This window comes from Haliotis rufescens, unplaced genomic scaffold, assembly GCF_023055435.1.
Source record: "Haliotis rufescens isolate VD_foot unplaced genomic scaffold, xgHalRufe1.0.p SCAF_18, whole genome shotgun sequence".
In the NCBI taxonomy this organism is placed as follows: Eukaryota; Metazoa; Mollusca; class Gastropoda; order Lepetellida; family Haliotidae; genus Haliotis; species Haliotis rufescens.
This window is the reverse complement of record NW_025963868.1, coordinates 30,215,370-30,276,317: the sequence shown is the minus strand read 5'-3', so window position 1 is coordinate 30,276,317 and position 60,948 is coordinate 30,215,370. Positions and strand designations below refer to the sequence as shown.

The window sequence follows — 60,948 nt, the reverse complement described above, 5'->3', positions numbered from 1 at the left end:
CTTCTCGTTGGTTGCGGAGATAATGTTAAGTCATCACACCACAACTGCTCGAAGCTTTCATCAAAATGCTAAATAACGAACACCTGCAGGACCGCCTCCGTGGTCTAGTGGTAGAGTGTTCGCCTGGAGAGCGGAAGATCCGGGGTTCCATCCCGCGTCATGTGAAATGACGTTAGAAGATAGTACGTGTTGTTTCCGGTCTGGCGCTCGGCATGAAGGGGCTAAACAAGGACTGGTCTGTTCGGAGCCATTATACTGTGTCTGAGTGGGGTATTCATGTTAAACTGCAGCATGGTATCTCAGTGTGCCAGTACTATAAATCTGACTGGTAGAAACCGCCACACCCACGTTCATGCACGTCGCTATATAATTGTAATAATCTTGGACGCGACATTAAACCCCATTTCACCTCATCTCACCAACTAACACCTAAACGTGGACATTTACAATATGGGACAAAATACAGAGAAAATGTAACATGATGCAGGTTGAACGTATACAAAGTGTGCAGCAGGGACCACCGGCTGATTACAATTAGCAGTCAGTTCTGATGTACAGTAAACTACGGTTATAACGAATTCAAAGGGACCACAAATGTTAGTTCCTTATAACCATAGTTCGTTATCAGCATATATTCATCATATAAACAGCAAATGGCCTGGACCAAAAAAACAGTTCGTTATATCCATCAGTTCGTTATAACGTCACCGAGTCTAACCAACCCGATCCACAAAGTAGCATCGTGATGTAAGGTAACACTTGTACACTATGTGTTGATGTAAGGGTAACACGTGTACACTATGTGTTGTTATAAGGGAAACGCGTGTACACTATGTGCTGATGTAAGGGTAACACGTATATAGTATGTGTTGATGTAAGGGAACAAGTACACTATGTGTTGATGTAAGGTAACACGTGTACACTATGTGTTGTTGTAAGGGTAACACGTGTACAATGTGTGTTGATGTAAGGGAAACACGTGTACAATATGTGTTGATGTAAGTGTCACACGTGCACAATATGTGTTGATGTAAGGGTAACACGTGTACAATGTGTGTTCATGTAAGGGAAACACGTGTACAATATGTGTTGATGTAAGTGTCACACGTGCACAATGTGTGTTGATGTTAGGGTAACACGTATATAGTATGTGTTGATGTAAGGGTAACACGTGTACACTATGTGTTGATGTAAGGGTAACACGTATACAATATGTGTTGATGTAAGGTAACACGTGTACACTATGTGTTGATGTAAGGGTAACACGTTTACAATGTGTGTTGATGTAAGGGTAACACGTGTAAACTATGTGTTGATGTAAGGGTAACAAGTTTACAATATGTGTTGATGTAAGGGTAGCTCGTGTACACTATGTAACATAGGCGTTGCTGAAAAAGAAACAGGTGTTTACTATGTAACATAGGGGTTGCTTTAAGAGAAACAGGTGTACACTATGTAAGAAAGGTGTTGCTTAAAAGAATCAGGTGTACACTATGTAACATAGGTGTTGCTGCCACAGAAACAGGTGTACACTATATAACATAGGTGTAGCTGTAAGAGAAACAGGTGTACACGATGTAACATAGGTGTTGCTGTAAGGGAAACAGGTGTACACTATGTAAAGCATGTGTTGCGGTTAGAGAAACAGGTGTATACTATGTAACATAGGTGTTGCTGTAAAAGGAAACATGTGTATACTATGTAACATGGGTGTTGCTGTAATAGAAACAGGTGTTTACTATGTAACATAGGTGTTGCAGTAAGAGAAACAGGTGTATACTATGTAACATAGGTGTTGCTGTAAGAGAAACAGGTGTACACTATGTAACATAGATGTTGCTGTAAGGGAAACAGGTGTACACTATGTAAAGCATGTGTTGCTATAAGAGAAACAGGTGTATACTATGTAACATAGGTGTTGCTGTCACAGAAACAGGTGTATACTATGTAAAGCATGTGTTGCTGTAAGAGAAACAGGTGTATACTATGTAACATAGGTGTTGCTGTAAGAGAAACAGGTGTACACTATGTAACATGGGTGTTGCTGTAAGAGAAACAGGTGTATACTATGTAACATAGGTGTTGCTGTAAGAGAAACAGGTGTACACGATGTAACATAGGTGTTGCTGTAAGAGAAAGAGGTGTACACTATGTAACATAGGTGCTGCTGTAAGAGAAACAGGTGTATACTATGTAACATTGGTGTTGCTGTAAGAGAAACAGGTGTTGACTATGTAACATAAGTGTTGCTGTAAGAGAAACAGGTGCACACTATGTAACATAGGTGTTGCTGTAAGGGAAACAGGTGTATACTATGTAACATAGATGTTGCTGTAAGAGAAACAGGTGTACACTATGTGACATAGGTGTTGCTGTAAGAGAAACAGGTGTACACTATGTAACATAGGTGTTGCTGTAAGGGAAACAGGTGTACACTATGTAAAGTATGTGTTGCTGTAAGAGAAACAGGTGTATACTATGTAACATGGGTGTTGCTTTAAGAGAAACAGGTGTATACTATGTAAGAAAGGTGTTGCTTAAAAGAATCAGGTGTACACTATGTAACATAGGTGTTGCTGCCACAGAAACAGGTGTACACTATATAACATAGGTGTAGCTGTAAGAGAAAGAGGTGTACACGATGTAACATAGGTGTTGCTGTAAGGGAAACAGGTGTACACTATGTAAAGCATGTGTTGCGGATAGAGAAACAGGTGTATACTATGTAACATAGGTGTTGCTGTAAAAGGAAACATGTGTATACTATGTAACATGGGTGTTGCTGTAAAAGAAACAGGTGTTTACTATGTAACATAGGTGTTGCAGTAAGAGAAACAGGTGTATACTATGTAACATAGGTGTTGCGGTAAGAGAAACAGGTGTACACTATGTAACATAGATGTTGCTGCAAGGTAACCAGGTGTACACTATGTAAAGCATGTGTTGCTGTAAGAGAAACAGGTGTATACTATGTAACATAGGTGTTGCTGTAAGAGAAACAGGTGTACACTATGTAACATGAGTGTTGCTGTAAGAGAAACAGGTGTATACTATGTAACATAGGTGTTGCTGTAAGAGAAACAGGTGTACACGATGTAACATAGGTGTTGCTGTAAGAGAAACAGGTGTACACGATGTAACATAGGTGCTGCTGTAACAGAAACAGGTGTATACTATGTAACATTGGTGTTGCTGTAAGAGAAACAGGTGTTTACTATGTAACATAGATGTTGCTGTAAGAGAAACAGGTGCACACTATGTAACATAGGTGTTGCTGTAAGGGAAACAGGTGTATACTATGTAACATAGATGTTGCTGTAAGAGAAACAGGTGTACACTATGTGACATATGTGTTGCTGTAAGAGAAACAGGTGTACACTATGTGACATATGTGTTGCTGTAAGGGAAACAGGTGTACGCTATGTAAAGCATGTGTTGCTGTAAGAGAAACAGGTGTATACTATGTAACATGGGTGTTGCTTTAAAAGAAACAGGTGTACACTATGTAACATAGGTGTTGCTGTAAGAGAAACAGGTGTACACTATATAACATAGGTGTTGCTGTAAGAGAAACAGGTGCACACTTTATAACATAGGTGTTGCTGTAAGGGAAACAGGTGTATACTATGTAACATAGATGTTGCTGTAAGAGAAACAGGTGTACACTATGTGACATATGTGTTGCTGTAAGAGAAACAGGTGTACACTATGTAACATAGGTGTTGCTGTAAGGGAAACAGGTGTATACTATGTAACATAGGTGTTGCTGTAAGAGAAACAGGTGTACACTATGTAACATGGGTGTTGCTTTAAGAGAAACAGGTGTATACTATGTAACATAGGTGTTGCTGTAAGAGAAACAGGTGTACACTATGTAACATAGGTGTTGCTGTAATGAGTGATTGAGCGAATTGGGTTTAACGCCGCTTTTGACAGTATTCCAGTTATATCGCGGCGTGTCAGCTTAATGTGGGAGGAAAGCCCGAAGTGATGCAGGTCTCAGACCTTTACCACTTCGGTAAAACCCACGGGCACGGGTATGGTGATGACAAACCTAGAAACATAATCGGGGCGAACCGGGATTCGAACCCACAATCATAGGTTTCTGGCGAGCCCAAGGGACACAACTCTGCATAGCGAATCGCGGCGCCTTAGACGACTGGGCCACCCGTGCCCCCAGGTGTTGCTGTAAGAGAAACAGGTGTACACTGTGTAACATAGGTGTTGCTGTAAGATAAACAGGTGTATACTATGTAACATAGGTGTTGCTGTAAGATAAACAGGTGTACACGATGTAACATAGGTGTTGCTGTAAGGGAAACAGGTGTACACTATGTAACATGGGTGTTGCTTTAAGAGAAACAGGTGTATACTATGTAACATAGGTGTTGCTGTAAGATAAACAGGTGTACACGATGTAACATAGGTGTTGCTTTAAGGGAAACAGGTGTACACGATGTAACATAGGTGTTGCTGTAAGGGAAACAGGTGTACACTATGTAACATAGGTGTTGATGCAGGACTAGATTACTCAGTGATGTTCTGCTCACGTGGATGATGTGCAAACTGTGCACAGTAATATTGGGTTAATGTTGTGCATGTCCTCTCACCGTGCACTGTTATAGATACTGTTTGTATTGTGTGTTTGTTTTGAAGTTGTTGCATAGTATTAGTCTGTGACTGGGTCCTATTCAATCTGTACTTTTTCTGAAGGTTCAAACAGTTTTCTTGAAATAAATGGCAATGATTTTGAGACATTTACTTGAATGCGTTTCTAGATTGACAGAGTGAGTGAGTTTAGTTTTGTGCTGCTTTTATCAATATTCCAGGAATATCACGGCGGGGGACACCAGAAATGGGCGTCACACATTGTACCCATGTCGGGAATAGATACCGGGTCTTCGGCGTGACGAACCAACGCCTTAACCATTCGGCTACCCGACCGTCCCTTTAGATTGACAGAAATACATACAACAACAAAATCATCATATTAATCATAGTGACTGCCGGTTTGTAACTAACATCAGCTGGTTTCCAATTCAGCCCTTCGAAATTATGAGGTCATACACTTTCATGTGTTTTCTACGTTTTGCCATCATCGCTGCCGTATGCCCATACTTGTCCTTGGCGTGAATATCCACAATACCTTGAGAAAGAATATGTTTCACCATTTCCACTTGGCCACAGAAACAAGCCACGTGCAGGATCGTGGAACCATTACCATCAACTGCAGACACATCACCTCCTTCACTAACAAGCAAGTCAAACACGTCTTTATATCCCCCAGCTACGGCCACCATCAATGGTGTCCTCCCGTATAACCCTCGACTGTTGATATCAACAATGTTCTGTGAGAGAATGTACTTCACCATCTCCGCATGTCCTCCAAGACAGGCCAAAAGTAGGATGTTATCACCATGTGTGTCCACAAGTGAAGCATCGCCTCCTTTACTCATGACTGAGTCAAACACGTCTTTATGTCCCTCAGTTGCTGCAAACATCAATGATGTCCTCCCGTGTACTCCTCTACTGTTGATATCAAGAATGTTCTGTGAGAGGATGTACTTCACCATCTCAACATGTCCTTCAAAACAGGCTAAATGTAGGATGTTATTACCATTACCATCAAATGCAGACACATCACAACCTTTACTAACAAGCAAGTCAAACACGTCTTTATGTTCCTCAGCTGCGGCCATCATCAATGGTGTCCTCCCGTATGTATCTCGACTGTTGATTTCCGCAATGTTCTGTGAGAGGATGTACTTTACTATTTCCACATTTCCTCCAAGACAGGCTAAATGTAGGATGTTATTACCATTACCATCAAATGCAGACACATCACCTCCTTTACTCATGACTAAGTCAAACACGTCTTTATGTCCCTCAATTGCTGCAAACATCAAGGGTGTCCTTCCATACATTCCTCTACCGTTGATGTCCACAATCTTCTGTGAGAGGATGTACTTCACCATCTCCGCATGTCCTCTAAGGCAGGCCAAATGTAGGGTGTTATCACCATGTGTATCCACAAGTGAAACATTGCCTCCTTTACTCATGACTAAGTCAAACACGTCTCTATGTCCCTCAGTTGCTGCAAACATCAAGGGTGTCCTCCCATACATTCCTCTACAGTTGATGTCCACAATCTTCTGTGAAAGGATGTACTTCACCATCTCCACATGTCCTCTAAGGCAGGCCAAATGTAGGATGTTATCACCATGTGTATCCACAAGTGAAACATTGCCTCCTTTACTCATGACTAAGTCAAACACGTCTCTATGTCCCTCAGTTGCTGCCACCATCGCTGATGTCCTCCCGTACTGTCCTCGACTGTTGATGTCCGCAATGTTCTGTGAGAGAATGTACTTCACCATCTCAACATGTCCTCTAAGGCAGGCCAAATGTAGGATGTTATCACCATGTGTATCCACAAGTGAAACATTGCCTCCTTTACTCATGATTAAGTCAAACACGTCTCTTTGTCCCTCAGTTGCTGCCACCATCGCTGATGTCCTCCCGTACTGTCCTCGACTGTTGATGTCCGCAATGTTCTGTGAGAGGATGTACTTTACTATCTCAACATGTCCTCCAAGACAGGCCAAATGTAGGATGTTATCACCATTTATATCCACAAGTGAAACATTGCCTCCTTTACTCATGACTAAGTCAAACACGTCTCTATGTCCCTCAGTTGCTGCCAACATCAATGGCGTCCTCCCGTGCTTCATCTCTCTACTGTTGAGGTCAACATGACCTTCAGTTAAGATGTGTTGCACTCGGCTAAGATCACCCTCCCTGCAGGCTTCATGGAGTATGTTGTCTCCAGATTTTCTCTTCTGATCTCGTTTCTGCTGTTGAGATCTCGAAGGATAGAACTTCTCCATATCTGGAAATATGTTTATTGAGATTTGTTTCACCACAGCTAGTGAAGAAGTACCGGTACTATTTATGTTTACATTCTGAAGCACATTTGTTTCATCACAGAATGGAACAAATAATTGCTTTTTCAAAAAATGCTTTGCATAAACATATAAATTATTCAGTCTCGTCATATCCAAACATAATTTCTGGCATCTCAAATATAACTTAAGAAAGTTGGAAATCAAGGTTAATTTAATAGATAGTTTCGTTATCTGACAGTCTAAACATTTTAATTGGTCATTGGAAATATTTCTTGGGAGGTATTGTTTCTTTTTCTAAAAGTGCAGATATTTGCCCTAAAAGTCTTAAGTAAAATAGTACTTGGAAACCCCCCAAAAGATAACTGGAAAGCTATTACCTTTTACAAAGACAGCTTTACATAAACATATAAATTACTCAGCCTCATCATATCCCACCATAATTTCTGACATCTATAATATAATTTAGGAAAGTTGGAAATCAAGGTTAATTCAATATATATTTTCCTTATCTCACAGTCCAAACATTCTATTGGTGGATTGGCGATATTTCTTGGGAGGTATTGTTTCTTTTTCTAGACATACAAATATTTGCCCTAAAAAGAGAAATAAAATTTTGGCCAATCAACATCATATTCAAAAACAATTTCTAAAATTGTCTCAAGTTCAGGAAAATTGAAATCCAGTTAAACTCGACAGATATTTTATACAATGTATATTCCCACTCCAAACCTTAAGTAAAAAAGGACTTGAAAACAGACAAAAGATAACTTGAAGGTTATTACCTTTTACACAGACAGCTTTTCCAGATCGACTCTCTATACACCTAGAACCGAGACTGCAAGACATGTCTGTGCAGGGACCAGCGGGTACCTTTAAACAGAAGCAAATTGTCAACTGTGTGTTCTCGAATTTCTCCTCCCAAGTAGCACACTGTGTTGTGCTCTGTCAGTTCTTGAAAAGCATCGGTCTTTTGTCCTAGTTGAATAATAATAAAAGCGACAAAACTCGTTCCATATTCATATGAAATCTCTGCTTAAAGCATGAACATGTGTTCACGAACATGTGTTTATGAATCACTATGACATAGTGATGAAGTAAGCGAAAAGATGAACGTATCCTGACCCACCGGTGGTACCCGTCACACATGCATTAATTTTTACTTGACGTTGTCTTTCTAGATATATTCTGACGAAACAATGCAACTGTGCTTCACATTAAGTTCAATAAATATTTAGTTCTTCTGTAATGAAATACTTTATCTTGTAATACATGTTCATGAAGGTATTTCCTCGACTTTAAGGTCGTGATACACAATGTGCACGTGCATGATCATGCATGGGGCACAATATTAATGTTTGCATGTTCGTTGGGGGCATGATACTCACACACGTGTTCTTGTTCACGTGAATAGCACACAGTGATACCAGGTGATCAAAAAAACATTTTTGTAAGGCAATGTCGGGGTAATGGGAAAAAACGAAGCTGACAGATAATTTTAAGTTCATCAAAACACAGTATTATCCCTTTGTTGACGATATCAGCAGCATGTAGATACGTTATGTACAAACACGTGGCGTCACATCCACAAGACAACCGTATTCGGTTGGTGCATCAAGGGAATCGATACCAAACTGACACATTAACAGCTCAGACAGTTCCTGGGTTGAGCCCGGTTAGTGGCAGAACCGTACGCAAGTTGTTGATACGCCGAAGATTGATTCTACGTCACCGTCAGCCACGCCTAGCTTGGTGTAGACATCTGAGGTATACTGATGAGTCCAGGTTTAATCTGAACAGGTCTGATGATCGTGCAAGGGTCTACAGAACGTTTTAGCGATGCTTGCATTACTCAACGTCGCCTGTTTGGGGGTGGAAGTGTAATGGTATGGGCTTATATCCCAACTCATTGGAGAACATAGCTTCATTTTAAATGGCAATTCCAATGACGTACGCTACCGGGACGAAATCGTTCGAGATCATGTTCTACCCTTTGTGGATTAAGCGTCTCGTTGAAGCAGCATCGCCTCCCCCCAAAACATCCCAGCCACCCACAACCCCACCACCAGCCACCGTTCCACTTCTTGTAACAAACTTTTGGAAGTAGTATAACATTGCTGTTCTGCCATTCCAGGCTGTTTCCCCAGACATCTCCCCCATAGTACATGCCTGGGATGAGATGGAACGACGTACATAACATAACCAGAACCAGACTGCAAGGCTACTTAAGTAATTGGGCCAATCTTTGGTTGACATTTGGAACAACACCTCCCAGGCTGTTTTCAACCATCTGTTGTCTTCAATGCGCCGCCGCTGCATCAAGGCAAATGGTGGTCACTCCCGTTATTGACATTGTTAACTGAGTTCTCACCCGGTTTGGGTCCTACTATTTAACGCCCTGGAACGTCCGGGGGCGTCCGGAAACGTCCGGGAGGTTTCATCAGAGGTCCGGAAACGTCCGGGAGGTTTCATAAGACGTCCGGGATTTTGAAAATACAGTGCAGACAATAAAACATGTCTTTCTCAGTTTGGTAACGCTTCCGGACGCTCCCGGCCGTTTCCGGACGCCCCCGGGCGTTTTTTAGTGTGACCGCCCTGTTACCAGGTATGGGTTTGGTCAGTCAATTTGATCAGACGGATGACCAATAGTATGTTGTTATTTTAGATAACATTAACATCACCTTATAAGAAAGGAGGTTACATTTTTCCGTTAGTATATATATAGCGGCTGGTTGGGTAGCGGTGTGGTCAAAACGTTTGTTCGCTGAAGACCCAGTACAATGTGTGAAGATCAATTCTGGTTTCCTCGATTTGTGATATGAATGGACTATTGCCAAATGCGGCGTAAAATACATCTAAATCACTCTTGAAATTTGCCAGTAAATTACTTTTAATTCACCTAACGTAAATTGAGTTCAAACCTAGCAGACCAATATAGAATACATGTTGATGCACTTAATGTCTGTTCTTCAATATGATATAATTACATAAGGAAATAATTTCTGTAAAGGAATTAAACCTTAAATAGGGTAAACATATTTACAAACAAATCGACTTACATCTGAATGATTCTTTTGAAGAACAATAAATCCTTCATTCTTCTCAATTGGATTCGATTCACCAAGTCGTAGACGACAAGTTAACGTTTCATAACTGTATTCGTATCTCAAACAGCCGCCAGTTTCACCACATCTTACTTGGCAGAGTTTGATGCCAATGTTCCCGATAGTAGCAGAACGCTCCGTCTCCTTCTCTGTTGTTTGAACGTCACTTTGTTTGATGCTGGATGTTACCAGTCCTACCATTGAGTGAACAGCTGCTGATACCAGGAACAGCTCCCGAAACACCCCTGAACACAGTGGAGTCATCTTCAAGTCTGCACAGAAGATGCACCAACTACCGACCACACACAGCTGGGTACGACTGCACGACTGCTGATCGACACAACCAAGGTAGACCTGTTGACTTATGTATATGGAAGTCATGTGACAGATAACGTTACCTCTGTACATGCTACATGCGAGATCAATACAGCAAAGTACATCCTGGAACCGTCAACGAAAATATCATCTGAAGTTTACAGAGAAAACAGAATGTGAAATGCTGAACGTCCTTATAGTAAGGTTTACTGGAGCCTTCAGGTATATATATGACATTGTTCATTAATTGTCAATTAGCCAATTCCCTTCCTCTGATTTTTCACCTGAACTAGCCATAATAGAGACCAGTGAGACAGCCTCATCTGTTTTATGTTAAGATCTATGTATAAAGAATCAGAGTGACAAAACCTCTATCCACAATTATGGCTCGAGTGAAGTCTTCATGTTTTCAATATATGTCAAGCAATATTCCAGCAACTCCAGCCTTTGGCGTCTAAATAACCTATTTGAGGTACATTTGTACACGCGAGTCATGCTGGAAGAGTTACAGCATTCAAGTCTTAGTATTGCTTTCTACGTTTTTATGGTTTCACGTTGGAGGGCATTTCCAAATGTTCCCAAGTTTGTTTTGGACTTGCCTTTTGTTAATTAAAACTATGAGTCTAAATATTATTTTTTTCTAAAAAAACCCAACACATTGCAGCAATGTAATTTTTGTCAGACAATTTCTTCCTTTTTTCCAACAGTCTGAAGCATAACTATTTTTTTCAAAATTAGTCTGGGGCAATTTCTTTTCAGACAAATCCAAAGCTCCCCACTGGAATAATCATACAACATAGTATTTGTCCAGTTGTCAAGATGACGGCCATGGCTTGCAACCTAGATACTGAGCACTTTACAAGGTCAGTTAACCAGGTTAACACACGTTAGCCTACAACCATATACTGATCATTATTACCCACGTGGTGAAGATACAGGTGGTAAGATACTAAATCCGTACGTCACACGTTTATCGTACAAGGCTGACCTTGTTTAATTCGTTTTTATTGGATAACCGTGATCTCTGTCACACCGGGACTACTTTTTTCATTTATAAAAAAATCGCGAGACGTCATTCATTTTGCAACTTCAAGGCAGAACTGAATCAATCTCATGTGAGCGAGGGATATTAACAAACACTTTATTAAACCAAAGAAGATAGTCATACGCATCAAATTCTGTTTGCATTCTATATAAGTTATGCATTGAGCTTCCACAGACATTATATAATCGAGCTATATCCATTTACAATGTTCGACTACCGTTCAATAGATCGAGGGTCCACATGAGCGTGACGCACCCGACTACTTTCGCAGCTTTCAATTTGATTGAGCGTAAATTCAGCTGATAGGTCAAGGAAACCGAACCATTTCTGATTGCACAGACGGAACACCGGCAGTGACCGACTGTCAGTCCGATATTCAAAGCGCGGCGCTAATGTGACTTTTCAAATTTGCATAAAGGTGTCCTTCGTACTAACAACATGGTGCCTGAATTATCATAAGTTGAAAAATTTCTTCCAAAATGATCTTGAGCGTCGTTGTTAACAACGTATACAACGTTAACCTGTATACTGTTCAGTAAACATGGTGACAGACGTTAGCTTACAACATATATATTAACCAGTAAACCAGCAAAGATAACATATTGTGTCCAGGTATGAGCGGACATTAGCCTACAACAAATATGGCGACAAATAAACATTTAGAATATAACATATATTGTGACCAGCATCCGTACCCTATAGCATATATTTTGACCTGTATCCATTACCCTATAACACATATTGTGACCAGCATCCGTTACCCTATAACGCATATTGTGACCAGCATCTGTTACCCTATAACACATATTGTGACCAGCATCCGTTACCCTATAACATACATTTTGAACAACATCCGTTACCCCATCACATATATTGTGACCAGTACCCGTTACCCTATAACACATATTGTGACCAGCATCTGTTACCCTATAACACATATTGTGACCAGCATCCGTTACCCTATAACATACATTTTTAACAACATCCGTTACCCCATCACATATATTGTGACCAGTATCCGTTACCCTATAACACATGTTGTGACCAGCACGTGTTACCCTATTACACAATATGTGACCAGCATCCATTACCTTACAGCATATATTGTGATCAGAATCCATTACCCTATAACACAAACTGTGACAAGAATCCGTTACCCTACAACATATATTGTGACCAGCATCCATTAACCATTAACATTTTGAACAGTATCCGATAACTGATCACATATGTTGTGATCAGTATGCGTTATCCTATTACATAAATTGTGACCAGCATCTGTTTCCCTATGACATACAATTTGAACAGTATCCGATACCCTATAACATAAATTGTGACCAGCATCTGTTACCCTATAACATATATTATCACCAGCATCCATTAGCATATAACATAAGTTGTGACCAGCATCCGTTAACCCATAACATACATTCTTAACACCATCCGTTACCCTACAACATAAATTGTATCAAGCATCCGTTATCCTGTAACACATATTGTGACCAGCATCCGTTACCCTACAACATATATCATCACCCTATACCCTATAACAAAGTGTTTTCGATTTATGCATGGATTGATGAAATCGTTCCAGTGTTAACCATAATATAGCAGCTACTTTCCTATCAACTGGCAAAACTTTTAATATCCACCCTTGGCACTGTTTGTGAGACATGGTCTTCTTGCAATGCAGTTATGTTGTAACGGTAAACATGCACTCAGCCCTCAGTGGTTAATCCATCACTTGGTTAGCATCACACAAAACAATGTATCATCAATTTATGTTCATTTGGGATCCATAGATTCTCTCACCGATGTCAAACAAATGCATTTGTCAGTCATGTGTGGTATGTTAAGTGAGATATATGTGAAGTATACATAATTCATAATTTCTACATGAAGATAGCAATGGTTTGATTTGTTGGTGTGGTGAAGGGAGTGGGGTATGTGTAAGCTTTACAATATGCATACCTCCCATCAACATAGCAAATGTTTCATTTGCTAGCAATACCGAAGTGAGTTAGATATATGTGAGGTATACACTATGCATACCTTCTATGAACATAGCAATGATTTGATTTGTTGTACTGGTGCTGTGTGCAAGGTTAGAACCATTTATGTGTCAGCTTAGCGAAGTTACTTAGATATAGGTATGTTATACATTATGCCTTAACTTAATCCATAGAGCAATAGTTTGATAAAAGTGTGTTTGTGTGCGCGTGTTTACAAGTGCTTGATTTTGTGCGGACGTGCATATGTGCGATTACATACACTTTTGGAGTATAACACAATTCTCTGTGCAGGGTTGCGTGCCTTGGGCATACCAGAAACCTGGGTTCGAATCCAACATTTATCCTGATTGAGTTTCTGGGTTCGTCAGCACCATATCCGATCTCTTGGCTTTCACCAAAGGGGCAATTGCCACTTCGGGTTTCCACCCACATGAAGCTGACACATTGTGATTACACCCTTGATCACTGGAGCACGTGAAGCAGCGACAGAACATTCATTTAATTATGCTTATCTGATCCATTTGCAGATTGGACTTTTTACAAGACACCAGTGAAAGATATTTTTTTGGTGTAAATTCTGAAACACATTTCTTTTGTAGATTTGAATAAATAGTTGTCTTTATTTTTTTAATTTACTTTATATCAATTGTCAATGCAGCAGACTAACCAGGCTAGATTTTCTACATAAACAGATTCCACTTGACGTAAAAAGGGCAAATAGCTATGGGAGTTATATGCATGGACCACTGAAATTCAGTGATGACACCAGGTGTTCGCGAAAAGGGTAAGCATAACCTTACCCTACCGGTAGCACCCGCCATTCATATCATCTGCATAACAAATATAGTATTTCTTGCCTGACTCAGGACAGCGGTACTCAAGCCTTGTGGCGTCAGCCTGTAAACGAACCAGATAATCAATGGATCAATGAACCAGGAAATTCAGCGACACGAGAGTACCATTACTGATTTTGTTGCAACTAATAAAGTCGGTACGTTAATTTTGAATTACGTTTGCTGTCAATCAATATATAAATGGCTCAACTCTCGTCTAATCCCATAACAATTTCAGCAGTGGGACTTTAATATGAGTATGCATGCATTGTCAATCACCCCTCGGTGATTCCAGGTTCGAATAGGTCTCAAGTACCCTATGCTGGTCACAGGGTGAAGATTCTTGGTTAGAATAGGTCCCCAGGAACGTATGCTGGTCATCAAGTGGGGACTCCGGGTTCGAATTGGTCCCCAGCAACCTATGCTGGTCACACATTTCAATGTTATTTGCATTATCATTATTAAATGTGGTGTGCATACATACATATATAATATTGCTGTTATGAGTCTTTAAGTGTCTCGTATGCCATTTTGACTGGCAGCTGAGATTTTACATTCTTGTCTTGTCATTTTATATATACAGCAGGTGACCCTATAATAAAATCTTCTTCTTGTTCCTCTTCTTTTACTTCTTCCCTGTAAGTATGTTCACCGTGTACGCGACCACAGGCGAGGCAACGGCGGAGAAATTGAAGACACCAGATGATTGATGAACCCTGGGGGATGCTGTTCCAAATGTTAACCAAATATTGGACCTATTGAGCTACAGTCTGTTTCTGGTCATGTTGTTGGCATCGTTCCATCTCATCCGAGACATGTTCTATCGAGGAGAGGTCTGGAGTAAAATCCGACTATGGCAGTACAGCAATCACATGCTCCTTCAAATACGGAAGACGTTAAGTAACGCAAGCGTCACTGAAATGTTTCCAATCTTGGTTTCCTAAACTCAAATGCTGTTTACACCATGCTATGTCACGGTGACGCGTGGAAGTTGATATTCAGGATGCCGTGACATTGTGTGGGCGTTATTTATGGTTAAACAAAATGGTTTTATTAAATAATCATTGTGCGCTGTTCATATTACAAAAACACGTATGTAATTTCATTGTCCCAACAAACACTTTAACATTCAAAGTGTGCGCCAGATTGTGAAGCTCATTTTAAAGTCGAGAAGATGTCTTCATGAATATGCATTGAAAGATGCATTTTTAAGTAATATACCTTTTTTACTGTATTTAAAGCACAGTTACTTTTTTCCGTTTGTACATGTATATGTACAGTATTTGTATGAGAACGTGTTTGCGTGCGTGCGTGCGTGCGTGCGTGCGTGCGTGCGTGTGTACGTGCGTGTGTGTGTGTGTGTGTGTGTGTCGTCCGGTTGTACATGTACGCTAGAACATGCAAACAGGAATGGCTGTCCTTCGATTTCATTTTGTATATAAAAACTGTGTATACCATAACCAAACAAAGTACTTTATGAAATAAGGAGGAAAATTTAAAAATCAAAGTATATCCATTTAATCAAGCGAACGCTCATGGGGTTAGAAACCATTTTCATCCCGGTGAATGGATCAGTCAATGTTAATTCTCAGCTCCCTAGGGGGTACATACACAACCATCCAACCTGCATGTTTCCTTTATATTAGACGAATGGCTGCAGATACCATTTACCTTGTTACTGGTTGTAGCATCGAATCGATTCATAGTTTGTCTATTCACTTGATCGCAGTGACGCACTAATAGATAACAGAGCTGTGATGAGTGACGTCATCCGGTTTACTACTTTCTACTAATATCAAGTGTGAACCTCCACAAAAAAAGATTCAGCAATATATGTGGATGATGATAATGCAAATTAGATACGGACAAAGAAGATTTCCTGAGCACCCTAAAACTATACTGTTTTGACACAGACATAGGCGAATGCGAAAGCACTTGTCTATGAATTACAATCATCACGATAAAATAGCCATTCACGGACTTGGAATTAGCAAATTAACCAGCTTAATTCAATAAAGAAGAAAGAATGATAGCATGTTACTCATGTAGGGATGTGACTGAACCACAATACCACGTTACACATTATTTCTTAAATAATCCTTGACAGCCTCCGTGGTCTAGTTGTAGAGCGTCCGCCCGGAGAGCGGAAGGTTCGGGGTTCGATCCCCGACCGCGTCATACCGAAAGACGTTAAAATATGGTACTTGTTGTTACCCTGTCTGGCACTCGGCACTAAGTTGCTAAAACAAGGACTGGTCGGCTCGGAGTCAGTATACTGTGTCTGAGTGGGGTATTTATGTTAAACAGCAGCATGGTATCTCAGTGGGCTAGCACTATAAATCGGCATCAGTCCGGACTAGTACAAGCAGCCACACAAACACACACACGTGCATGCACGTCGCTATATAAGTGCAATAATCTTGGACGCGACGTTAAACCCCATTTCACCTCACCTCTTAAATAATCCTAATCCTAGTAGTCCTAGTGTAGCAGTGACGTGTTCACGTTGTATTATGTTTTATTTTAAAAAGACAAAAACATTTCTTGTTCGTGTTAAACGGTTTTGTGGGCAACAGTATTATGCGTGGTATTCCCTTTGCCTGTTCCTTGTCTCGGTCAGGTTAATCAATATGCATAGCACGTGCATTTCATGTTAGTTGGTATCTTTGTTATAATATTGAGGATTTTGATTGGCTGATTTGATCATCTGCTTCAATGAAATTGTACCTTGTGGTTTTTCGTACAACTTAACATTTGAGAGGTGAACTTGGGAGCTTGAACACAAGAGTGGTCACCAAGTACAACACCCCTGTGTGTCGTCGTACAGAGACGACGGAGTAGCTTTGTCTTATAGACGGGATTATACTCTTCCACGTCTCATAAAAATAAACAGATTCACACCCAACACCATGTCATGTTTTCCCCTCTGTTTTTATCCAGCTGTTACACTTGTACATTTAGATTCCCATTATTTTTAAAACAGGCGCACGAGTAGAAACAAATGTACACGAGAAACAGCTATATGTATTGCTGGAATACTGCTAAGTGCGGCGTTAAACAACAAACAAACAAGCAAACAAACAAACGGCAGCAAAATGTTGGTAGTCATCGAGCGAGGTAGGAAAATCAATATACAGGTGTAATCAGCTCTTCGGTTCCAGGAAGCAAAGGCCGCCGAGCCCCGGACCACGTCAGACTTCAGCAGACTCGAGAGAAGCATACGTCGTTTGACCAGGAACTGAAAGGTAATATTCAGTTACATCATCAAAACTTACACGTATACTGCCTTAGCAGAGTAGCCATTGCCAACACAGCATGAAATATATGTATGATGTTACCATGGTTACGTTGTTTATTATGACAACAGTTCATTTATGATATGAAATGTATCTAAATCTTAATGACATTTATTCTTTTATCAAGTTATGCCTTTGTATCTTACTGTTGGAAGACACGCGGTTTTTATTGATAGAAAATGGAAGATGTATTCTGTGTACTAAACGTATTTAATGAACAGTACGCAAATTATCATACTACATCAATATATAGAGGTTTTCACGCGAGTGTGTTTGGGGATGGTAAATATCCTGCATTAGGAATAAACATTGTATTAAGCGAGCCTTGGCGAGCTAAATACATGGTGTTTATTGCTAATACAGGATATTTACCATCCACAAACACACAAGCGTGATAACCTCTTTATCATATAATGTCATTCTTTAATTCTGTGCTTCAAAATCGCTTTACCCTCACTCACAAACATTACCGAAACATTGAGAGTTTTCCTGGAATGTAAGCATTAATATTTATTACGTCACAGGGTAAGTGATGTGTCAGTCGGACTGTGACAGTAGCCAATATAGTTCCAACTGAAATATGTTTCTTATACAGTGGCCTAGCAACATATACGCAAAACAACAATTGTTTTTAATGTTTCGCGGCAATCCATCGGTCTGTCCGCTAGAGTAACTGCCCTTTGTCAAAGGGAAACTACTCTAACCCTAGTCTATGAGACGTCACGGCCACGGTCAGACGTTGTCGACAGTCGGTCTGTCTTGTCATAACGTTAAGAAGTGTTGTCAGATGTACACACAGCGACAAAACGAAACAAGGTAACAATTCAAACATATTTCCGCCAAATCCAACTATTTTAATTTGTGGAGGAGGTTTCAAGCCGCAGAGGTCTAGAAGCACAGATATGGCTACTGATCCCGCTTGGCTAGGCCTAGTGCCCTCGCAAAGTTGTTTCGAAATGTATATCTCCAAAGTTGCCAAAACTTATAAAAAGCCTTAGCTACGTCACAGTTAGACACAGATTTTCAGTATATTAGACTGTTCACTTGATAATGATAGCAATTATCGCTGTAGTTTATCCAGATTCCCGATGGTTAATTCTGACTCGATCGCCGAATGACGAGTGCGACGCCGTGTTTGTTTATAAACAGTGAAAGTAGTCCCTACGTGACCTTTGATATTTGCATCTCTATCCGCATATGACCCCAACGGATATCGTTTTTATCCGTTGGCTTTATCCTGCCGAGAAACCTACCCATTGTATGATAAACTAGTATATCTATCGTATCTAGGATCTAAGAAGAGTGGGATAATTTACACATTCATTTCGACCGTGATATCCTATATCTGATTAACGTGTCTGTGTGTATATCACATTCGGAGCTTTGCCACCAGCAAGTACAACGTTCTGCTACACATCGGCTGGCATGAAGTAGACCGAGACAGCCTATTGCGAGACTGCGGGTCAATATTACTTTTTTGTTGTCGTAACTAAGCAATGGGTAAACAAAACACGTCAATATCGACTGTGTGTCATCATCAAAACTTACACATACACTGCCTTAGCAGAATAGCCATTGCCAACACAGCATGAAATATATGTATGATCTTACCATGGTTACGTTGTTTATTATGACAACAGTTCATTTAAGATATGAAAGTGTATCTAAATCTTAATGACATTTATTCTTTTATCAAGTTATGCCTTTGTATCTTACTGTTGGAAGACACGCGTTTTTTATTGATAGAAAATGGAAGATGTATTCTATGTACTAAACGTATTTAATGAACAGTACGCAAATTATCATACTACATCAATATACTAGTATATCTATCGTATCTTAGATCTAAGAAGAGTGGGAGAATTTACACATGCATTTCGACCGTGATAGCCTATATCTGATTAACGTGTATGTGTGTATATCACATTCGGAGCTTTGCCACCAGCAAGTACAACGTTCTGCTACACATCGGCTGACATGAAGTAGGTCGAGACACCCTTTTGCGAGTCTGCGGGTCAATATTACTTTTTTGTTGTCGTAACTAAGCAATGGGTAAATATAACACGTAAATATCGACTGTGTGTATAAATCTAATTGTAAAGATGACTGCGGGGGTCGATAAGTTGGATTGTCTAAAAGTCGGGCCAACGGGTAAAAACGAAACGTGCATGACTAGGCAGATCTCAAATGTCCATAAACGTATTGTTTTGCTGTATAAATCGCGTTTGAATCAAAATGTATATTGAACAATGTAATAAAGTAATAATTATGACTACATACCGAGAGTCCTCGTAGAAAAGTCAGAGTCTTGACTGAGAAGGTTTGTCACCGGTGTGGGTGTTAGGGTGTTAGGGTGTGATGTCCGGGGCAGGAAATGACAGTGCTTTGACTACTTTTCTTTCATTTATTAACGTATATGGCTTCCCTAATTAACCTATACTCATTCTTGATAAACCAACACAGGATGTCTTCTGGGAGTGGACATTCGAGAATGTCGAGCAGCTGACACGACACGTGTAGAAAGTATAATAACTGTTAAAGCACCTTTAAAGTTACTTAAAGTACTTTACGTCTATAGACTAGTATTCTGGCTACCTAAATACCACTTTATAGTGTCTCAGATTGAAAGAAATCACGGTGCTCAAAGTGAAGTCTTTTTAACTCTACATTCTCAACATAGTTTTATCAGAAGTGTTTCTTCAGTGTTGGGTCCGACTTGGCTCGGGCTGTCAAAATCAACTTTAACCTCATAGATGTATCATCAAATGTGTTTACAACAATAGACTAGTGTTATATCTACCTATATACCACTTTATAGTGTCTCAGATGGCGATATTTAAAGAAAACACGGTGCTCAAAATGAAGTCGTTTTAACGCTACATTCTCAACATGGTCTCTATCAGAAGTGTTTCGTCTGTGTTGCGTCTGACATTGGCAAGGCTGTCAAAATCAACTTTAAACTCACCAAATGTGTTTACATCTATAGACTGGTATCATGTCTACCTGTATGCCTCTTAATTATGCCTCGGATCGCAGTGTTTAACTAAACCATGGTGCTCAAATTGAAGCCCCTTTAACTTTATATTCTCAACATATTCTCCCTGAGAAGTGTTTGGTCTGCATTATGTCCGACTTGGACTGGGTTGTCAAAATAAACTTCAAACTCTACGATGTATCATCAAATTGTTTACATCTGTAGAATAGTAGTATATCTGACTGCCTCTTGACTAAATGCCTCTTGACTGCCTGCCTGCCTGCCTGCCTGCCTGCCTGCCTGACTGACTGACTGCCTCTTGACTGACTGAATGCCTCTTAACTGCATGCCTGCATGCCTGCCTGTCTGCCTGACTGACTGACTGACTGCCTCTTGACTGACTGACTGACTGACTGACTGACTCTTGACTGACTGCCTCGTGACTACATTACTGCCTGACTGACTCTTTACTGACTGACTTACTGACGGCCTCTTTACTGACTGACTGACACTTGGTTGACTCTTGGCTGGCTCTTGACTTACTGAGTGATTGACTGACTGACTGACAGATTCTTGACTTTCTGCCTATTGACTGACTAACTGACTGCCACTTGTTTGACTGACTGACTAACTGCCTCTTGACTAAATGACTGACTCTTGACTGACTGACTGCCTCCTGACTGCCTCCTGACTGACTGACTGCCTGCCTCTTGACTGACTGATTGACTGAAAGCCTCTTGACTGACTGACTGCTTCTTGGCTGCCTCTTTACTGACTGACTGACTCTTGACTGACTGACTGACTCTTGACTGACTGACTCTTGCCTGCCTGCCTGCCTGCCTGCCTGCCTGCCTGACAGACTGACGAACTGACTCTTGACTGACTGACTGACTGAAAGCCTATTGACTGACTGACTGACTGCCTCTTGACTGACTGACTGCCTCTTGCCTGCCACTTGACTGACTGACTGACCTTTGACTGACTGCCTTGTGACTGACTGACTTAATGACTGACTCTTTACAGACTGACTCTTGGCTGACTCTTGACTGACTGACTGACTGACTCTTGTCTGACTGCCTCTTGACTGACTGACTGACTGCCTTTTGACTGACTGACTGACTCTTTGCTGTCTCTTTACTGATTGGCTGACTCTTGACTGACTGACTGACTGACTCTTGTCTGACTGACTCTTGGCTGACTGACTGCCTCTTGACTGACTGACTGCCTCTTTACTGACTGACTCTTGTCTGACTCTTGACTGACTGACTGACTCTTGTCTGACTCTTGTCTGACTGACTCTTCACTGACTGACTGACCGTCTCTTGACTGAGTGACTGCCTCATGATTGACTCTTGACTGACTCAGTCACTCAGTCACTGACTGACTGACTGCCTTTTGACTGACTGACTGCCTTTTGGCTGTCTCTTTACTGCTTGACTGCCTCTTGACTGACTGACTGACTCTTGAGTGACTGACTTACTGACAGCCTCTTTACTGACTGACTATTGACTGACTGACTGCCTCTTTACTGACTGACTTTTGACTGACTCTTGACTGAATGACTGACTCTTGGCTGACTCTTGTCTGACTGACTCTTGACTGACTGACTGACCGTCTCTTGACTGAGTGACTGCCTCATGACTGCCTCTTGACTGACTCAGTCACTCAGTCACTGACTGACTCACTGACTGACTGCCTCTTGGCTGACCCTTGACTGACAGACTGCCTCTTGACTGACTGACTGACTCTTGACTTCTGGACTCTTGACTGACTGCCTCTTGACTGACTGACTGAGTGCATCTTGACTGACTTACTACCTCTTGACTGACTGACTGCCTCTTTACTGACTGACTGATTGACTGCCTCTTGACTAACTGACTGACTCTAGGCTGTCTCTTTACTGACTGATTGAACTCTTGACTGACACACACACACACACACACACACACACACACACACACACACACACACACACACACCAAGTCAATGAGCATGACCACCTTATCCATTCAGGCGCCTCTCACGACCAGCATACGGGAATGGGTACAGGTGAGGGTATGTTTGAGGAATAGGGTGTGGGTGAGGGTACTGTGTAAGGGTGTGGGTGAGGGTTCGGATGTGAATGAGCGGTTGTCAATGAACGTTTGGATGTGTTTAAATGAGCGGGTGTGTTGAGGGGTTTGAGTAAGCTGCTGTGAGCAGAGGGCTGGATGTGGAAATGGATGCGGTTGTGTGTACATAGGATGTTTGTACGCGGGGTGGGGGTGGGGGTGGGGGGGGTGGGGGTGGTGGTGTAATTTCAATGTTATTTTCATAATTATTATTAAATGTGGTGTGCATACATACATATAACATATGGCTTTTATGAGTCTTTTAGTGTCTCGTATGCCATTTTGACAGGCAGCTGAGATTTTAATTCTATATTAAAGTATATAGAGAATACTACACATTTTTACGAAACGAGTGGACTTTCTATGGTATCTGACCGAGCGAAAGCGAAAATGGTATCTAACGAGAATGAGTGTGGTATTTTATTTATTACCCACGTTAAATATATATATTTAAGTGTAAAATACAAAACAACTTTCGTTTGTTGACAAACCAAACTGAAATCGTTTGCAAAATCTGGTTGCGTATAAATATTGATATATGCCTAAATATGGGCATTGTTGACATTTCTATGCATACGCATAAACAACATGCGCCTGCAGTTATATTTGCAAAGAAAACAGCACCGAATATAACAAGGTCAAACTTGTACGACACACGTGTGACGTACGGATTTAGTATCTTACCACCTGCATCTTCACCACGTGGGTAATAAATTCATTTATTATGCGGCAGATTCCTTTTGTCAAGCGAATGCTCATGGGGTTAGAAACCATTTTCATCCCGGTGAATGGATCAGTCAATGTGAATTCTCAGCTCTCTGGGGGGTACATACACAACCTTCCAACCTGCCCGTGAGGCGTTAGAAGGATACAAGTCATATTCATCCGACCGAGAGAGAGATAGAGATAGAGAGAGAGAGAGAGAGAGAGAGAGAGAGAGAGAGATAGAGATAGAGAGAGGGAGAGAGAGAGATAGAGAGAGAGAGAGAGAGAGAGAGAGATAGAGATAGAGAGAGGGAGAGAGAGAGAGAGAGAGAGACAGAGAGAGAGAGAGAGAGAGAGAGAGAGAGAGAGAGATAGAGAGAGGGAGAGAGAGAGAGAGATAGAGATAGAGAGAGGGAGAGAGACAGAGAGAGAGAGGGAGAGAGAGAGAGATAGAGATAGAGAGAGGGAGAGAGAGACAGAGAGAGAGAGATAGAGAGAGGGAGAGAGAGAGAGAGAGAGAGAGAGAGACAGAGAGAGAGACAGAGAGAGAGAGAGAGAGTGTGTGTGTGTGTGTGTGTGTAAACCACACAGTTTCCTATTTGATGTATAGACAGGGGATGCATGTTTCCTTTATATTACACGAATGGCTGCAGACACCATTTACCTTGTTGCTAGTTGTCGCATCAGTCTTGATCGCAGTGACGCACTGATCGATAACACAGCTGTGATGAGTGACGTTGTCAAGCGAGGTAGGAAAATCAATATACAGGTGTAATCAGCTCCTCGGTTCCAGGAAGCAAAGGCCGCCGTCCCCCAGACCGCGTCAGACTTCAGCAGACTAGGGAGAAGCATACGTCGTTTGACCAGGAACTGAAAGGTAATATTCAGACACATCATCAAAACTTACACATATACTGCCTTAGCAGAGTAGCCATTGCCAACACAGCATGAAATATATGTATGATGTTACCATGGTTACGTTGTTTATTATGACAACAGTTCATTTATGATATGAAAATGTATCTAAATCGTACTGATATATACTTTGTTATCAAGTTATGCCTTTGTATCTTACTGTTGGAAGACACGTGTTTTTTATTGATAGAAAATGGAAGATGTATTTTGTGTACTAAACGTACTTAATGAACAGTACGCAAATTACCATACTACATCAACATACAAGTTTATCTATCGTATCTAGGATCTAAGAAGAGTAAAAAAATTTACATATGCATTTCGACCGTGATATCCTATATCTGATTAACGTGTCTGTGTGTATATCACATTCGGACCTCTGCCACCAGCAAGTACAACGTTCTGTTACACATCGGCTGACATGAAGTTTGCCGCGACAGCCTATTGCGGGTCAATATTACTTTTTTGTTGTCGTAACTAAGCAATGGGTAAACAAAACATATCAATATCGACTGTCAGTGGTCGATAAGTGGGATTGTCGAAAAGTCGGGCCGGGCAAGGCCAACGGGTAATACTAAAAACGGATTTGAGAATAATAAAACGAAACGTGCATATCTCGGCAGATCTCAAATGTCCATAAACGTATAGTTTTGCTCGATCAGTTGCGTTTGAATCAAAATGTATATTTAACAATGTAATACAGTAATAATTATGACTACATACCGACAAGTCAGTGTCTTGACTGAGTGTTTCGTTGATGAGAAGGTTTCTCACCGACCTTTGCATGTTAGGGTGTGATGTGCGGGAAATGACAGTGTTTTGGCTACTTTTTTTGACTGCCTCTTTACTGACTGACTGATTGACTGACTCTTGGTTGACTGACTCTTGGCTGACTGACTGACTGACTGACTCTTGACTGACTGACTGACTGACTGACTGACTCTTGGCTGAGTGACTAAATGACTGACTGACTGCCTCTTGACTGACTGCCTCTTGACTGCCTCTTACATGACTGACTGACTGACTGCCTCTCGCTTGACTGACTGACTGCCTCTAGGCTGTCTCTTTACTGACTGACTGCCTCTCGACTGCCTCTCGACTGCCTCTCGACTGCCTCTTGACTGACTGACTGTAACCAGTCTAACTAGTTGGTGACACAAGCCCTTCTCTTAGGCTGGTTTGTCTCCCCTTGTGCGCTTGCGCTCTTCGTCGCGTTACTTGTGCCACCACAAGGAGGCAAAGAACAGAGCACCAGTCTAAGCCGGGCCCCGTCTCTCATATCACAATTTAACCTTGGCGCAAGTTGACGATGCGCCTAAGGAGCCTGTAACCAGGTTAGGTACCAGTCAATCCTGGATGGGGGAGCAGCGACATCAATCGAAGGATGCGGGAAACAGTGTGCACTAGCGCTGTGCAGGAGCTTCCTTCCTCTATTTGATTACTTGGTAGAGCCGTGAACGAGGCATCACTGTGAGGAGCTTGGATATACAGCTATATTTAGAAATGTATTTTTCCAGATGCGATGTTGGTGACTGATGTAACGAAATTAGCGTATTTTTGAGGGGGTATACGGCCGGAAAACTCACCTTTTGCCATAAGCATTGCATTGAGTCAGCCATGGGTATTTAAGGCTACTTTTTTATTATTTACTAAAACTGTAATGAAATTTGGTACTTGAAATGTATCTTCAAATGTATTGGCGATACAGATACTATTTCATGCTTTTCGCCAAATACCTTCTACTCATTAAGTGAAGTTTGAAAACCATAATGTAAAAGCTGATTTTGTGGCGCACCAGTGGGAAAGTGCACGAATACATGTACACCACAAAGTGACAATCATGGCAGAAGATCTGTGACCCACTTCATCATAAGTTTGTGGTACGAAAGTCAAGCACGAACATTACAGACATCATGGTGATATTGTTTTGTAATATGAAAGTTATATGACATTGCGTAGTCAATACCAAAAGTTGACTGACTGACTGAGTATGGTTTTACGTCCCTTTTAGCAATATTCCAGCAATATAGGCGGGGGACACCAGAAATGGGCTTCACACATTATACCCATGTCGGGAATCAAACCCGGGTCTTCGGCGTGACGAGCGAACGCTTTAACCACTAGGCTACCCGACCGCCCCACCACAAGTTGAAAGGCTGTTCAATCATTTTGTTTTGTTCTGCTTTTACGCTGACATATAGACCAAGGGAGACAACTTCCAAGTGGGGTAACAATGGATGATACTTGTTCTGTCATCCCAGGGCCATGTTTTTTTTTGTATTTTCACACAAGTGAAAGTACTGGTTTTTGTTTTCGTGACAGTGAAACATGACTTTTGATGAAAAACAACAACATTTATAGCTGCAAATGTCACACTCATTTCTATAATAAATGTATTGTTTGCAGTTTTTACTTGCAGAGATTTTACTGAAAGCTGGCACCGATTTGACAAAATACCCAGGTGAGCTACAGTGCTGTGGCATAGAATTCTCATACTTGATACACTGATACCAAATGTAAGGATGTCCTTGTCTCTTGTAGGTTGATGGTGATGAGTTAAATGCCGACTTCGATTGAAGACACTGATGAAAAACAAGAAACAGTGAAGAATTTTCAAAGACTGAATCAGAACGATCAAGGCCAGATGGATGATAAAGACACGGAGTGTGGAGGATGTACACCAGCAGAGTGCCCTGTGAGGCACAATGACGGTGACACGTCATCAGACGGGGAAAACATGGAGCTTGCAGGTATTCCCATGGACAACCCTCAAGGAACAACTGAAGGAGCAGGCTGTACTGCGGAGGGTGAAGAAGACTTGTCACAGCCTGGAGCAGGTACTGTAGAGGTCAAACGCCAGACTGATGATCAAGAGTCATACCAACATGTAGAAAAAGGTAACCATGAAGCAATTTCACTTTTAAGCATCTCATTAAAAATACACAAATGCTTAATTTGCGGGACGTTCATGACATTCCTTTTTACAGTGACCTAAGGATGTCAGTGGCTGTTAAAGACATTTAGGTGTGCCCTGTGGAATTGAAGCATATGGACGGGAAAATATTTCTCAATTAATAAGATAGATACTAGTATTTTGAAATCCTGCTCTATTACTGGAATTAACATGTGCTTTCCAAAGAGAAACATTCCCCAATTGCACCTGAAGGACAACCGTAGTAAGGTGTATCTGCCGGATAGTCCCGTTACTACTCAGTGTATTTATTACTGCATTAACATTTTCAAGTACTGAAAATAGTGTGCATATTAGTTCCCACAAAATCGGGGGGAGCTTCCACAATCTTTTGTCCAAAGTTTTAACTAACTATAACTGTTTGTCACCACGGCTAAGGTGGTGATAATAAACCTATTTGGGCCTATCGAGCCTTGGCGAGCTAAATACATGGTGTTTATTCCTAATAAAGGATATTTACAATCCGCAAGCGTGCTAACCTCCTTATCCTATTATGTCATTCTTTTATTCTGTGCTTTAAAATCGCTTTCCCTGTCTCAGAAACATTACAGAAACATTGCGAGCTTCCTGGAATGCGAGCATTAATATTTATTATCCCACATGGTAAGTGATGTGACAGTGGGACAGCGACAGTAGCCAATATAGTTCCAACTAAAAACTGTTATTATACAGTGGCGAATCAACATATACGCAAAACAACAATTGTTTTTATTTGTCGTAGCAATTCGATGTCTGTTCATGATAGTTGTCAGTTTTCAGTATCACGAGAGACATCTAAGTTCAAAATGGAAAACAACCCTGAAAGCTTAAGTTATATGGTTTCTGTTACAGTCGCCCATTGCAAGATTATCAAATGTAAGAATGTGATAGTCAAGGGCGCCACGAATCTGAACGTTGGCGGAACGCAAAACGTTGTTACACCTCAGACCCGCCCGGAGGAAGAGGAGAAGCCATTAACTGTTGCAGCGCGGAAGATCAGGAGTAAGTTATCTGCTGTACTTGTTCTCACAAGGATCGATCAGCTGAAGGCGTTTTGTAGTAAATGCTGACTGTAATAATCTTGATATTTGTTCCAACTGTCACCTCGTTCATGACGATAATATACGTCGAGTTTTGTAAGCAAGGGATGATCCTAGCAAAGTCACTGAAGCATTATGTCTTGCTCTCTGTTACATTTCACATTAGGTTACATCCCTACAGGACAATATACAAATTGTAGCATGCCCATTTTTTTCGTCTAAGTCACTCAGATCAAATGTAAGTTGGTAAGTTGTTAGGACGTATTTGTTTCTCGTGATACAACATATCCAGTAGAAATTGATAAAACATCTATGGCAACTCCTAAGTACCTGGAAGATAATATCAACAAATATATATGAATCAGAATTTCTGCTCGGATTGGCAAATTGAAAACTAGGTATATTAGTGATCGGATATCAGTCAATGACCCTTTCACTGACTGACCTATAAATAAGGGAGACCACCTGGGGTGTTTTTCGTATTAAGATCTATGGATGAAGATGCTGAGTGAAACAACACCTCTCCATAAGACTGTATGACAAGGGGAATGACTTCAACTTCCAACAGTAAAATTTCCCTTTATGTCTAACAGGATACAAACCCTCACCTACTTGCAAGGACCTGGTATCATCACTATTTGATAGTGATACATAAACAGGTGTCTTGATATATAGACAGCATCATTCGGTGGACTGTTGCTTATGATTATCAAAACGGTTGTGTCACTTTAAGTCTATACTTTGGTATTCTGGCTGCTTCGTTCATATGAACATTCTGTTATGATCCACAATCAGAGCAGGCACTATTCAAACGTTACTTAAACTGTCTGCTCGCTGGTTGAGAACAAATAACTTGCAGACCTATATCGAAAAATAGAGAAATGCTGTAAAAAGAAGTGTTTCAATTTAAACACTTTGAAGGTGGCACAATCGATTCAAGAGGTTTTGTGTAAACTATTGATTGTATATCGTCAATATTCAACATTCACAGGATGTATTTAGGATTGTCCAAACTTTCGGTGAAACTATGTGATATGTTACTCACAATAATGATGAAGTATTGTCAAAATGTTAACCCACTCACGCACTGACACATTTCAAAATAAGGGATCTCAGACTCAAACTGTATGTGATTGATAATGGCCAAACTTTATTCCTTTAATTGGGGTCAAATTAAAATATGACAGACTGTATACTTTTACACATATATATGTCAAATGTGCCCTGTTTTCACAGAAAGAACGGAATCTAGCATTCAGTCAATGACTAAAGACATGGTGGAGACAGAAGCCCTGCAGAAAGTGATGGAGAAGCTAGACAGAGGAGCAACATGGGTGACAATTAAAGGAAGGCCAGGAGAGGGAAAGTCTACAATAGCCTACATGGCCCTCAAAGATCAGCACACTCAGGGGAGACAAGTGTACCAGGTGTTGTCACCAGAAGAGTTCAATGAGGTCATAACGGCCAGCACAAACCCTGTCATTATGTTAGATGACATATTCGGTGATCTAGAATTTGATGTAGCAGAATGGGCCAAGTGGAGACCAAGTCTACGTTCTTTTGTTGATATGAAGGATCCAGACAAGACCACTGAAAAAGACGTAATGGATAAATCCATTAACAGTAAAAAAGAGAGAACAAAGGATGAGCAAACAATTCTAAAGAGAACAGCACCAAACAAAGGCAAAACGATCATTATCCTCGTAGGCCGTGACTATGTGCTGAAATCCTCACTGGCAGACTTGGGAGAGATGGCAGATTACATATCTAGTCCCCAGTATGTGGTTGAAGTTTCCTCACTGAGAGACTCTATAGAACGAAGGAAGATATGGCATGTTCATGCCAAAACAAAAAACATAGACTTTGATGAGTCAACCGTGTCTCGGATATGTCAATCTGACTGTCCACACGGCTTTCCCCATGTGTGTGAAATGTTTGTCACAACATATGAAAAGGATCAGTCTCAGCTTCAAGTAGATACATTTTTTCAAGCGCCTCTAGAATTCCTCAAACAGACTCTAGATAAATTCCTTAAAGATGAGATAAAGATTTCCCTGTTCAAGGCTATGATTAAAAGTGATGGAAAGATTAGTGGACAAGAGTTGAAAGAGGAGGATGCCCATGGATACAAATACATAACAGCTGCTGATGATTTAGTTGGATCTTACCTCAAGAAGGAAGATGACACATACATGTTTGACCATCCCTCTATATACGACTGTGTCGCTTTAATTCTCAGTACAAACCAATCAAAGTTTGTCATCGAATTTTGCAGTTTGTCATTCATCCATCAGCGACTTCGTCTTGAAGCCTCCACAAGAACAGGGGGAAACGTTCCTGGTGAGACAGGTCTTGTTGCAAACATCTCATGGAACTATGCTAAACATCTAGCAAGAAGATTTGCGACTGAAATTTCAAGGAGCAATTTGTTGCATGTCTTATCGCACCAGGCATGTTGTAATCCAGAGTTTATTGACTTGCTAATGGACTGCCTGAAGACACAGTGTCACATGTCTGTTTCTGATATTCTCAAACTAGCTGATTACTCTTTAAAACAGACATTTTGTGAATTAATTTCCAGCAGCAAGTCACATCATCTCATCAAATTTATTATCGAGAAAGAAAACAGAACATTCAGCCAGAGTGAACTGAGAGACATTTTACTTGGGGTGTGCATGAATGCTGCTTGTAGTGTACTGACCTACATCAGTGAACACCAGCAGCTTGAGATAGATGCTAGATATGGTTGTATTGGAAAAACGCCACTTATGTTAGCAGCAGAAACCAAAGACAGAGTGTTTGTCAATCAGATTCTGGCCCTGTACCCTAACCTGAATGCACGAGACTATCTGGATCAAACAGTCGTTCAATACCTGTGTGCAAATGGCCTTAAATCAGCCGTGAAACATGCAATCACCATGGGCGTAGATGTTAATAAGCGTTATTTTCCAGATGTTTATTTTTTTCCACCAGAACCTTACCAACCCCCTCTATATGATGCCATAGAAAGTGGTCATGTTGGGTTGGTGGAACTGCTCCTGCAAACAGGATGTCATTTAGAAAAACAGAGAGGTCTTGAAAGTGCATTGAAGAGCCAGAACACGGATATGACGCGTTTTCTTTTAGACAGAGGAGCACAGGTTGATGGTGATGCTGTGTGCATTGCTTGTAGGTGGAATAACTTGCGTTTCATCAAGATGTTGTTTGAGGAGGGTGCTAAAGTTGACATGATTTCATCTAAAGGGGATACTCCTCTTCACGGTGCATGTGACCCTAATGTTGTCTCGTTTTTGTTGGATAAAGGAGCAAATGTGAATGTAAAGAAAAATACAGGTGACACACCACTTCATACAGCAGTAGCTCGGGGATCTACAGCGTGTGTGGATGTGTTACTGAAGGCTGGAGCTCATATGAATGAGCAGAATAATACAGAAGACACACCACTTCATACAGCAGTATTTCTGGACTCTAGAGCGTGTGTGGATGTGTTACTGAAGGCTGGAGCTCATGTGAATGTACAGAATAATAAAGGTGACACACCACTTCATACAGCATTATGGTATAGATATGCAAAATGTGTGGATGCGTTACTGAAGACTGGAGCACATGTGAATGTACAGAACAATACAGGTGACACACCACTTCATACAGCAGCAGGACAGGGATCTACAGAGTGTGCTGATGCGTTACTGAAGGCTGGTGCTCATGTGAATGTACAGAATAAAACAGGTGACACACCACTTCATACGGCAGCAGCAGGAAAAAAATGGGTATGTACAAATTGTGTTGATGCGTTACTGAAGGCTGGAGCTGATGTGAATGTACCGAATTATTCAGGTAACACACCACTTCATACAGCAGTAGTTCGGGGATCTACAGAGTGTGCTGATGCGTTACTGAAGGCTGGAGCTGATGTGAATGTACAGAATAAAACAGGTGACACACCACTTCATACGGCAGCAGCAGGAAAAATGTGGGGATGTACAAATTGTGTTGATGCGTTACTGAAGGCTGGAGCTTCTGTGAATGTTCAGAACAATACAGGTGACACACCACTCCATACGGCAGTAGTTCGGGGATCTACAGAGTGTGTGGATGCGTTACTGAAGGCTGGAGCTGATGTGAATGTACCGAAAAATGCAGGTGACACACCACTTCATACAGCAGTAGTTCGGGGATCTACAGAGTGTGCTGATGCGTTACTGAAGGCTGGAGCTGATGTGAATGTACAGAATAAAACAGGTGACACACCACTTCATACGGCAGCAGCAGGAAAAATGGGGGGATGTACAAATTGTGTTGATGCGTTACTGAAGGCTGGAGCTAATGTGAATGTTCGGAACAATACAGGTGACACACCACTCCATACGGCAGCAGCAGAAGCAACATGGGGATCTACAAGGCGTGTGGATCTGTTACTGGAGGCTGGAGCTGATGTGAATGTACAGAACATTACAGGTGACACACCTGTATTTCATTGACCAGGACATCAAAATCCTGATCAGAGGTATGCCACTGTGATTAGAAATAGTTGGTATTAATATATATTATCCCAGTGTCATTGCTGAGCGAAGGTTATGGATGTCGGACAGTTTGTGATATTAGCAGGCTCTTCTCCCTTTGTCCTTTGTCCCACTTCGTTACTGTTGGTGTGAGGAGTTTGTGCGATTGATGGATGGTTTGTTTTGTTTTAACACCCCACTCGGCAATATTCAAACTATATGATGGCGGTCTGTAAATAATCGAGACTGGATCAGACATTTTAGTGATTGATATCATGAGCATCGATCTTCGCAATGGGCGATATTTTCAATTCATCTTCCCTTCACTCGGCCGGCTGGTGACTGACTCAGACGGCCCAACCTTAAATTGACGGCGCATGTGGTACGAGCGGTACATGTTAATATCACACCTGTAGACAGTTGAACAGTATAGCCTGCATCTCTAGCGGCAACGGTCACGCTGGTGTATAGACATTATTCCATTTCGTCTAAACAAAGATCTATAAACATTCGAAGTGAGGCAGTGCGATCAACTGATCGTTCATTTCAGGTCGCTTTGTAAGATGGTTTGCATTCGGTACTGAAAATGATTGCCTTTGATGTTTGAAAATCACACTTTAAGAAATGAAGTAGATTTTCATTGTATACCTACCCATATCTATGTTGTAGTATCGCCAATCACGCTACATCATATGCATGCATTGCAGTGCAGCGGTAAGGTGATGGGGTACATGAAATGTGAAGGTCTTATGCAACGTAAAGTTGCCAGTTGCCTAAATGATGTGAATTTCGACAGCAGCACCTGTAAGTATTTGTCAGGTATATAACTGAGAGAAGTGTGAAATTTGTTCAAGAAATTACAAAAGAAAACAGGCACTTACAAATAATGTCATCAGCTAGATAGCATAATACAATTTTCACTATAAAAGAGTGAGTGAGTGAGTTTGGTTTTACGCCACTTTTAGCAATATCCCAGCAACATCACGGCGGGGGACACCAGACATGGGCTTCACACATTGTACCCATGTCAGGATTCGAACCCGGGTCTTCGGCGTGACGACCGAACGCTTTAACCACTAGGGTACCCGACCGCCCCCACTATAAAAGAAATGAACATCATTGAAATCGATTTTTATACTTAAGGGTTAGTGGGTGCATGTTGCATAAAAAAAGATTTTATTGATGAATGGTGGCTGTATTGTATTGCCAAATACTACCGTGATCATATTTCTACATGATAAATAAAAGAGGGCTGAAGTGCAGGGCCAAAAAGAGTTTATAACTTGGACATATTTAAGATCCCCACGGTATAACCATATGTACAATTGCTGAGTTTAATGAGAGGAATGCAGGTTCTTGCCTTCCGTTGTATGCACATTCTCTGTCAGAAAATAGATTGTTGCATGCATTTGTAGCAACAACTTGATTTTGATTTTATATTTTCAATGCCATTCCTATTCATCTGAAACTTTTTCAGTCATTCCTTTTAAATATTGTTTCAACTTCAATAAACTGGATTTGTATATAAAAAAACTTTGCCTTTGTTTTCATTGATTTTCAACTCCTGATAGCCATGTGAAGTTATAGTCATCTTGTAATGTACCGCAGCTTTTCCTTTTAACCGTTACTACAGCACAGTGACAAAAGTTATTTCCCATTGGATGTAAATTGACTTTTTAAAAATTGATTTGCTTGACTAGTCCAGAATGGTTGATTAGATTTGTACTAGTTTAGTACATACGTTTGGCCGAGACAACTCAGTGTTGTATAAACAAAGTGGGTGGGGCTTAATAGCTGATTTACCGGTAAATTTTAGAAGTTGTCTTGCCATACAGATGGAGGTGAAATAGGGTTTAACGTTGCGTCAAGATTATTGCAGATATGTAGCGACGTACATACACGAGTGTGTGTACGTTTGTATGGCTGCTTGTACTAGTCCTGACTGATGCCGATTTATAGTGCTAGTTCACTGAGATACCATGCCGCAGTTTAACATTAATAACCTATTCAGACACAGTATACTGACTTAGAGCCGAGCAGTCCTTGTTTTAGCCCCTTTAATGCCGAGCGCAAGACAGGGTAACAACAAGTACCATCTATTAACGTCTTTTGGTATGATGCGGCCGGGGATCGAACCACGGACCTTCCGCTCCCCGGGCGGACGCTCTACTACTAGGCGACGGAGGCAGTCATTTTCACTGCATTTGATACTCGTCATTGTATAGATGGAGTGGGGCCCGATGGGAGAAAGTGAATCCTAACTTGGAATCTATATAGACATATGCTTGACATCATAGCACAAATTCATTCATGTTTCCAAAATCTGCCTCAAAGTCTGTTTCCATCCCCGATGACCGGCTCGAAAAGGTCTTTGGGTCATAATTACCTAAAAGATCGTCATCCCCATCGTATATACCCAAGCTCATCGTTAGACAATACATCCATGCTTCCAGGACTGGCCCTTCTGTTCATCTGTCCGGCACTCCCAAAGGAGTTACATCCAGTGTGCTTTGACAATCATTGGATGATTGTAATACAGATAGAGCTCATTCTTAATTTCATCAGTCGTCTAAGGCGCTGCGATTCGCTGTGCAGAGTTGCGTCCCTTGGTAACTGTTAACGGCAGTGACGCTAATTGACCTCCCCTCTCACTGCCTCTCACTCACTTGATGATTCGACCAATATGTTTAGTGTAATCAGACAGGCACATGTACCCCTGCAAGCTAGTATTTGTTTTGCACGTGCAAGACGCTATTTGATTGTTTGTCATCGTACCCGACGGCGTCAATCACTATTCATAAAATCAATCACCGGATTGTCTGGACAATGGTGTTGATTGCGTCTTGTTTTGGGTGAGTGAGTGAGTTTGGTTTAACGCTGCTTTTGACGCATTTCAGTTGTATAACGGCGTGTCATCTTGAGATGGTGATATAAGTGATTGAAATATTCGGCGCTTACCACTTTGGGGAACTAAAAGAGCATAGCTACGGTACTGACAAACCTAGAAACATAATCATGGTGAACGGGAGATTAGCTTAAAGCCACATGCAGCCATATTCCAGCTATACGGAGACACGCGTCAACCAAGTCAGTGAGCCTGACCATCCGATCCCGTTAGTCGCCTCTGACGTCAAACATGTGTTGCTGAAGACATATTTTTTTTTGTTTTCCCGCCTTTACGGACCTGTGATGAATGGAAATAACTGATGTGAACCCTCTGAGTATTTATGACAAATGCACAGACAGGTCGTTTTATAGACGGTGACATGTTGCAAACCCAACGGCGAATGATCGACACACGCTTGGAAACTACTTTGCAACCGATCGACAACCAGTCACCGATAAAGCGTCTGTCGATCATCGCCTCATCACTGATCAAACACAACTGGGTTGCAAAGACTCAACACCCTTGTGCACATGAAACCGCTCACCGCATAGTGGAAACCAATCTTTGATTAAAATAACCCCGCTTGGGACCTCTAGGGCACCAATGAAACCTCCGAGCAACCAAATAGGTCGCAGCATGTTGTGCATGTTCAAAGGACTGGTTGCGACCGAATGGGTTTTGCGACCGCTCTGAAACCTTTCAGAGACATCCGACACCTCATTATGATCGTCAAATATTTTGGTCGCCAAGAGGTTGCATCGAGGTCGCATTGTCTGTGTGAGTGAGGTTTCACTGTGGTTGAGTAAATGTTTCACCTGACAAAATAGGGAAACATATGGTATATGTCAAAATAGGGATTTTTTTCCGACAGCATTTTTGTCACAGATGCGTCATATTTGGAAATATCCATGTCTACCGTAAGACGTTTGAGAAACATGTTAGTTTTGCAACACAGTGATGGCAGTTTTAGTGTCCCGGCCCAAACATTTCCTTTGTATAAGGAGCTAACCTTTTACATAAACATCCAGGGTACAACCTATTGGTCACCCACAGCAACAGAGTTAACGCAACAATATTTAGAGAATCCATAATTTAATGAAGAACAATAGATGAAATGCATTGTTGTTTACATATTGATATTCAATCGTTATATTGAATCGTTAACACATATATACTGACCCGCAAAAGAAACGTCACTATGGCTAGATATATGACCAACCTTATTTGTCCAAACACTGTAAACATATTTTGAGACATATTAGAAAGATGGAACTTGGCAAAACTGATCATCAAGGTTGAAACTAAAGTGTCAAATGTTCTTTAAGTGAAATACAACACTAGTCTCTGAGAAAATGGCATCACAAGTCAGTATCTCGTGTGTCCGCCATGTGCTTTGATGACTGCCGGGCAACATCGATACATGGAATGGATGAGGCGGTTGATGAAGGCCAAAGACACTTAAACCTACACTCTAAGAAAAATCTGACGCAGCTAAGCTGCAGTTGTCGGTCTTGGTCGGACGTCATACCGCCGTCTTTGAATCTCGTCCCACAGGTGCTCAATGGTATTTAAATGGGGACTGAGGGCAGGTCACTGCATGGTTCTGATGCCATTCTGCTGGAGGAAGTCTCTTGTTGCTCACGCAGTGTGAGCACGGGCGTTCTCATGCTGCAACTCGGCGACGTACCAAATGAGGTATGGCGTGTGATCTCAAAACTTGATCAATGTACCGAGCTGTTGTGACACCATTGCCTGGACCGATGGTCTGGACGACCACAGGGCCGACCCTCTGTGCAAGACCAATTCCATCCCACACCATGGTGCTCGGACCACCCCATGAGTCTCTCTCAACAACACAAGCATCCGAATAACGTTCCCCATGGCATCGCCAAACTCTCTATGCCATCTGCTGTTGAGATACAGTATCGGCTCTCGTCTGAAGAGAGGACGCTTCGCCACTGCTGGTGGCGTCAATGCTGCTGCTGTTTTGCCTACTGAAGACGGTCCCGGCAATGACGTGGTGTCAGGATGGGTCCTCTTTGAGGCCTGTAAAAGTGGAGGTGTCTGCTTGTCAATCGTCGACGCATGGTGTCCGCACTGATGTGTGGCTGGTGTGTCCCCATGGTCTGTCGAGCAGTTTCCGCAACAGTAACAAAGCGATCTTGAAGATGCTGTCGCACAATCTGCCGATCCTGCCGATGAATGTTATCCGACCTGGGTGGATTTTTACAGGTCAAAAATTGGGGGAACACATATGCTTTTCAATTTGCATGGAACTCACGTACATCGGGTTACCATGGCCGTTGCCGTGATACGTTTGGGTGAACGGTTTTTTTGTCATATGCTTTGTTTTTTATCATCAAATTTCATTTTCCCAGAAAAGGTAATGTCAATTTTTAGAAACTTTGACAAAAATTACACAGATCTTAAAATGTAAACTTTTCATGCAATGCTACTTGGGGTGACGTTTCTTTTGCGGTTCAGTATATATGCTGTGATTTGAAAGGACATAAGAAAATACAAACATAAAAACGGAATCAGCGAGACGTCACAGTGAGTGAGTGATTTTGGTTTAACGCCGTTTTTAACACTATTCCAGTTCTATCACGGCATGTCAGCTTAATGTTGGAGAAAAGCCTGAAGTGATGCAGGTCTCAGACGTATGGTACTGACAAACCTAGAAACATAATCAGGGTGAACCAGGTTTCTGGCGTGTCCAGGGGACGCAACTCTGCACAGCGAATCGCGGCGCCTCAGACGACTGTGCCACAGGTTCCCATGCGAGACGTCAGAAGAGAACACACCTCTCCAATTATGTGATTTTGCTAACAAATTTGTTCATAGATAATAGTTGTGTAACACTTAAAGATAACTTACGTATAGCTGTACATATATTGAAATTGTTGATATATTGTTATTATTGAATTGTAAACGAGTGAGTGAGTTTGATTTAACGCCGCTTTTAACAGTATTCCGTTATTTCACGGCGTGTCAGCTTAATGTTGGAGGAAAGCCTGAAGTGATGCAGGTATCAGACTTTCACCACTTTGGTGAAACCCACGAGCACGGGTATGGTGCTGACAAACCTGAAAACATCATCGGGGGGAACCGGGATTCGTACCTACAGTCACAGTTTTCTGGCGTGCCCAAGGGACGCAACTCTGCACAGCGAATCGCGGAGCCTCAAACGACTTGGCCACCCGTGCCCTTGTAAACGAAGGGAACAAAGGACTGTCGTTGTGATGGGAGATGACAGCAAGCACCTGTCATGCAATTGAGAAAAAGGTACTTATATAATTGTGTAATGCAAGAGTGTAGTAGTATTGTCGAAATGGCGCTCTTGGAATTTGCCCATGGAACCAGGAAATAACTCACTCGACCTGTGTTCAAGTTTCATCCTCTTTCCTATATCTATGCTTTACAGATTTACGGTTTTATCAGTGTGTTATTGTTAATATATTTGGAGAGAGTATTTCAAGATAATGTTCACCTTATTCAGTCGCTATAAAAGAAATTGCATCATGCCCTTTCACGTTGGGTGATACATCGAGGTAGAACTTTAACACAGGCTCAGCTACTCGTGGGTTTGCGGAGATAATGTTAAATCATCACATCACAACTGCTCAAAGCTTTCATCATAATGCTAAATTACGAACACCTACATGACAGCCCCCTGTGGTCTAGTGGTAGAGCGTTCGCCCGGAGAGCCGAAGACCCGGGGTTCGATCCCGCGTCATGTAAAAAGACGTTAGAAGATAGTACCTGTTGTTACCCTGTCTTGCGCTCGGCATGAATTTGTGAAACAAGGACTGGGCTGTTCGGAGTCATTATACTGTGTCTGAGTGGGGCATTCATGTTAAACTGCGGCATGGCATCTCAGTGGGTTAGCACTATACATGGGCATCAGTACAAGCAGCCACACACACACACACACACACACACACACACACACACACACGAGCATGCAGGTCGCTATATAAGTGCAATAATCTTCGACGCGACGTTAAACCCCATTTCACCTCACCTCACCAACTAACACCTAAACGTGGACATTTACAATATGGAACAAAATACAGAGAAAATGTAACATGATGCAGGCTGACACGTATACAATGTGTGCAGCAGGGACCACCGGCTGATTACAATTAGCAACCAGTTCTGATGTACAGTAAACTACGGTTATTACGAATTCAAAGGGACCACAAATGTTTGTTCGTTATAACCGTAGTTCGTTTCAACATATATTCATCATATATACAGGAAATGGCCTGGACCAAAAAAACAGTTGGTTATATCCATCAGTTCGTTATAAACGTGTTCGTTATAAACGTAGGTTACTGTGTAACATTCGGATGTTGTTACAGGTGGGGCGTCCCTTATGCGTGCAAGGAGCCATCGGTCTTGGAATGTCAGATTCGCTCTAATTATGTTTATCCACACAATACCCCTGCTCGTTGGTTTCACCCAAGTGATAAACGCCTGAGGTGAGGTGAGGTGAAATGGGGTTTAACGTCGCGTCTAAGATTATTACACTTATATAGCGACGTGCATGCACGTGTGTGTGTTTGTGTGGCTGCTTGTAATAGTCCGGACTGATGCCGATTTATAGTGCTAGCTCACTGAGATACCATGCCGCAGTTTAACATGAATTCCCCACTCAGACACAGTATAGTGACTCCGAGCCGACCAGTCCTTGTTTTAGCCCCTTAATGACGAGCGCCAGACAGGGTAACAACAAGTACCATCTTTTAACGTCCTTTGGTATGACGCGATAAACGCCTGAGACCTGCACAACTATGAAAGTTGGTTACCTCAATAACACTGGCTGTTTGTTTGTTTGTTTGTATTTTAACGTCGCACCCAGCATTGTTCCAGATATATGACGGTGGTCTGTAAATATTCAAGTCTGGACTAGACAATCCAGTCACTGATATTATATGAAGCGACCGCGTCGTCGGGGCAAATTGACACGACATCAACGACGTCACGGAGTCTGACCAGAGCGATCCACAAAGTAGCATCTTGCGTCCAGCATAGTTAATTATACAACAAATTATACCAGGGGATCCACACGTACGTGTTGATATAGGGGGAACGCACCTACGATATGTACAGCATGCTTTGATGAACGGATTACCAGGGGTATCAATCTATTGGTGCGTAAACAACACTTTTACACTGTGTAACATATTGTTGAAGCACGGGTAACTCATATACACTGTGTAGCATGTGTGGTAGATGTTGTATAATATGTATTGATGTAAGGGTAACACGTGTACTATATGTGTTGTTGTGAGGGTAACACGTGTACACTATGTGTTGATGTAAGGGTAACACGTGTACACTATGTGTTGATGTAAGGGTAACACATGTACAATATGTGTTGATGTGAGGGTAACACATGTACACTATGTGCTGATGTAAGGGTAACACGTATATAGTATGTGTTGATTTAAGGGAAACACGTGTACACTATGAGGCTACCCGACCGTCCCTTTAGATTGACAGAAATACATACAACAAAGAAATCATCATATTAATCATAGTGACTGCCGGTTTGTAACTAGCATCAGCTGGTTTCCAATTCAGCCCTTTGAAGTTATGAGGTCATACACTTTCATGTGTTTTCTACGTTTTGCTATCATCGCTGATGTGTACCCATACTTGTCCTTGGCGTGAATATCCACACTATCTTGAGAAAGAATATGTTTCACCATTTCCACATGGCCACGGAAAGAGGCCACGTGCAGGATCGTGGAACCATTACCATCAACTGCAGACACATCACCTCCTTCACTAACAAGCAAGTCAAACACGTCTTTATGTCCCTCAGCTGCGGCCACCATCAATGGTGTCCATCCATTTGTTCTTTTACTGTTGATGTCCGCAATGTTCTGAGAGAGGATGTACTTTACTATCTCCACATTTCCTCCAACACAGGCTAAATGTAGGATGTTATTACCATTACCATCAAATGCCGACACATCACCTCCTTTACTCATGACTAAGTCAAACACGTCTCTATGTCCCTCAGTTGCTGCAAACATCAAGGGTGTCCTCCCGTGCTGCCCTCGACTGTTGATGTCCAAAATGTTCTGTGAGAGGATGTACTTCACCATCTCCACTTGTCCTCTAAGGCAGGCCAAATGTAGGATGTTATCACCATGTGTATCCACAAGTGAAGCATTGCCCCCTTTACTCATGACTGAATCAAACACGTCTCTATGTCCCTCAGTTGCTGCAAACATCAATGGTGTCCTCCCGTATAACCCTCGACTGTTGATATCAAGAATCTTCTGTGAGAGGATGTACTTCACCATCTCCACATGTCCTCTAAGACAGGCCAAATGTAGGATGTTATCACCATGTGTATCCACGAGTAAAACATTGCCTCCTTTACTCGTGACTAAGTCAAACACGTCTCTATGTCCCTCAGTTGCTGCCAACATCAATGGTGTCATCCCGTGCTTCTTCTCTCTACTGTTGAGGTCAACATGACCTTCAGTTAAGATGTGTTGCACTCGGCTAAGATCACCCTGCCTGCAGGCTTCATGGAGTTTGTTGTCTCCAGATTTTCTCTTCTGATCTCGTTTCTGCTGTTGAGATCTCGAAGGATAGAAGTTTTCTCTATCTGGAAATATGTTTATTGAGATTTGTTTCACCACAGCTAGTGAAGAAGTACCGGTACTATTTATGTTTACATTCTGAAGCACATTTGTTTCATCACAGAATGGAACAAATAATTGCTTTTTCCCAAACTGCTTTGCATAAACATATAAATTATTCAGTCTCATCATATCCCAACATAATTTCTGGCATCTCAAATATAACCTAAGAAAGTTGGATATCAAGGTTAAATCAATAGATAGTTTCGTTATCTGACAGTCTAAACATTCTAATAAGTCATTGGAAATATTTCTTGGGAGGTATTGATTCTTTTTCTAGAAGTGCAGATATTTTCCCTTAAAGTCTTAAGTAAAATAGTACTTGGAAACCAAAAAAAAGATAACTGGAAGGCTATTACCTTTTACACAGACAGCTTTACATAAACATATAAATTACTCAGCCTCATCATATCCCAACATAATTTCTGACATCTCAAATATAATTTAGGAAAGTTGGAAATCAAGGTTAATTCAATATATATTGTCCTTATCTCACAGTCTAAACATTCTATTGGTGGATTGGCGATAATTCTTGGGAGGTATTGTTTCTTTTTCTAGACATACAAATATTTGCCCTAAAAAGAGAAATACAATGTTTGCCAATCAACATCATATTCAAAAACAATTTCTAAAATTGTCTCAAGTTCAGGAAAATTGAAATCCAGTTAAACTCGACAGATATTTTATACAATGCATATTTCCACTCCAACCCTTAAGTAAAAAAGTACTTGAAAACAGACAAAAGATAACTTGAAGGCTATTACCTTTTACACAGACAGCTTTTCCAGATCGACTCTCTATACACCTAGAACCGAGACTGCAAGACATGTCTGTGCAGGGACCAGCGGGTACCTTTAAACAGAAGCAAACTGTCAACTGTGTGTTCTCGAATTTCTCCTCCAAAGTAGCACACTGTGTTGTGCTCTGTCAGTTCTTGAAAAGCATCGGTCTTTTGTCCTGGTTGAATAATAATAAAAGCGACAAAAATCGTTCCATATCCATATGAAATCTCTGCTTAAAGCATGAACATGTGTTCACGAACATGTGTTTATGAATCACTATGACATAGTGATGAAGTAAGCGAAAAGATGAACGTATCCTGACCCACCGGTGGTACCCGTCACACATGCATTAATTTGTACTTGACGTTGTCTTTCTAGATATATACTGACGAAACAATGCAACTGTGCTTCACATTAAGTTCAATATATATATAGTTATTCTGTAATGAAATACTTTATCTTGTAATACATGTTCATGAAGGTATTTCCTCGACTTTAAGGTCGTGATACACAATGCGTACGTGCATGATCATGCACGGAGCAAAATATTAATGTTTGCATGTTCGTTGGGGGCATGATACTCACACACGTGTTCTTGTTCACGTAAATAGCACAAAGTGATATTTTAGGTACCAGGTGTTCAAGAAAACCTTTTTGTAAGGCAATGTCGGGGTAATGGGCAGAAAGGAAGCTGCCGGATAATTTTAAGTTCATCAAAACACAGTAGTATCCCTTTGTTGACGATATCAGCAGCATGTAGATACGTTATGTACAAACGCGTGGCGTCACATCCACAAGACAACCGTATTCGGTTGGTGCATCTACGGAATCGATACCAAACTGCCACATTAACAGCTCAGACAGTCCCTGGGTTGAGCCTGGTTAGTGGCAGAACCGTACGCAAGTTGTTGATACGCCGAAGATTGATTCTACGTCACCGTCAGCCACGCCTAGCTTGGTGTAGACATCTGAGGTTCAGAATCAGGACTGGAACAGTATACTGATGAGTCCAGATTTAATCTGAACAGGTCTGATGGTCGTGCAAGGGTCTACAGGCGTCCAGGAGAACCATCTATTGTCTTCAATGCGCCGCCGCTGCCTTGCCTGCATCAAGGCAAATGGTGGTCGCTCCCGTTATTGACATTGTTAATTGAGTTCTCACACCACCCTGTTAACAGGTATTGGTTTTGTCAGTCACTTTGATCCCCAGGATGACCAATATTATGTTGTTATTGTTTATTTAACATTTACATCACTTTATATGAAACACAGTTACATGTTTCCGTTAGTATATATATTTAATGGCTGGTTGGGTAGCATTGTGGTCAAAAGTTTGTTTGCTGAAGACACAGTATAATGTGTGAAGATCATTTCTGGTTTCCTCGATTTGTGATATGAATGAACTGTTGCCAAATGCGGAGTAAAACACATCTCATTCACTCTTGATATTTGACAGTAAATTACTTTTAATTCACCTAACGTAAATTGAGTTTAAATCTTAAAGACCGATATAGAATACAGTTTTATATACTTAATGTTTGTTCTTCAATATGATGTAATTACATAAGGAAATAATTTCTGGAATGGAATTAAACCAAATGAGTAAAATCACCTACATTCTTAAATAGGGTAGGTTGGTCGGATAGCCTAGTGGTTAAAGCGTTCGCTCGTTACGCAGAAGACCCGGGCTCGACTTCCGACATGGGTACAATATGTGAAGCCAATTCCTGGTGTCCCCCGCCTTGATATTGCTGGAATATTGCTAAAGCGGCAAAACCACACTCACCCACTCACTCACTCACTCAAACAGGGTAAATATATTTACAGATAAAATCAACTTACATCTGAATGATTCTTTTGAAGAACAATAAATCCTTCATTCTTCTCAATTGGCTTCGATTCACCAAGTCGTAGATGACAAGTTAACGTTTCATTACTGAATTCGTATCCCAAACAGCCGCCAGATTCCATGCATTTTATTTTGAGGTATTTGATGCCAATGTTCCTGATAGTAGAAGAACGCTCCGTCTCCTTCTCTGTTGTCTGAACTTCACTTTGTTTCCTGCTGGATGTTACCAGTCCTACCATTGAGTGAACAGCTGCTGATACCAGGAGCAGCTCCCGAAACACCCCTGAACACAGTGGAGTCATCTTCAAGTCTGCACAGAAGATGCACCAACTACCGACCACACACAGCTGTGTACGAATACACGACTGCTGATCGACACAACCAAGGTAGACCTGTTGACTTATGTATATGGAAGTCATGTGACAGATAACGTTACCGCTGTACATCTTACATGCGAGATCAATACTGCAAAGTACATTCTGGAACCATAAACGAAAATGTCATCTGAAGTTTACTGAGAAAACAATAAGTGAAATGCTGAACGTCTTTTACTTGAACCTCCGGGTATATATATGACATTGTTCATTAATTGTCAATTAGCCAATTCCCTTCCTCTCATGTCCCCACCTGAACTAGCCATACAAGAGACTAGTGAGACAGCCTCATCTGTTTTATGTTTAGATCTATGCATAAAGAATCAGAGTGACAAAAACTCTCTCCACAATTCTGTATGGCTCGAGTGAAGTCTTCATGTTTTCAATATATGTCAGGCAATATTCCAGCCTTTGGACACACACACGTGCATGCACGTCGCTATATAAGTGCAACACTCTTGGACGCGACGTTTAACCAAATTTCACCTCACCTCCAGCCTCTGACGTCAATATTACATGCGAGTCTTGCTAAAAGAGTTACAACATTCAAGGTCTTAGTATTGCTTTCAACGTTTTTATGGTTTCGCGGTGGAGGGCATTTCCAAATGTTCCCAGATTGTACAAGTGAGCATTTGACTTGCCTTTGCATGTGTTTGTGACGGATGCCACCGCAGGGGTAGGATAGGCTCACCACTTGGTGTCATCACTAATTAATGGTGATTCTTAAACACATACTAAGGGTATAGTTGTATACGTGCAGCTGATTCTGCTTTGGCCAGATCTTGGTTTTGTCGCCCTTATTTTCATTAGCAGTAGGCAATGTATGCACGCCAAAATTGCCCTAGTGTCGGAAAATTCAGAACCTTAAACACTTTTAATTAGTTCGGTTTGAAATTTGTTTTGAGACTAGATATTTTTTTCAGCTATAACTGTAAAATCAGACATATTTTTTAAATTAAAACCATGAACCTAAATACTTTTTTTCTAAAAATACAACACATTGTAGCAATATGATTTTTGTGGCAGACAATTTCTTCTTTTTTTCCAAAAGTTTGAAACAATAACAATTTTTTTTCAAAATTGGTCCGGGGCAATTTCTTTTCAAACAAATCCTAGGCTCCCCACTGGAGTAATCATACAACATATAATTTGTCCAGTTGTCAAGGTGACAGACATGGCTTGCAACCTAGGCACTGACCAGTTAACAAGGTCAGTAAACAAGGTTTACGTACGTTAGCCTTCAACCTATATATTGTACAGAAACAGGGTGGCAGACGTTAGCCTACAACCTATATACTGATCAGTAAACATGGTGACAGACGTTAGCCTGCAACCTATATACTGATCAGTAAACAAGGTGACAGCCGTTAGTCTACAACCTATATATTGATCAGAAACAGGGTGGCAGACGTTAGCCTACAACCTATATACTGATCAGTAAACGAGGTGACAGACGTTAGCCTACAACCTATATATTGATCAGAAAGAGGGTGGCAGACGTTAGCCTACAACCTATATACTGATCAGTGAACGAGGTGATAGACGTTAGCCTACAACCTATATACTGATCACTACACAAAGTGACAGCCGTTAGTCTACAACCTATATACTGATCGATAAACAATGTGACAGACGTCAGCTTACAGCATATATATTGACCAGTAAACTATCAAAGTTAATGAGCGGACATTAGCCTACAACAAAATTAAGTATGGTGACGAATAAACAATTTTGTGCCCATTAGCCTATATCCGTTACCCAATACAATATAATTAGAAGGATCCGTTACCCTATAACATATATTGTGACTAATATCAGTTACATTAAAACATGTATTGCGACCATCATCCGTTACCTATAACATATATTGTGACCAGCATCCGTTACCCTATAACATATATTGTGACCAGCATCCGTTACCTATAACATATATTGTGACCAGCATCCGTTACCCTATAGCATATATTGTGACCAACATCCGTTACCCTATAACATATATTGTGACCAGCATCCGTTACCCTATAACACATATTGTGACCAGCATCCATTACCCTATAACATATATTGTGACCAGCATCCGTTACCTATAACATATATTGTGACCAGCATCCGTTACTCTATAACATATATTGTGACCAGCATCCGTTACCTATAACATATATTGTGACCAGCATTCGTTACCTATAACATATATTGTGACCAGTATCCATTACCCTATAACACATATTGTGACTAGCCTCCTTTATCCTATAACATATATTGTGACCAACATCCGTTACCTATAACATATATTGTGACTAGCCTCCTTTATCCTATAACATATATTGTGACCAACATCCGGTACCCTATAACACATATTGTGGCCAGCATCCGTTTGCCCGTGACATATATTGTGACCAGCATCCGTTACCCTATAACACATATTGTGACCAACATCCATTACCCTGCAATATGTTGCTTAGTTTTTTTCAGTTATTACTAAAATGTGATAATATTATCTGCCAGCAAACATGTAAATGCTTTTTTATGTTACCTATGAACATCAAATTGTACGGCAAAAAAGGAATCAAATTTCATCTTGGAGATCTACTAATGTTCCCACAGTCTGTTCAGTCAGTTATAAAATCTGAAAGTGGGTCGGGGGAAAACTGACATATCATCCCAAACCATTGGTATTTTTTCTATGTTTCCAAAATCTGACAATACATTTAAGGAATCACTATTATTCTAATAATCCAAATGAACCAAATGATTAGAATCAAATGTTATGTCTAGACCAGGCATATTAAATGTGTGTTGGTTCAATCAAATAATTCTCATTTATCTTATGGTCGGATATTAGTGAATGCCTGATACGCAGTTATCTCAAATCATCTTGATTCCTCATATTTAACAATCTGGATTTCTCATATTTAACAAGGAAAAACAAACCAAAATGGTTTTTTGGCACAATATAAGCTTGTTTTGCGTCCACTTCAGTTATTCAGACTTTTTTAAAACTTATCATGGTTTGGGTGTTTTTTGTCAGTCAAAAGCATCTAATCAAATTTTAGGAGAAAATACATTTCTTGCTTGTAAACAAATCGTACAGTAGTTTTATTTTGAAAAATATTGGCCATGTTGTTAAGTGAGTGAATAAGGATTTTCACTTCCTCGTCCTATTTAAGTGAAAAGTGACAGGAAGCACATCTGTTGAGTGAGTTAATAAGGCTTTCAACTTCATTTTCCTCATTAAGAGAAATGTGACAGGAAGCACATCTGTTGAGTGAGTGAATATGGCCTTTCACTTCATCGTCCTATTTAAGCAAAAGTTGACAGGAAGCACATCTGTTGATTGAGTGAATAAGCTTTTTTACTTCATTGTCCTAATTAAGAGAAATGAGACAGGAAGCACATCTGTTGAGTGAGTGAATAAGGCTTTTCACTTCCTCGTCCTATTTAAGAGAAATGTGGATGGAAGCACATCTGCTGGGTGAGGGAATAAGGCTTTTTTGCTTCCTCGTCCTATTTAAGCGAAAAGTGACAGTAAGCACATCTGTTGAGTGAGTGAATAAGCCTTTCACTTCCTTATCCTATTTAAGTGAAATTTGACCTCATCACATCTGTTGAGTGAGTATGTATGGCTTTATACTTCCTCGTCCTATTTAAGAGAAATGTGACAGTAAGCACATCTGTTGAGTGAGTGAATAAGCCTTTCACTTCCTTATCCTATTTAAGTGAAATTTGACCGGATCACATCTGTTGAGTGAGTAAGTATGGCTTTATACTTCCTCGTCCTATTTAAGAGAAATGTGATAGGAAGCACATCTGTTGAGTGAGTGAATAAGCCTTTCACTTCCTTATCCTATTTAAGTGAAATTTGACCGGATCACATCTGTTGAGTGAGTAAGTATGGCTTTTCACTTCCTCGTCCTATTTAAGAGAAATGTGACAGGAAGCACATTGTGACCAGATATCCATCCCCGGAGATGATTTCAGTTTCAGCATATATCTTCACCATAAAGAAAGGAAATAAACTGAGTGGCTCAAAGCCTGAAGTAAATAATTCAATAATATTGTGATAATATTCCTACTTCTATAACATTTTTTTTTATAAACAATGCATATTGCCTCTACAGAAAACCACATTCTTCTGAAATATAGAAAGTTTAGGAAAATGAATCACAGTGAATAACATTACATGCTACTTTAGAACAATCTTAAAGGTATCAATTCATCTGACATGTCTAAAACTGAAGCAGTACATTCTGTGAAAACAATGTTCAAAGGTTACGATAGATGTTGCAGTGATAGTACTGGAATGTTGAAATTGACATCGCTTTGTCTCAATTGGGTGCCTTGTTGACATCTCCATGTGTATCATGTGCTATTCAGCCTTCACCTTCTGCTCTCCAAGCCTCGCTTTCAAACCGGAAGTAGTGAAGTGTGGGAAAAGTCAATAACACGTATTGCGACCAGCATCTGTTACCCTATAACATATATTATGACAAGCATCCGTTGACCTATAACATTCTAGAATTCGAGACAAACAGTACATGATTATGAATACTACAAGTCCACAAACTGCAAATACAGATGGAGTGTTCCGAAGCAGACATATTTACTTGCTGAAAATTAACGTTGAATATGTTGGACCGTAAATAATCATACATTGCATAAGATCATTCATAATCACTACTACGTCTACGTCTACGTCTACTACGTCTACTTCGACTGCCAGAGCAGGGCGGGGCGGGGCGGGGCGGGGCGGGGCGGGGCGGGGCGGGGCAGGGCAGGGCAGGGCAGGGCAGGGCAGGGCAGGGCAGGGCAGGGCAGGGCAGGGCAGGATAAAGGTAACTCATGTGCCGTGGTGCCTATGTTGTAAATGCATATCCACTAAATCTTCACAATTACCATGGATAAGAGCGTCAGATTGATCGTGGTATTTGTTTCTAACTTCAGCTGTCCAATATTTACAAAGAGTTGTCGATCTATGTTTGGATCGATGAAAGTGTCCCAGTGTAAACGATAATATTCCAGCTAGTTTTCTGTCAAATGGAAAAACATTCTGTATCCACGCTTGGCACTGGTTGTGAGACATAGTTTTCAGCAATGTAGATGTGTTCCAGAGCAGACATATTTACTTGCTGAAAAGATAAAGCATGAAAGTTTTGGCCTCAATAATAATTTATTGCACTTGATTCCCTCATATTCATTACTACTACTACTACTACGTCTACGTCTACTTCGTCGACAAGTTCTTCTACTACTATTACAACTACCACTACTACTACTTCAACTGCCAGGGCAGGGCAGGGCAGGGCAGGGCAGGGCAGGGCAGTATAAAGGTAACCCATGTGGCGTGGTGCCTTTGTTGTAAATTTATAACCACTAAATCTTACAATTACCATGGATAAGAGCATCAGACTGATTGTGGTATTTGTTTCTGATTTCAGCTGTCCAATATTTACAAAGAGTTTTCGATTTATGTATGGATCGATGAAAGTGTTCCAGTGTAAAGGATAATATTCCAGGTAGTTTTCTGTCAAATGGCAAAACACTCTTGGCACGCTTGGCACGCTTGGCACTGGTTGTGAGACATGGTCTTCTTGCAATGTAGATGTGTTGTAACGGTATACATGCATTCAGCCCTCAGTGGTTAATCCATCATTTGATTAACACCACACAAAATAACGTGTCATCAATTTATGTTCATTTGAGATCCATACATTTTGTCAACAATGTCCAACAATGAAGCACAGATATTCCGTTGAGAGTTTGAGATGGACGACAATGAGGATCCAATAAATAACGCCTATTTAGAATTTATTTTTATCTGCCATGTGACGTATGGTATGTGAGTTATATGTGAAGTATACATAATTCATAACTTCTACATAGCAATGGTTTGATTTGCTGGTGTGGTGAAGGGAGTTGGGTATATATAAGTTATACAATATTCATACCTCCCATCAACATAGCAAATGTATCAATTGCTAGCAATAGCGAAGTGTGTTAGATATATGTGAGGTATACATTATGCATACCTTCTATGAACAAAGCAATGTTTTGATTTGTTGTACTGGTGCTGTGTACAAGGTAACAACCATTTATTTGCCAGCTTTGCGATGTTACTTAGATATATGTATGTTATACATTATGCCTTAATTTTATCCATACAGCAATAGTTTGATAAAAGTGTGTATGTGTGCGCACGTTCACGTGTGCGTGATTTTGTGCGGACGTGCATATGTGCGATTCTATACACTTTTGGAGTATAACGCAATTCTCTATGCAGGGTTGCGTGCCTTGGGCATACCAGAAACCTGGGTTCGAATCTAACATTTATCCTGGTTGAGTTTCTGGGTTCGTCAGCACAATATCCGATCTCTTGGCTTTCACCAAAGTGGCAATTGCCACTTCGGGTTTCCACCCACATGAAGCTGACACGTTATAATGACACCGTTGATCATTGGAGCACGTGAAGCAGCGACAGAACATTAATTAAATTATGCTCATCTGAACCATTTGCAGATTGGACTTTTTACAGGACACCAGTGAAAGATATGTTTTTGGTGTAAATTCTGAAACGCATTTCTTTTGTAGATTTGAATAAATAGTTGTCTTTATTTTTTAAATTTAATTTATATCAATTGTCAATGCAGCAGAATAACCAGCCTAGATTTTCTACCTAAACAGATTCCACTTGACGTTAAGGGCAAATAGCTATGGGAGTTATATACATGGACCACGGAAAATCAGTGATGACACCAGGTGTTCGCGAAAAGGGTAGGCATAACCTTACCCTACCGGTAGCACCCGCCATTCATATAATTTGCATAACAAATATAGTATTTCTTGCCTGACTCAGGACAGCGGTACTCAAGCCTTGTGGCGTCAGCCTGTAAACGAACCAGATAATCAAGTGATCAATGAACCAGAATATTTAGTGACACGAGTGTACTATTACTGATTTTGTTGAAACTAATAAAATCGGTACGTTAATTTTGAATTACGTTTGCTGTCAACCAATGTATAAATGGTTCAACTCTCGTCTCATCCCAGAATCTTAACATGAGTATGCATGCATTTTAAACACAGTGCTTTTACTCAAATCAGCCAGCAATGTTAAGCGAGTGTCTGTATCACTTAGTGAGGGATATGATGGACTAAACCATAATTGACGCCATGATGAATGATAGGTATCGTGTTGAGAAGATAGGATAAATGCCCAGATGTTCAGACTCATGTCGCTCATTTAACTCTCGGACAAGCTGAGTAACAACAGTTCTAGGAAAGCATTACAATTTGAAACGAACTTGATTAGGTAGCTGCTTTGTTCCTCAGCAGAGAATTGGGTACGAATTCCGAGGGAGTTCATATTATATTTGAACTTATTTGTCTAGAAACTCGGCGTGGGAATTCAACATTATTAGATAGGATAAGCTAATGCGTAATTCCTAGTTTCATGTAAGTTATTGTATTTGTTACCCATAGCAACATGATATCGCAGATCTGTCAATCACCCCACAGGGATTCCGTGCATACATAACTCCCCAGCAACCTATGCTGGCCACACGGTTGGGATACCGGGTTCGAATAGTTCCCCAGCAACCTATGCTGGTCAAACGGTTGGGATACCGGGTTAGAATAGGTCCCCAGCAACCTATGCTGGTCACACGGTTGGGATACCGGGTTCGAATAGGTCCCCAGCAACCTATGCTGGCCACACGGTTGGGATTCCGGGTTCGAATAGTTCCCCAGCAACCTGTGCTGGTGTGACAGTTGGGGGTCCGGGTTCGAATAGGTCCCCAGCAACCTATGCTGGCCACACAGTTGGGATTCCGGGTTCGAATAGGTCCCAAGCAACCTATGCTGGTCACACAATTGGGATTCCGGGTTCGAATATGTCCCCAGTAACCTATGCTGGTCGCAAGAGGCGATTACATGGAACGGTGGTCAGGTTCGGCTCACTGCATTGTCCGGTATACGGTTGGCAAAATAAAACTTCAAGAATAGCGCAATAACTTATGGCTAGGATCACATTTAGATAGTCAGACAGCCACCGAGTCATCTTGCTAATCACAGGAACCCGTGTCGAATGGACACACAGGGAATGCCTAAAGTTGTGATATTGCAGATTTCCTCGCCACACGCATGCTGCCAACTAACGATATACTTGCCCAATGTCTCAGTACTTGCTGCTGAGACATTCCGGGGTATAATGAAGGTCGATAGTGTCCTGTAAACATGGGTGAAACAGTTGATGAGGACCAAAGTCGCAGCGATTCACTGTGTGCAGGGTTGCGTCCCTTTGGTCCAAGGGGAAGAATAACAATGTTGAAATCCGTAAGTTAATCCTGTTTTCAAGTTGAAGAGTTGTGCCCCTTAGATGTACCAGGATAAATTTTCGAATTCAGAATGTTTGTTAGAAGAATCAGAATATGCCTCAAAATATGATCTATTTGGAGTAAAACCGACAAAAATGAAGAATGTGTTAATTTTTCTCAAGCCAGTTTGCTCAAGCCAAGTCTATATCTTTGCTTCTACTGCTGAGAAAAAAAATCTGTGCTTTATACTACACATATTATACAATTTCAAATACCGATCACTTTGTCATCTGACCTGATACCGGAACACATCACATAATATCGACTCGGAACGTTCCCTCAATCCTTCAATCTTTTCAATAGAATTAAAAATATGAACTTGCAAACACTGCATTAAATATGTAAAATATAATTGCAAACCTTTATAAACATGTGAAGATCCGGGATAGAATAGGTCTTCAGCAACCCATCCTTGTCGTAAGAGGCGACTAACGGGATCGGGTGGTAAGACACGCAGTCTTGGCTGATGCATGTCATCTATCCCGATTGCGTGGATCGATGCTCATGATGTCAAACACTGGATTGTCTGGTTCAGATGCAATTATTAACAGACCGCCCCCATACACCTGGAATATTGACGAGTGCGGCGTTAAACAACAAACAAAAAACAATACAAACTAGCAAACCTTTATAAGCTTCAACAGTGCATACCTGTATAATTTTATTCCTTGACCAGTGTGACTGGAATTGAAATTATCTGTGTGTGAACGAGCGAATACCTCCCGTATCTTGTCTCTACCTTTCAACATAGTTCATAATTCCTACGTACACATCATATATTACCGTTTTGTTTCCATTAAACATGTATGAATGTAATTATTGGAATTCTTTTATTGTCGGTGCAATCGATGGATGCAGTGTCACACGAGAAGTGCATTGCCTTTTTTTCAGAAAGCAGTTGATCGCTTTACTACTACTCGAAGAACCAGTTCACTGTGAGTAGCATTTCTAACTTATACGATAGGAACAGCCCAGGATTAGGTATTAGTGAAGGATAACATCCTTTGTTCACACACAATGTCACACCAAATGTCTTGCTGTGTACCGTGTTGATGATGCCGTTTTTCAGCGAGTCTCTGGTACATTTCCATGACAGACATATAAAGAAACTCGCTCCACCATTTAGCGATGACAAAGGTAAGCTAGGAACCACACTGGCCCAGCAGAGAATGGTTTCGCTTGTAGCGGGTACCATACTGTGCATCCAGGCAAATGATTGTGTAGCATTTGAATACAATTGTTCAGAATCATGCTGCATCACTTACCGCATCGTCAAGGCAAGTGAGGGCACCACTATTGCAGTAACTCCAAGTCCAACTACTGAACATTACATGGGTAAGTATAGATGCAGACATATATCATAACATTCTAACAAGAAAACCGCCTCCCTGGTCCAGTGGAGCGACGGCCCGGAGAGCGGAAGGTCCTGGGTTGGGCCGCGTCATACCAAAAGACGTTTAAAAATGGAACTCGGTGTTACCCTGTCTGGTGCTCCGCATTAACAATGACTGGTCGGCTCGTAGTCAGTATACCAAGTGGGTATTCATGTTAAAATGCGTCATGGTATCTCAGTGGGCTAACACTATAAAATCGACATTAAACTTCCAAATGTACAGAAGATCGTAATAATGTGATAATAGACAAATATTTCTACAAGAACTAATGGTGGAATTGAGACTTGTGACTAACAATCCGTGAAGATCCGGGGTAGAATAGGTCTTCAGCAACCCATGCTTGTCGTAAGAGGCGACTTACGGGATCAGGTGGTTGATGCATGTCATCGATCCCAATTGTGTGGATGGGTGCTCATATCAATCACTGGATTGTCTTTTCCAGACTCGATTATTCACAGACTGCCGATATGTAGCCGGAATATTGCTGAGTGCGGCGTAAAACAACAAACAAACAAAACAACTTGTGACTAATGTAGTGACCACATATTTACATAACATATACACCACTTTATAGGAGACCTGTGAAGAACCGGGTTGAAATAGCTTGCCGTAAGAGGCGAGTATGTTTGTCGAATGAGGCGAGTAAGAGCGGAATCGTAAGGAGCACATTTTATAAATATTCAACAGTTTTCCTTTGAAGTGAGTGTTCCTGGCTTAAAAGCAAACGTAACAGCCGTGCAGAATACAATGTAGAATTTTGGTACACTACATGTGACTATATAACATACAATTAGTATTTGCCAAACCCATGTAGATTCGGGTTAGAATTGATCTTCAGCAAGCCATGCTTGTCGCAAGAGGCGACCAGCGGGATCGGGTGGTCAGGCTCGCTGACTTAGTTGATGCATGTCATCGTATCCCAATTGCGTGGATCGATGCTCATGATGTCAGTCACATGGTTGTTTGGTCCATACTCGATTATGTACAGACTGCTGTCATACACCTAGAATATAACTGACTGCGACAACAAACAACCAAACACTTTATTTGAAACACAGTTACTTTTCTTCTGCTAGTATAGATGTAAAATCTCTGTATTCAGAGACCCTGGTCAGTTTGTCAAAGATTAAAACAAATGTCATCTGAAGTGTACTCAGAAAACATATATGAAATATGTAAAATGCTGGACTGGTTGAAAATATTTATTGTGAAATTTTGGGATAAGACATTTTTAGGCAAGAGGTAGGCATGCCCAGGAGCATCAGTTGTGCTCCCTTCTTACACACCGATATTACTGGTCATGATCTTACATGAGTTCGAATACTGGTGTCTTAAATTAAAGCTTGCCCCATGCTTTTCAACTTTGTGTGCACTGCTCGAAATGGGGACAGCTTTCCTCAGCAACTAATGAAGTTACAGGAAGGAAAGTGTGCATGCTTATCTGAGAGATACTTGTCGCGATTGAGTTCGAATATTAGTGTCTTAAATTAATGAAGAGTTCTGGGGCTTGCCCCATGCTTTTCACTTCTGTGCGCACTGCTCGAAATGGGGACAGCTTTCCTCAGCAACTAATGAAGTTACAGGAATGATAGTGTGCATGCTTATCTAAGATATACTTGTCAAGACTGAGTTCGAAAATTGGTGCGTAAATTATGTTTTTACAAAGTTATGGCCCTTGCTTCGTGATTTTTAACTTTGTGCATACTGTCTGAAATGGGGACAAGTTTTCTCAGAAACTACTGAAGTTACAGGAATGAAAGTGTGCATTCTTATCTGAGAGATACTTGTCGCGATAGAGTTCGAAAGTTGGTGTCTTAAATTAATGAAGAGTTCTGGGGCTTGCCCCATGCTTTTCAACTTTGTGTGCACTGCTCGAAATAGGGACAGCTTTTCTAAGAAACTACTGAAGTTCCATGATGTAAATCAAGCCGGGATGTCAATCAAGCCTGGATGTTAATCAAGCGAGTCTGTTAATCAGGCCGAGATGTTAATTAAGCCGGGATGTTAATCAAGCCGGATATTGATCTAGCCAGGATGTCCAACAGGCCAGGATGTTTATCAGGCCAGGATGTCAATCAAGCCGGGATGTTAATCATGGCTAGGATGTACATCAAGCAAGGATGGAAATCAGGCCAGGATGTTAATCAGGCCTAGATGTTAATTAAGCCGGGATGTTAATCAAGCCGGATGTTGATCAAGCCAGGATGTCAATCAAGCCGGGATGTTAATTTTGCCGGATGTTGATCAAGCTGGGATGTGGATTAAGCCAGGTTGTTAATATAGCCTGGATGTTAATCAAACCGGGATGTCAATCAAGCCTAGATGTTAATCAAGCGAGGATGTTAATCAGGCCGGTATGTCAAAATCAGGCCAGGATGTCAGTCAAGCAAAGATGTTAATCGAAAGTTGGTGTCTTAAATTAATGAAGAGTTCTGGGGCTTGCCCCATGCTTTTCAACTTTGTGTGCACTGCTCGAAATAGGGACAGCTTTTCTAAGAAACTACTGAAGTTCCATGATGTAAATCAAGCCGGGATGTCAATCAAGCCTGGATGTTAATCAAGCGAGTCTGTTAATCAGGCCGAGATGTTAATTAAGCCGGGATGTTAATCAAGCCGGATGTTGATCTAGCCAGGATGTCCATCAGGCCAAGATGTTTATCAGGCCAGGATGTCAATCAAGCCGGGATGTTAATCATGGCTAGGATGTACATCAAGCAAGGATGGAAATCAGGCCAGGATGTTAATCAGGCCTAGATGTAAATAAGCCGGGATGTTAATCAAGCCGGATGTTGATCAAGCCAGGATGTCAATCAAGCCGGGATGTTAATTTTGCCGGATGTTGATCAAGCTGGGATGTGGATTAAGCCAGGTTGTTAATATAGCCTGGATGTTAATCAAACCGGGATGTCAATCAAGCCTAGATGTTAATCAAGCGAGGATGTTAATCAGGCCGGTATGTCAAAATCAGGCCAGGATGTCAGTCAAGCAAAGATGTTAATCAAGCCAGGATGTAAATCAAGCAGGGATGTCGATCAAGCCAGGATGTTAATCAATCCTGGATGTCAATCAAGTCCGGATGTTAATCAGGCCAGGATGTCAATCAAGCCTGGATGTTTATCAAGCGAGGATGTTAATCAGGCCAGGTTGTTAATGAGGACAGGTTGTTATTCAGGCCAGGATGTTAATCAAGCAAGGATGTTAATCAATCCTGTATGTCAGTTAAGTCCGGATGTTAATCAGGCCAGGATGTTAATCAAGCCTGGATGTTAATCAAGCGAGGATGTTAATCAATCCAGGGTGTTAATCAATCCAGGATGCCACTTAAGTCCGGATGTTAATCAGGCCAGGATGTTAATCAAGCCAGGATGTTAATCAATCTTGGATGTCAATTAAGTCCGGATGTTAATCAGGCCAGGATGTTATTCAAGCCTGGATGTTAATCAAGCGAGGATGTTAATCAAGCCGGGATGTTAAACAAGCCAGGATGTTAATCAATCCTGAATGTCAGTTAAGTCTGGATGTTAATCAGGCCAGGATGTTAATCAAGCAATCAGGATGTTAATCAGGCCAGGATGTCAATCAAGCCGGGATGTTAACCAGGCCAGGATTTTAATCAAGCAAGGATGTTAACCAGGCCAGGATGTACATCAAGCCAGGATGTTAATCAGGCGATGATGTTAATCAAGCCAGGATGTTAATCCAGCGAGGATGTTAATCAGGCCAGGATGTTAATCAGGCCAGGATGTTAATCAAGCCTGGATGTTAATCAAGCGAGGATGTTAATCAGGCCAGGTTGTTAATGAGGACAGGTTGTTAATCAGGCCAGGATGTTAAACAAGGTAGTTAAGTCCGGATGTTAATCAAGCAACCAGGATGTTAATCAAGCCTGGATGTTAATCAGGTCAGGATTTTAATCAAGCAAGGATGTTAACCAGGCCAGGATTTTAATCAAGCCAGGATGTTAATCAGGCCATGACGTTAATCAGGCTAGGATGGTAATCAAGCGAGGATGTTAACCAGGCCAGGATCTTAATCAAGCCAGGATGTTAATCAATCCGGAATGTTAATCAAGCCTGGATGTTTATCAGGCCAGGTTTAATCAAGCAAGGATGTTTATCAATCCTGGATGTCAATTAAGTCCGGATGTTAATCAGGCCAGGATGTTAATCAAGCCTGGATGTTAATCAAGCGAGGATGTTTATCAGGCCAGGATGTTAATGAGGACAGGTTGTTAATCAGGCCAGGATGGTTATCAATCCAGGATGTTAATCAATCCTGTATGTCAGTTAAGTCCGGATATTAATCAGGCCAGGATGTTAATCAAGCAAACAGGATGTTAATCAGGCCAATATGTGAATCAAGCCGGGATGTTAATCAAGCGAGGATGTTAATCAGGCCAGGATTTTAATCAGGCAAGGATATTAACCAGGCCAAGATTTTAATTAAGTAAGGATGTTAATCAGGCCAGGATGTACATCAAGCCAGGATGTACATCAAGCCAGGATGTTAATCAAGCAAGGATGTTAATCAGGCCAGGATGTTAATCAAGCCTGGATGTTAATCAAGCGAGGATGTTAATCAGGCCAGGTTGTTAATGAGGACAGGTTGTTAATCAGGCTAGGATGTTAATCAGACCGGGATGTTAATCAGACCGGGATGTCAATCACTCAAGCATTTTACATATTAAATTCTTCGTAAACTTCTCCGTAAACTTCTCAGTAAATAAATATTACGGCTCACAGGTTTAACATGAATAATATCTTTTTTTGCACCTGAAAAATATTACCTCCCCCAGTCCCCACCAGGATATCAAATTGCCTTCCCTTTTCATGTGTTTACTGCCAGGTGGTGTATCACACTGGTGAGTGAGTGAGTTGGGTTTAACGCCGCTTTTAACAGTATGCCATTATATCAAGACGTGTCAGCTTAATGTGGGAGGAAAGCCCGAAGTGATGCAAGTCTCAGACGTTTACCACTTCGATGAAACCAACGAGCACGGATAGGGTGCTGACAAACCTAGAAACATAATGGGGTCGAACCAGGATTCGAACCCACAATCATAGGTTTCTGGCGTGCCCAACGGACGCAACTCTGCACAGCGAATCGCGGCACCTTAGATGACTGGACCACCCGTGCCCCCGTCTCACAGTGGCGACTAATATTACATAGAAACAATGTCCCATTATTCTCTTACGTTAAACCGCGATGCATGGGTGAGAGAATCATGCTCACTTAGTTTCTTCATGTATACGTTACGTCTTTTCAAAGTCAGCCATCGTGTGAACTCTACAGTTGTATACATGTACCACGCATACCTGTCCCGTGACGATCCGGGGTGAAATAGGTCTTCAGCAACCCATGCTTGTCGTAAGACGCGACTAACGTGATCGGGTGGTCAGGCTCGGTGACTCATTTGATGCATGTCATCATATCCCAATTACGTAGATCGATGCGCATGATGACAATAACGGGATCGCCTGGCCAAGACTCGATTATTTACAGACCGACGTCATTTAGCTGGAATATTGCTGAGTGCGAAGATAAACAACAAACAAAGAAACAATCACGCGATGGATCCGCGAAGATCCGGGTAGAGAAATAATCTTGAGCAACCTATACTTGTCGACTAACGGGATCTGGTGATCTGGTGGTCAGGCTCGGTTGATGCATGTCATCGTATCCCAATTACGTACAACGTCAGGTCCAGACTCGATTATTTACAGACCGCCATCATTTAGCTGGAACATTGCTGAATGCGGCGTAAAACTACATACAAACATCATGTACCATACTTAAGAAAGCCTTGTTGTGCTCGCTGTAGTTTGGAAGAATCGCCCATTAGAAAGTAATTAGTATTTGTGACACAAATTGCAGGAAAAGGCTGTCCATCCGAATTCCGGTATTCCTTGACGGTGAATTTGTGC

General features: G+C 41.2%; 3 protein-coding genes across 4 annotated transcripts; 1 reads left to right on the top strand and 2 right to left on the bottom strand.

Moving 5' to 3' along the window:
• Nucleotides 1-5,039: 5,039 nt before the first annotated feature.
• On the bottom strand, nt 5,040-6,887 carry LOC124115521 (ankyrin repeat and KH domain-containing protein 1-like). Its single transcript, XM_046476545.2, has one exon. The coding sequence runs from the start codon at nt 6,885-6,887 to the stop codon at nt 5,040-5,042; it is 1,848 nt and encodes a 615-aa protein (XP_046332501.2).
• Nucleotides 6,888-17,376: 10,489 nt separating this feature from the next.
• LOC125371697 lies at nt 17,377-34,227 on the top strand. Of its 2 annotated transcripts, XM_048398595.1 has the most exons (5): nt 17,377-17,456; nt 24,091-24,174; nt 26,754-27,109; nt 28,015-28,164; nt 29,439-34,227. In XM_048398595.1, the coding sequence occupies exons 3-5, from the start codon at nt 26,773-26,775 to the stop codon at nt 32,681-32,683; spliced, it is 3,732 nt and encodes a 1,243-aa protein (XP_048254552.1). In that variant the 5' UTR covers nt 17,377-17,456; nt 24,091-24,174; nt 26,754-26,772; the 3' UTR covers nt 32,684-34,227. The 2 variants fall into 2 exon arrangements, with proteins under 2 accessions (XP_048254552.1, XP_048254553.1); XM_048398596.1 differs by lacking the exon at nt 17,377-17,456 and having other exon boundaries at nt 23,906-24,174.
• A 6,949-nt stretch (nt 34,228-41,176) lies between these two features.
• Nucleotides 41,177-45,189, bottom strand: LOC124115524 (ankyrin repeat domain-containing protein 17-like). The gene is made up of 2 exons (XM_048397996.1): nt 44,976-45,189; nt 41,177-42,222 (listed from the first exon to the last, which is right to left on the bottom strand). Exons 1-2 carry the CDS (start codon nt 45,187-45,189, stop codon nt 41,177-41,179), a joined length of 1,260 nt encoding a protein of 419 aa, XP_048253953.1.
• Nucleotides 45,190-60,948: the final 15,759 nt, after the last annotated feature.

Coding starts and splice junctions, on each gene's coding strand:
- LOC124115521 (XM_046476545.2), bottom strand. CDS start 6,887: ATGGAGAAGTTCTATCCTTCGAGATCTCAACAGCAGAAACGAGATCAG.
- LOC125371697 (XM_048398595.1), top strand. CDS start 26,773: ATGCCGACTTCGATTGAAGACACTGATGAAAAACAAGAAACAGTGAAG. Junction 27,110..28,014: donor ATACCAACATGTAGAAAAAG/GTAACCATGAAG, acceptor TTTCTGTTACAG/TCGCCCATTGCAAGATTATC. Junction 28,165..29,438: donor TGCAGCGCGGAAGATCAGGA/GTAAGTTATCTG, acceptor CTGTTTTCACAG/AAAGAACGGAATCTAGCATT.
- LOC124115524 (XM_048397996.1), bottom strand. CDS start 45,189: ATGACTCCACTGTGTTCAGGGGTGTTTCGGGAGCTGCTCCTGGTATCA. Junction 42,223..44,975: donor CTGTTTGGGATACGAATTCA/GTAATGAAACGT, acceptor ACATATTTCCAG/ATAGAGAAAACTTCTATCCT.